At 42.2% G+C, this 72,089-nt stretch overlaps 1 protein-coding gene across 1 annotated transcript; it reads left to right on the top strand.

Annotated features, from left to right (window-relative positions):
* The first annotated feature begins 21,986 nt into the window (after positions 1–21,986).
* On the top strand, positions 21,987–29,378 carry LOC148253731 (uncharacterized). Its single transcript, XM_088219740.1, has 2 exons — positions 21,987–22,084; positions 27,301–29,378. Exon 2 carries the CDS (start codon positions 27,311–27,313, stop codon positions 28,910–28,912), a length of 1,602 nt encoding a protein of 533 aa, XP_088075866.1. The 5' UTR covers positions 21,987–22,084; positions 27,301–27,310; the 3' UTR covers positions 28,913–29,378.
* The last annotated feature ends 42,711 nt before the right edge of the window (positions 29,379–72,089 follow it).

Below are 72,089 nucleotides of genomic sequence, written 5' to 3'. Positions count from 1 at the left end.
ACAGTCTGCAAGCGCACTGTGAAGCCGTGTTCGGACCCGAAAACGTGTAAGGACCCCTCACCCTATTTCCTATCACTGTTTTAAAGCTCAATAAATGATAAAAAGGTATTTCATGAATCAACGAATGTGTGAAATTTGCTTAAGGTCGCTAATGGAGCCCGAGTCTAGTGTGTTTGTCGGTTAACTGTTATTTGGCCTGTTTTACAGTTTTAAAAGCAGTATGAGGTTTGATGTTTTCATTTTATAGTTTCGTGTGCATATTGTACTGTTTTATTGATTATGGATTGAATGACTGGGATATTGATGCTGTATATTGTCTGTTTGGCATAAATTACTGTTTTGCTTGTTTGTATGTGGATCGATGATACTGACTGAGGGAAAAGAGAAGGATAGATTATGTAAATGGGTAATTGTATAATGTGGTCAGCCTGACTAGATATCCTGGGAGATGGTGGACGGACCGGGTCCGTAGGAAACCCTACTGGGATTGTGGTCTCCCATACCGGACGGGGTATGGAGATCTTATGTGTTTTGGCGCCCATACCGGACGGGGTATGGGGACGGCCCGTTTCACCCTCATACCGGACGGGGTAATGAGGTCTATAGTTTTGGCGCCCATACCGGACGGGGTATGGGGACGGCCCTGGAAAAAATGATTTCAAGTGTTAAGTGTTAACGGGTAGCGGGACCCCTATGGATCTCCATGGATACTAGTGGGCTGGTAAATGAGGAAAATATATTGTGTAACGATTGAATTACGAAAAGCTTGATAGGTATTATGTTATACAGTTTATATATATGATCTCATGATGATGATGATGTTATTGCTTTCGTATATTGTTTTATGAATTTCACCGAGGTAAGTAAATGGTAAGGGTTTTATTATATATAAAAGGATTTGTTGTAAATTATGCTCCATTGGTCTTTTTGTGTTTTCTACCCACCTTTACCTCCGTGACGGTGAGATATCGTGATGTCTTTACTGGGCTAGTGTAGCTCATTCCTTATTTAATCATTTCAGATCAAGAGGACATCGTTCCCGAGCCGGTTCCGCAGGAGGACGACGAAGGGGACGCCTAAAGACTCCATAGTCATATTCGTAGCTTTTACTTTCAAGTTTCTCCTTTAGGTAGTTTGATCTTTTATATTTTGTGAGCACGTTTTTGGTTTTAGTGTAAGGGATGTTATTCAAATTTTGACTTCGCTTCCGCATTTGATATTTTTAATATACAGTTCATTATGAATTACCGGGGCTGTTACAGGCGGCCCCCAACTCAACCACCTCTAAGGCAATCCAACCCCGTCCCTACTCAATATGCCCCACATAATCACATACTTAACCCCCACGCCGGGTATTCCAACATAAGCTATTACTAAACCATCAACATTGTCCTGAAATTCTCAAATTCCCTAACATATTTACAGAACATACACTAACACATCCCAATACAACACACACTCACACTTAGCATATTTACACAAATACACCTCTACACCAAGTACTCACCCATACAATTCATAAATTTATAGCATATACACCAATACACATTCCCATACAACACACACCCACACACATCACATTTACACAAATGCACATCTACAACAACCACTCACACACACAACCACTACAGGCCTACATTTACTGCTCCCTAATTTTCAAAATACTCACACCCCACCCCTACCTGCCTACACTCACTGTTACCAACCAATCCACTCTTTCTCTATCTTTTCCCTTTTCTTAGTTTGTCTCGGCTTTCCGTTCTCTTCTTCCTATCAATACCACTCTCTCACAGCACTCTGCCTCTCCCTATCTTCCTCTTTTAGCATCTCACCTCCTACCCTCCCGTACTCATTATACCTATAACCATTCCACTATCAGTACCTCTCTTTCCTCCTATTCGTTTATCTCGGCTTCCAGCACTCTTCTCCCTATCCTTATCAATCCCTCAGAGCCCTTCGTTTCTCCCTCTCTCTCTCTTTCAACATTTTGCCTCACTTTCTCCCGTGCGGGTTCTGCTCCTCCAAACTCACTCCAACTCACGTCACCCCCCTACGGTCTCTCTTGCACTTTTTCAATCACTGTACTCCTTCCTCTAACAGTAATCGAAACTCACCTTCACTCACTCACTGTACTCATTGATCTCTCCTCCCACGGCTTCCTCCATTTCTCTTTACTCACAGCTCTAACTAACGTTTCCACCACTCACAGTCTCTTTCCGCTCTCCTATTCCATCTATCATTGTTTTCTACCTCCATTTCCTTAGCTAGTTAGACATTTTAACACTTACAGTCACAAATCCACATTTCATCCTCATCCTATACTCGAAATTTAAATTTACTATACCTCTAGTCTCCATTTTTTCTTTTCGTACCTCCGTAGCTTGCATCGTCACCTTCTTCCTTCTCTCGCTCTCTTTTCTTGTTCCTTCCCACTCTGACTTCCCTCTCTCTCGAATCTTCTCTTCCTTGTTTCCCCCTCTCTGTTTTTTTTCCTTTTTTTTTTTCCTTTTTTTTCCTTTTTTTTTGTCTTTTTTTTTCTTTTCATTCCTCCTATTTATATCCCACCTACCTTTTATCCTGGTTGTCCATCCCATCTCACCCTCTATACTCATCCTAACCGTCCACTCCCTCTCCTCCAAATGACACCGTTCACTCCTCTCCCTTTTCCCAAATATATATATTTATGTTTATATATTGTTATTATTATTATTATTATTATTATTATTATTACCATATATATATATATATAAATACATTTTTTCATCCAAATATCTACAACAAGATGTCACCAACATGGCTTCTAGATAGCCTAATTTGGTTGTCAGTCATTGTTAGGTGCTTCAACTTATTTGGCTCACAAGTAGTTTGTAATACCCAAATTAATTTTAATGTAATTTAAAATAATATAATTTTTTTTTAATTTTTGAAGTTTAATTTAATGTAAAAATGAAAGAAAATAGGTAAAGGATGAAATTAAAAATAATTTTGAAAAAAAATGGTGAAAATTTGGGTTTTGAGAGTATTTTTAAAAGAAAAATAAAAAATTGGAGGTCAAAACGCAATTTAAAAAAGTTGTGCCACATAGGATGCCCCATCAGCAGCTCTGACGAACCAGAATGTGCTGCGTGGCAAAGGACGATGATGCGGTGCCGCGTGGGAGGCCATGTAGGCGATCCGTGTGCTCGTGATTGGACGGCCCAGATCCACTCCCACACGCATGGACGGCCTGGATGCGTTCCCTCCCAAAATGTGATCGGACGGTCAGATTTAAACGCGATCAATGGTCCAAATCCACTTCCTACTTAATCGCGATTGGACGGTTCAGATCAAACACGATGGACATACCAAATTAAAAGAAAACAAATGTAAATAACTCTATTCACACCAAACCTTAATCTTAGCCGCTAGACACCCTCGCTGGAGAAGAAAGCTCGACCGCCGGTAAGGGAAGCCGTCACCACCTACCGCAACGCCTGAGCCACTTCCGATCGCAAAAAAGGTAAACATTTCTCCCTTTGCTTGGAATTCAATTTTAAACACCTCTATGGCCAAATCGGAACAAAAAAATTGGTGGATTGGCCATAAACCGTGGGCATAGCCCGACAGTGCCACCGCGAAAAATTACAAAAATCACCTCCGATGAAGCCCTTCCCGATTCCTATACTGCATAACTCTTCTACCATTATAATAACTGTTTCCTTCTCTATAGGTTGACCGAAGCAAAACACCCAACTGCAAAGGTGATCCGGTGGAGCCGCCGTACTGGAGAACCTCGTCGCTAGTGAGTTTCGGTTTTTCATTTTTTTTTGGCCAACCGAGACTCTTTAATGTGTTTTCTCGTAGGGATTGATGCAAAACTGACCGAATTCAGCCAAAAATGGCTGAAAACAACCGACCTGAGGCAAACCATTGCTGTAGGCGGCGGCGCCAACGCCGAAGCACAGTGGAGCCGCCGTGCCAGAATTCCAGAATTGGCCAGTGACACTGATTTTGGGTTTTTTGGGATATTTGTTGGTACTTATAGTGTGTTTTAATTTCGAAGAAAATTCAAAAAATTTGGGGACAGCCAGTAGGCACAATCAACAAGTTTAGTATTTCGGGCATCAATTTAAGTAATAATCTCTCATCCTATTCTCTGTTATAGAATTGAAGTCAAATTAACAATAATACGATATTTTGTGCAATTTAAAAAATCTCTATAATTAACTACGGATTACTAATGGAGCTAGAACAAAAAATTATTCACTATTGACTTTGTTAATTGATTTTATAGTTTGAATGTATGATAGTATCTTATTGATCGATTTTATAGTTTTAAATGCATGTATTGTTTATTTTATGTGATTATGGTTGAATTGAAAAACTGAAGATTAAAGATAAAAGAAAAACTGTGGGATTAAGTGAATGATAAAACGGCAGTTTTACTGAATATCCTGGGAGATGGTGGATGGACCAGGTGCATAGGAAACCATACCGTGAATGTTGCCTCATACTGGAAGGGGTATCAAAACTTGGTAATTTGGCACTTATACTGGACTGGGGTATGGGGACGGCCCATTTCACCCTAATACCGGACGGGGTATCGAAGTTTATGGTTTTGGCGCCCATACCGGATGGGGTATGGGGACGGCCCTGGAATCAGGTTATTAATGTTAATGGTTCACGTGTTGCGGGGACCCCCTATAGATCTCCATGGATACTAGTAGGCTGGTAAAAGAGGAGAATTGTTGTCTGATTATTCAGGTACAAAAGTACAACATGTGTTATGTTACAAAGTGTATATGATTTTATGATGGTTATAATATTATTATTTTCATATGTTATTTTCATAAATCTCATCGAGGTAAGTGGACAGTAACAGTTTTTATTATTAATAAATGAGTTTGTTATAAGTTATGCTCCATTGGTCGTTTTTGTTTTCTACCAACCTTTACTTCTGTGATAGTGAGATAGTGTGATGTCTTTACTTAGCTAGTGTAGTTCATTCCTTATTTAATCATTTCAGATGAGGAGGATTTAGTTCCTGAGGCCATCCCGTAGGAAGACGGCGAGTAGACGCCTAAGGATTTCATAGTTTTATTTATAGCATTCATTACTAGTATTTACCTTAGTTAGTTTATTCTTTCACACGTTGAAGACGTTTTTGGTTATTGTGTAAGGGATGTTAATCATAATTTTTATTTCGCTTCCGCACTTAGAACTTTTAATACATACATTTTCTTTTAAATTTCCAGGGCCGTTACATCCCCACTACGTATGGACCAAATATTCACTTTATAAATCAAACTATCGTCCCCATACCCTGTCCGGTAATGGGCGCCAAACATACAACCGCCTCAATACCCCATATGGTATGAACGTAATCAAAATAATTTCTAAAATATTTTGGTATGGGACTTCTTAGCCCCGTTCAAATGAGAGTAACGTCCACGGTAGGGTTTACTCTATGTACTAAGTCCGTACACCTTTTCTCATGACATCCGATCAGCATTTTAATTTAATAACGTTACTTTACACATAAAAGTTTTCATCATTATTTAGCCACCAATAATGTGTAAAATTCATATTTTACAATTATAAGAAAACGAAATCCATGCTTCAATATTTGTTTAAGAGGCAAGACCGTAAGCATGGATGAGATATAATATCATAATAGAATGGGGACACCATATGTTGTGATAGCACAAAGGTAAAATGAAACGATCAATTAATGAAGCGAAATGAACTAAATTCCAACAGTTTAAGAAACATGATTAAGGTGTTAGTTTTAAATTGATATAACGAAATAAAAATTGAAACAGTTTAGGTAAACTAAATAGAGAAGAAAAATAAAAATAAAAATAAATTAAAGTATACTAAAATAAAATGAAGTAACGATAAATAAATAAGGTAACATAACAATAAATAGACAATACGAATAAGTTAGGGACAATCATAAATTGACCGATTATTGGCTTCATTGTCAATCTGTATTTAATTATCAAGAGATCATCAACCATTTATAATTTTCTATTTATTATTAATTTGATTTTAATTTAATCGTAATAGGAGAAAGGCTGAGAGATTATTACCCTAGGTCGATATTCAGAATATCACCTTTTTCACTACGCTTTTCGGCGTTCCCGGTTCCTAAGTTTCTTGAATTTTTTTGTTAAAATCAAAATTTACGTCAAAATAACTTGGAAATACACGAAAAATTACTAAAAGGGAAAAAAATCTCATCGGGGTCAGTTTAGAGTTCCATCACGGCGATGCCGCCGATTCTAGCTGAAAACCTGCTCAATTCGTGGTTAGGTGGTGTCTGTTGGTGGAAAAAAAAAAATAAAGACTTTCGGTGCAATGGCTTAGTCAGGTTCCGTTCCTCCTCCTTCGCAGCTCGTGGCTTCTTCGGTCACCCAACACCGAAAAATACGTTAGATGGCCGAGGGTCGAGAAATGAAAAGAACGAGAAAGGATTTTGGGTTCACCAGAGTATTTTCTGGTTTCGGGTGCGGTGGCTCAACCGAGCTCCACCCTTCGTTTATGGTTTTTCCTTAAGTTTTACTGCATCAAGAAGTGTTTTGGGTAGCTTTGAATGAAAAAACAAGATAAACGGGATAAAATCGCACTTACCAATATCAATTTAGGTCTTCGGTGCTGCCACGACGGTGACTGGCTTGTCCTTCGGCTGTCCTTCTTCTTCTTCTTCGGTGAGCAGATGTGCGGCTTGAGTTAGGGTTTGGGTGGAAGAAGAGTTTAAATACTCCCATTCTCTCAATCTGCGTTGTCCATTCAGACTCACGTGAACCGATCTCAGCTGTTGGATCTCACTTATTCAGGAAATAAATTCGAGTCGTTCAATTGAAGGCATGCAAACTGTTTGATCGCACCTAATGGGGGAATGGATTTGGGTTGTTCGTGCGCGCAGGAATGAATGCGTGACCCTTGGATCGCTTGACATACAGATTGCCTGCGTGGCTTATCGCGTGGAGCACGTGCTGGCCTGTCTGCCGCGCGACGCACGACGATTAGCCATGCTGTTGACGTGTCTATCCTACGTGATTGTTTTTCTCATTTTTGCACTTTGTCTGTTTTCAATTTTTCATTTTAAATAGGTCATTCTTTATTTTCAGTTTGACCAATTCCTTTTGAAATTATTTTTAAATATGTTCAAAATACATATTTCACAAAAAAAAAAATCTAAAAAAAAATTAAACTTAAATATTTATTATTATTATTATTATTAAAATTAATTTATGCCATCCCGAACCTAAATTGTGAGTTCGGGATGTTACATGTTATTACCACTTGTATTGTTAAACTAAAATTAATTGTTTTTATTAAGGTTATTTTTAGTTGAACTCAACTAAAACAAAATATGAACACAATAAAATAATTTTTGTTGTCTTTTCTAAAAATTTGTATAGTTATATAAAACTATGATGAACTAAAACAAGTTTATAAATTTAAGTATTGAACTATAATAATAATAAAAAAAAAAACTTTTACACCTAATTGTGGAGTAACAAAAAAAAAAATTGCCTTAAAATTAAATAGGAGCAGTAGTTAAGATAATAAAAAGTATTTCCAGAATAAAGATAACAATATAACACGACGGAATAGAGAATATATATATTTGGTTAAAAAAAATTAATCAATTAAACCGAGAGCACTAAAAATGCTGAAAGGGAGGAATTCTCTTTATCGTTTGATCTATTTGCCAAAAGCAGCCTTTATACTTTGGAATATTACACTAACCTTACCAAAAGTCACCAATAAATTTATATTTTAAAAAAAGAAATTAAAAACTATTAAGATGATATTTGGGTGTGTATAAATTCTTATTCCCTTGACTAGACGATAAATTAATCAGGATTAGTGATTATTGTTTGATTTGGTCGTAAATTGAATAATTAAAAATATTAAATTATTGGACCGTTGCTTTCAAGCAACCAACGGGCATAGACCAAAAATCAATTGTTAAATTGCACGGATGGGAATAATATTTACAAACATTAAGAATAGATTAGTGGTGGAGTGGAATCCAAATCATAGCCTTAATTAATTAACTAATTAATTTGTTAACTATGGTTAATTAAACCTACCGTCCACTAACCTAATATGCTTCACTATTTTTGGACAAGGAAACAAGTTTATTGTCAATCACTTTCAGAGTAATATTACACAATTACCCCCCATCCCTTTTTTCATTTAAAATAACTCAATCGGGTTCTCACATCTAAGCCCTTTAATAACTGAAATTAAAATAATTCTTATCTTATTAAGAATAGTTTAGTTATCTCATATGATATTATATTACAATGTTATGATAGAAATTAAATTTTATAGATAAATAGTACATGATATATATATATATATATATTTTAAAAAAAAATTGAATGTGAAATAAAAAATACAATTAATTTTTAGATTTAAAAAATTAAAACTAAATATGGAATTTTAAAAAATGTATATCAAAATTCTTAAATTATATTATGTATGTACGTACACTCATATATTTTACCGAACTCACATATTTAAAAACTACAATTTCTAAATTATCTAATATCTTTTTTTTTTTTTTACTAAAAATTTATATATTCAACAATTAGCTAATATATGAACATAAATTATAATACTATAGAATATAATTATCTTCAAACAATGATATATAATAGTATAGTTAAATTCAAATCAATAACTTCTTGTATGAATTACTCAATCGGTCAAACTATAAGGACAAAAGTAATTTTTGGAAAGAATCCAATAATTCTTTTGTAAATTTTATTCTTTCTTTGTCTTATATTCTTTTAAGTTATATGTTGAATATCTTTGTTTTGAATATTTGATATGTTTTATATTTTCATTTAATTTTCTAAAAACAATATTATATTTGAATTTTTAATTTACACTCTCAATCCGAAAAGTAATTTCTTTCTTATCATAATATTTTTATTTAATTATTATATAGATTAGTACCTCAACATATATTTTATTATATATATGAAAATGATATATCAAATTTTATAAATAATACATTAGAATATTTTTCTCTCTAAATTGAGATTATTTTTTATTAGTTATCTTATGGTAAAATGTGCGCAATTTAGTATTCAGTCATGCCAAGAGATATTAAAACATTAATAATCTAACTTAGCATGGTTTTAGTAAGGGAATAATATCTAATGTTTGATAAATTTTTAAACTATTTTTACTTAAATATATCGTTAAAATATAAAGAAGTCTTATTCTAAAATGTTGATGATTAAAACTGAGGAATGTTAAATTGAGCAGAATCATTTTTAAACAGATGTGGTTGGATTGGAATTGACTTGACTCGGCTCGTTATCATACTTACACTATATGTATATATGTATATATTGGTTTCCAAGTTTTTTCAAAGGGATTCCGGTAAGTTGGATAATAGAACATAATTAATTTTCTTCCGTTGAATCAAATTCTTGTGTAATATGTTTACCAATTACAATAATTAGCACCCATTTACATAATTGAATTTTGAGTCCTTTAGTACTAACGAGTAATGTGAATAGGGGTTAGTGGAGTAATGTAATGCGGGGAATCAATAACAGAGTGAATCATCTATCTGTATGCATCTTTTCTAATATATATATATATGTTAAATGATTATCATGCATTAATATTTTTTTAAAATTTCCTTCTTAGTTTAGGAAAAAAAAAGCAAAAAATATAAAGCAAAAGAGGAAAGAACAATTAAAAGGAAAAAAAAAAAAAAAAAAGAGAGAGAGAATGTTTTTAAGAATTAAGAACAAAAGCTTTCAGTTAATTACTTGAAGATTTGATTCCTTCTTTGCATCTTCTTGACACTAAGCAACTCTTTTGACTAATTAACCATCTACCCTTATCTTGAAAATTATATATATATATATATATATATTTAAAAAAAAATACTTCTCTGACCTTAGAATATAAATAATAAGAAATAATCACTGATACGACTACATTCAATAAAAATTTTCACAAATCCAAGAATCAATAAACATAAAACAACAATAAAAACTTTGTTTTGAAAATAGATAAATAGTTAAAACCTTGTGATAATATATAACTTATAAGTCTAAAAATAAATTCTTAAAATTATATTTTTCATTATCGTTGAACTTTTTGAAATATGGAAAAAAAATTATATTCATTGTAAAAATTTTATAATAATACGTGTATGTCAACTAACATATGTAATAAATATTTATGTGATAGCTCGAAAATACCACTGAATTAATTTGTTATGTTTGATATATTTAATTTAAACTTTATATATATTTCTAAATATATAATGAAGTTAAATACTTAGTTTGGAGTCAAACCAAAAAATGATAGATAAGGATGAATGAGATAAAACAAACATGAACATACATGAAAAAAGATAGGAACCTTTTTAAATGAAGTGATATAATGAAAAATACTAACTTTTAGATAAAGTGACATGATAAAATATGACAACTTTTTAGATGAAGTGACATGATAGAATGGTAACAATCTTTCTCTCGTGGTTCCCCACTCTTATAAATAGGAGATGAAAGAATGGAGAAAGAGACATTCTGGATGAGAGAAAAATAATGAGAAATATAAAAGTGAATGAAGAAGAAGGAGTACGAAGTGTGTGATTTTTTTAGAGTATTGTAATGTTTTAGCTAAAAATCTTGGAAAAACTATGCTAAATTTGTAAGAGTAAAGGAAGAGAAAGAGAAGAAGAAGAAAACTTATGGTCAAAAAGAGGTTATAAATAGTTAAAAATATAAGCATTTTCTTAAGTTTTGAAGTTTGATTTCTTTTTGATTTTTGGGATTAGTTTTTGAGTATAGTGTTGGATATTTTTGAGTAAAAAATTGACCAAAAATTATTCCGAAACTCTGCTAGATTTTTGAGAGAAAAATGTCATAAATAAAGTCAGAACTCTGTCTGAATTAAAATTAAGACTACTATATAGTTTTGAAGTATTTTATGTATAGTAACTTATTGATCTTCTATAATAGTGATGAAATATAAAACAAAATAATTGTGAATTTATTTTTTGATTTGTGCATTCATCTTCTGATTCATATTTGTTTTAGAAAGATTATATGATATATGTTTTATTTTGTGTAAAGAAATTATATATTACATATATTATGTTGTGATTTTATAATATCGCTTATTGAAATATTTTATCTCACCTTTCTATCACCCTTCAGATATTGAAGATACCGCTGCAGAGTAACGGTGATACAAAGAATTTTTAAAGCTAAACTTTGATATTAAGGTTATTTTTTTGTATTTTTGTTTAGTAATGCAAGTAAGAAAATTTAGAACATCATACATATGTTTATGTTTTATATTTAAAAGATATAACGCTTTTACGACTCTATTATGATTAATAAAGTTAAGTTATCTTACTTATCTCGAGTTTATGTAATTTAAGTAACTATATTTCGATCATTACTCTATAAGATGATTTACGGTCCGTGATAATTTAATTATAGATAATAATTACATAATAAATATTTAACTATTAAATAAATAGTAAAAAGTGTATCCAAACATATTATAATAAGATTCTTAAAACTTATACTAATAAGAAGACTCTTATAAAAATACATAGTTATAAATCAATTAGAAAAACTAATCCACTCCACTATTAAATAAGAGAAAATGAAATTTATCTAGTAATTATTAGAAAACTATTACAATATTTCGGCAACAAATAAATGTCTATTGTGCTAGAGTTATTATACAATATCAATCGTCACAACAAACTATACCATATAAATACATAACTCGTGAAGAAAAACATCTTATAGTTGCTTTTGGACATTCCACCTCTATTATATATTGCACTTTTTAAAAAAAAAAAATTTCATTATGGATGTCAAAATAAACCTATAAGATAAGATATAAGACTCTTTGTTTGTTCATTACAAAAGATTATCAAGTGGTGCAGTAACCTCTCTTTTTTACTTAATTATTCTCTAATCAAATTTAATTCGCCATCATATTTTTGTACTAAATAAAACTTCTGAATTAACTTATAAAATTTTTATAATATTCATGTAATGGATTAGTGCTTTGCAAGATTCCTTTTTTCTTCTTTGGTTGAGCTGTAGTAATTTAACCTTTATGAAAACATGCACATCTATTATGTTAATGGGAAAAGATGATCCACCATCATATTTAAGACCTTATGCATCATATTTATAAAGTTTGACCTCCAACTTTTTTAAGCAGGTTGTATTCTAATGATAAACATTTTTTTAAAATCAAATTTATTTTGTTTTGGGCAAATTTCACATGTTATTTATAATTGCTATATAATTTGTAACTTACTTCTTCATCACACTCCTTTATGATGATTATGAGGCACCACAACATATTACCTCTCGTACTACACCATATATTGATCGGTTGTCTTCCTCTATTAGTTGTTTTTTGTTGTCGACTCCCTTTGCCCCATGCTTGTGGCAGTTGTTCATTCTTTCTTCTATAACCATTTTTTACACTTCTTTAAAAAGGTTATATTAACTCTTTTAAGTCAGTTAGCTAACACTTCATATACTTGATATATATATATATTTTTTTTTTCTTTAACTATCTTGATAAAATTTATTGTTCGCATGCGAGACATTACTTCTCAATAAGGTTGATCATTTATTTTATCATTTAAATTAAATATAATATAAATAGATAGACTAAATAAAAAACATTAATACATATATATATATACATATATATATAAGAGTGTGTTAATTGAATAAATAGTAACAACAACACATGAGAACTTATATATGGATAAGTTGCATTTGGTTCAATTCTCATTAGATCTTAATTTTAAATCCCCATGTTACCTTTTGTAAATATAATTAAAATATAATTTATAGCATTTGAGTTACCATCCCTCAAATTTTAAATTTATTAATGGTAGAAGTTTAACTCCTCTTTAGAAGAGAGAATCTAAACAAACAAATTACTTCAAAAATTAAATTTGTAATTTAAATTCGTATATAAATTTCTAAATAAACATATATTATCTTTTTTTTTTTAAAAAATTTCAATCATAAAACTTAAGTGCTTCCATAAGCCAATCGTGCATCATTTGAATAACATAAACATTACTTAATCTATTTTGGGAGCAATCAACTCAAATTTACAAGAGTAACTTAAACAAACTTTCTTAGTGCTAAGTACAATTAGTACGAGATAATCAGTGACTAAATTAAGAGCAAAGAACAACTTGATGTCTCGTGTTCATGTGTTATTTTATATTTTATACATATATTTTGCTATTAAGTACTTGTGATTTAATTATTAATTATATAATATATTACTCGGTTTAAATACATTAATAGTTTGAATTTAAATAATTTAATATGTAAATTATTTAAATTAAATTTTTTAAAATTAAAAAAAAAAAAAAAAAAAAACTAAAAATTAAATTTATTTAAAATTCAGGCTGTTCGTTCGTGTATTAAAATCAAGATTATTCTATTAATGTATTAGTGTTTAAATCACATGTTACTAAAAAGAAACTTAAATCTCACCAAATTAGATTTTAATTTGTCCTTGCGTTTGAGGAGATGACCATGTTTTGAGTACAAATATATGCAGCGACAAGTGCCATAGCCAAGAGAAGAGACAGAGACTCGTACCCATTTTCATTAAGGGACATGTACTGTAATAATCATTACGTAATTATGCATTAATCCATTTTTTTTTTATATGAAAAAAAACAAAGTTTAAAGTTACAGAAATTAAATGGCTCCTGCCTTCTCTCAAAGGTTAGCAGATCTCTAATTTTAAAGTCATAATTGAAAGAAAGAGTGTCCGGAGGAACCAATACATACGCCCACCGGGGATCATCCACTGATTTAGATCCCTCACCCTCAATTAGTTTAACTAACGGGTGATTTAATTTTGTTTTAAAATAGAAAATTCATTAGTGCATACATATTAAAAATCGAGCTGACTCATTATAATTAAATATTATTGAATCTTCTGAATTGTTTAAAAAGAGAAACTCTTTTTTTTTTTTTTTTTTTTTTTTTAAATATTTGATTAAGAGGGATAAGTTGACCCTTAGGTAGGACAATGTGAACTGTTAATTATTATAAGATGTAAGTAAATAAATAAATGAGAAAATAGATGATTGGTGGGCCAAGTGATTTTGAATTGCTCACCCCCATGTGGAGACCAATTCAGTTCTTGTTCCTTGGCTGCCCTTAAAACCCTGCAAAAATGAGGCCACCCCACCTACCCTTTAATATATAACCTTCCCCCACAAATATTATTAAAGAATATTCAAGATTTTATATATATGTATGTATATATTGCTGGTTAAAATTATCTGGGTGGTACCTAGGGAATGATAAAGAAAGTGGTGTTTAAGTTGGAATTCATGTGAACACAATCATGGGGAAGTAGATTATTGGGAGTGGAGTGGAGTGGAGAGGAGCGACGACTCCTTAAAACCAACCTTACAATTTTTAATTTTATTGTTTAAGGACAAATAGATCTCCCTTTACGAGGTTAAGCAAATACACCACACCAATCATACCATTAGGGTCTTAAATCTATTTCTGGTGCTTTAAGTTTGATCATACATCTAACATTAAATTATTTGTAATTAGTTTTTAACTCTTCATAAATATAAAACCAAAACTTCTTTAAATGTAGCACCCGGAAAGGAGGAGGGGAAGAAAAAAAAAAAAAAAAAAAAAAAAAAAAAAAAAAAAAAAAAAAAAAAGGGGGGGCCACGTCAGCAGCCGCGTCAGCAGCCACGTCAGCAGTCCCGGCCAACCAGTGCCTGCCACGTGGCAAGATCGCGTCACTCCGAAAGGAGCCACGTTGGCGATCCGCGTGGGTGCGATCCGACGGCCCAGATCAATCACGCGATCGGACGGCCCAGATTCAATCGCACGGACGGCCCAGATTCAATCAAAAACGGACGGCCCAGATTAAAACAAAATGAACGGCTGTGATCAAAAGGCAAGGGGTTATAAATAGAACCTCCACACCAGACCACAAACCCTAGCCGCCAGCCGCTCGCCGGAGAAGACGAACCAGAGGCCGACCGCCGCCACCCGCCGCCACTCGCCGCCGCACCGGGGAAATTTCCGACCGCCGATCGAGGTAAATTTCATACCCCCGACTCGTTTTTCCCCACTGATTCCTCCTATGGCCAAATCGAAGCCGAAATCCCGGCCAAACGGCCGGAATACGCGGCCGAAGCCCAGCGGCACCGCCGCGCCCCCTCTCGGTTTTTGCCTCCGACGAGGCCCTTCCCGGCCTCCGTTCGATGCAATTTTTATATCACCGTGATCACCATTCTTTTCTCTACAGGTTGACCGAAGCCAAATCACCAAAACACGAACTTCGCCGGAGAGTCGCCGTACCCGAGAGCGCCGCCGCCGGTAAGCTCCGTTTTTCCGTGATTTTTTGGCCCCCCGAGGGCCCTAGGGTTGTTTTCTGACAAGGACCAATGCGAGTGTGGCCGAATTCGGCCAAAAACGGCCGAAAACAGTCAACCCGAGGCGACTCGCCGCCGCCAGCGGCGGCGCCGTCGCCGGAGCACGGCGGAGCCGCCGTGCCGGAGTTGCGATTTGGGCCGAAAGAGGCCCTGGGCCTAATTTGGATTTTTTTTGGAACCCGTGCAGGTACTGTGAGCGTGTTTCAGTTCCCCGGGAAAAATTCAGGGGAAAATTAGGGACAGCCTGCAGGCGCACTGTGAATCGTATTCGGATCCCGAAAACAGGTAAGGACCCCTCACCTTATTTCCTATCACGGTATTAAAGTTCAAAATGATAAAACGGTATTTTTTGAATTAACGCATGTGTGAAATTGCTTAAGGTTGCTAATGGAGCCCGAGTCTAGTGTGATTGATGATTTACTGTTATTTGGCCTGTTTTACACTGTTTTACAGCTTTAAATGCATTATGGGGTTTGATGTGTTCATTTTATAGTTTCGAATGCATATATTACTGTTTTATTAATTATGGGTTGAATGACTGAAGAATTGATACTGTATGTTGTCTGTTCGGCATGAATTACGATTTGCTTGTTTAAATGTGAATTGATGATGCTGATTGAGGAAAAGGGAAATGAAACATTGTATAAACTGATAATTGTATGATGGGGTCAGCCTGACTAGATATCCTGGGAGATGGTGGACGGACCGGGTCCGTAGGGAACCCTACCGGGATTGTGGTCTCACATGCCGGACGGGGTATGGAGATCTTATGGTTTTGGCGCCCATACCGGACGGGGTATGGGGACGGCCCGTTTCACCCTCATACCGGACGGGGTATTGAGGTTTATGGTTTTGGCGCCCATACCGGACGGGGTATGGGGACGGCCCGTTTCACCCTCATACCGGACGGGGTATTGAGGTTCATGGTTTTGGCGCCCATACCGGACGGGGTATGGGGACGGCCCTGGAAACTGATTATGAATGTTAAAGGTTAACGGGTAGCGGAACCCCTATGGACCCCCACGGATACTAGTAGGCTGGTAAATGAGAAAAAGATATGTTGTACAATGATTGAATTACAAGAGGCGTGATAAGTGTTATGTTTTACAGTTTAGATTATTCAATGATTATGATAATGTTATTGTTTTTCTCATATTGTTTTCATAAATTCCACCAAGGTAAGTGGATGGTCAAAGTTTTATTATTGATAAAAGGTTTTGTTGTTAATAAACGAGTTTATTGTAAATTATGCTCCATTGGTCTTTTTGTGGTTTTTTACCCACCTTTATCTCCGTGACGGTGAGATATCGTGATGTTCTTACTGGGCTAGTGTAGCTCACTCCTTAATTAACCATTTCAGATCAGGAAGACATGGTTCCCGAGCCCGTTCCGCAGGAGGACGACGAAGGGGATGCCTAGAGACTCTGTAGTCATACGCATAGTTTTATTTTCGAGTTTCTTTCTTAGTTAGTTTAATCTTTTATATTTTAAGTACGTTTTTGGTTTTTCGTGTAAGGGATGTTAAATGAAATTTTGATCTCGCTTCCGCATTCGATATATTTAAATACTCATTTCATTTTAATATTTTCCGGGGCCGTTACAGTTGGTATCAGAGCCGCATTTCCTCGGACCCATCCCTTACACAATAGTGCCTTAGAGTAATACTCATCGATATATCGTTACTCAATCATTACTTGTGAAGACGAGTACACGGGAATGAGGAGAGGAAGGCCCCCACTAAACCAAGCGGCCCAAGATAATTCGCTTCGGGAGGATTTAGACAGACTATTTGAGATGGTGGAGGCTCTCGTAACTGCCCAGCAAAGGCAAGAGGAGAGAAGGGAGTTACCCGGACCTCCTCCGCTAGCGCAGGTTGAGCCCCCGCTACAGTAGGCTGATCTCGAGCCACCCCGGCAGGAGCCTGTTCCTCCACAGTACCACCCGGCGCCACAGCCGCGGTACGACCCTGTACCACAGCCACGGTACCAGCAGGCGTCGCCACAGCACATTCCAGTACCCCCACCACATCAGCAGGTGCCACCACAGGGTCCCCCAGTTAACCCTCAGCCGGCCCAAGTTCCTCTACCTCGGGACCCCGCTACTTCCTTGATCGACCCCGGCTTCATAGAGAGGTACAGAAGACTGAACCCTTCTACTTTTGCAGGGGGATCCTCTTTTGAAGAGGCCCAATACTAGCTGGCAGAGACTGAAAGAGCTTTCGAGACCTTGGGAGTAGTTCCTGAGCAGAGGGCTGCCATTGCCTCCTACATGCTAGTAGGGGAGACATTGCTAGGAGAGGTTGTCTACAGGGCATGTGTCGTGGAGATAGCAGATAGGAAATTGAGGGTAGACCTGATAGGGTTAGACACATGGGATTTTGATGTAATCCTAGGAATGGATTGGCTAGCGGTGTATCACGCCACTATAGATTGCTTTAACAAAAAGATTGTATTTAATCCTCCCAACGAGGAGCCATTTACAAGTTAATAAAATTATTCGGTACTGATTTTCCCTAATGACAAATTCTTTTCTTCTTAATTCCCAGTGCCTTAATATTGTATTTTCCCTAACTAGGTAAACCCAAGAAAGAAGTTTGTATCCAAGAGATTCCAGTAGTCCGAGACTTTCTAGACGTATTTCCGGATGAACTGCCCGGTCTACCAGGGGACAGAGAGGTCGAGTTCACCATAGACTTACAGCCAGGAACCCAGCCCATCTCGGTAGCTCCTTACCAAATGAGCCGCATCGAGATGGAAGAGCTAAGGAAACAAATCACTGAGCTACAAAACAGTGGCTTCATTAGACACAGCATTTCCCCATGGGGTGCCGGGGTTACTTTTGCAAAAAAAAAGGGGATGGAACGTTGAGACTGTGTATTGATTATAGAAGGATAAACAAGGTAACAATTAAAAAAAAAACAAGTACCCTCTTCCCCGGATTGATGACCTTTTCGATCAGTTGCAGGGTGCACAGGTCTTTTCTAAAATAGATCTACGATCAGGTTACCATCAGGTAAAAGTGAGAGCAGAAGACATCCCCAAGACGGCATTCCGAACCAGGTACGGACACTATGAGTTCCTGGTTATGCCGTTTGGGCTAACCAACGCCCCGGCCATCTTTTTGGATCTAATGAACAGAATCTTCAGAGAGTTTTTGGATAAATTTGTCATCGTGTTCATCGATGATATCTTAGTCTACTCAAAAAGTAGAGAAGAACATGCTCATCATCTTGCCCAAGTCCTCCAGGTACTCAGGGAAAAGAAGTTGTATGCAAAGTTGAGCAAGTGTGGATTTTGGCTCGAGCAAACCGCCTTCCTAGGACATGTTATATCGAAGGAAGGGGTGTCGGTGAACCCCGAAAAGGTTGAAGCGGTACTTGGTTGGGAAAGGCTGACAACAGTTAAGGAAAATCGCAGTTTCCTAGGGATGGTGGGTTATTACCGCCGGTTTGTCGAAGGGTTCTCCAGTCTAGCGGCCCCTCTAACCCGACTCACAAAGAAGAATGCAAAGTTTGATTGGAATGAGAACTGCGAAAGGAGTTTTTCAGAATTGAAGAAGCGACTGACTACTGCACCAGTGCTGGCTCTACCGAGCGGATCAGGAGGGTATACAGTTTATAGTGATGCCTCCTATCTGGGCCTGGGTTGTGTCCTGATGCAGCATGGAAAGGTTATAGCATATGGGTCTAGACAGCTAAAGAATCATGAGAAGAACTATCCTACCCATGACTTGGAGCTCGCCGCAATCATACACGCCTTGAAAATCTGGCGCCATTATTTGTATGGAGAGACCTTTCAGATCTACACCGATCATAAGAGCTTGAAGCACATCTTCACTCAGAAGGATCTCAACATGCGTCAGAGAAGGTGGATGGAACTCCTCAAGGACTATGATTGTGACATCCTATACCATCCAGGTAAGGGCAACGTAGTAGCCGATGCCCTCAGCAGGAAGAGTGCAGGCACCCTAGCCCATCTGATGGTTTCGGAATGCAGGTCCATTGGGGCTACGCAGCAGGTTCGACTGCAAGATCTGAAAAGGGCCACATGTTTGAGCCACCTAGCAGTCCAACCCGAGTTAATCCAAAGAATAAAGGAAGCCCAGTCAATCGACCCCGCCCTAGTAAACCGCAAGAAGGATGCAGAACAGGGAGTGAACTCAGAATTTCAGATCTCTGCCGACGGATTGATTCGTTTCAAGGACAGAATGTGTGTCCCAGACGACAATGAATTAAAAAGAGACATCATGACAGAGTCCCATAGTTCAAGGTTCGCCATGCATCCAGGAAGTACAAAAATGTACCAAACTATGCGACCCCGATTCTGGTGGAATGGGATGAAGAGAGATATAGCCGACTTTGTATCTAAGTGCTTGGTATGTCAGCAGGTCAAAGCAGAACATCAACGCCCAGGGGGGTTGCTTCAGCCTTTACCGATTCCAGAATGGAAGTGGGAACACATCACCATGGACTTCGTATCGGGACTACCCAAGGCACGATCGGGACACGATGCCATATGGGTAATTGTTGACCGACTCACTAAGTCTTCCCACTTCCTGGCCATCAGGATGACTGATTCGTTGGACAAGTTGGCAAGAATGTATGTCCGGAAAATAGTCAGACTGCATGGGGTCCCAGTAACAGTGGTATCCGACAGGGATCCCAGATTCACTTCTCGGTTTTGGAATAGTTTCCAGCAAGCTATGGGAACAAAGCTGTCCCTCAGTACTGCCTTCCACCCCCAAACCGATGGACAATCAGAGAGGACAATCCGTACGCTGGAGGATATGCTCCGAGCTTGTGTCCTTGACTCCGGAGGCCATTGGGACGACCACCTACCCCTGATAGAGTTTGCCTACAACAACAGTTACCAAGCAAGCATCGGCATGGCCCCATACGAGGCGCTATACGGGCGTCCGTGCAGGTCACCGATTTGTTGGGAGGAAGTGGGCGATAGAAGATTGTTTGGCCCGGATTTGGTGGAAGAAACCACGTCCAAGATAGTTAAGATCAAGAAGAACATCCAGACAGCTCAGAGTAGGCAAAAGAGCTATGCTGATACCCGGAGGAGAGACCTGGCCTTTGAGAAAGGTGACCGTGTGTTTCTTAAAGTCACCCCCTTCAAGGGAATTTGTAGGTTCGGCAGAAGGGGAAAATTAAACCCCAGATACATTGGACCCTTTGAAATCTTAGACAAGATTGGTACCACTGCCTACAGACTTGCACTGCCCCCTGAGCTCTCCCGGGTTCACAATGTGCTTCATGTATCTATGCTGCGCAAGTACAATCCGGACCCTTCTCATGTCGTGGCTCATGAACCGCTTTCACTCCGAGAGGACTTGTCTTATGAAGAAGTACCGGTCAGTATCACAGACCGAGAAAGCAGAATACTCCGTAACCGGGAAATATCATTTGTAAAAGTCTTGTGGCAGAACCACACGCCTAGGGAGGCGACTTGGGAGCTGGAATCAGAATTTAGGGCCCAATATCCTCATCTGTTTGATCAAGAGTAATGAGGCAAATTTGGGGACCAAATTTCTTTATGGGGGGGAGAGTTGTAGCACCCGGAAAGGAGGAGGGGAAGAAAAAAAAAAAAAAAAAAAAAAAAAAAAAAAAAAAAAAAAAGGGGGGGCCACGTCAGCAGCCGCGTCAGCAGCCACGTCAGCAGTCCCGGCCAACCAGTGCCTGCCACGTGGCAAGATCGCGTCACTCCGAAAGGAGCCACGTTGGCGATCCGCGTGGGTGCGATCCGACGGCCCAGATCAATCACGCGATCGGACGGCCCAGATTCAATCGCACGGACGGCCCAGATTCAATCAAAAACGGACGGCCCAGATTAAAACAAAATGAACGGCTGTGATCAAAAGGCAAGGGGTTATAAATAGAACCTCCACACCAGACCACAAACCCTAGCCGCCAGCCGCTCGCCGGAGAAGACGAACCAGAGGCCGACCGCCGCCACCCGCCGCCACTCGCCGCCGCACCGGGGAAATTTCCGACCGCCGATCGAGGTAAATTTCATACCCCCGACTCGTTTTTCCCCACTGATTCCTCCTATGGCCAAATCGAAGCCGAAATCCCGGCCAAACGGCCGGAATACGCGGCCGAAGCCCAGCGGCACCGCCGCGCCCCCTCTCGGTTTTTGCCTCCGACGAGGCCCTTCCCGGCCTCCGTTCGATGCAATTTTTATATCACCGTGATCACCATTCTTTTCTCTACAGGTTGACCGAAGCCAAATCACCAAAACACGAACTTCGCCGGAGAGTCGCCGTACCCGAGAGCGCCGCCGCCGGTAAGCTCCGTTTTTCCGTGATTTTTTGGCCCCCCGAGGGCCCTAGGGTTGTTTTCTGACAAGGACCAATGCGAGTGTGGCCGAATTCGGCCAAAAACGGCCGAAAACAGTCAACCCGAGGCGACTCGCCGCCGCCAGCGGCGGCGCCGTCGCCGGAGCACGGCGGAGCCGCCGTGCCGGAGTTGCGATTTGGGCCGAAAGAGGCCCTGGGCCTAATTTGGATTTTTTTGGAACCCGTGCAGGTACTGTGAGCGTGTTTCAGTTCCCCGGGAAAAATTCAGGGGAAAATTAGGGACAGCCTGCAGGCGCACTGTGAATCGTATTCGGATCCCGAAAACAGGTAAGGACCCCTCACCTTATTTCCTATCACGGTATTAAAGTTCAAAATGATAAAACGGTATTTTTTGAATTAACGCATGTGTGAAATTGCTTAAGGTTGCTAATGGAGCCCGAGTCTAGTGTGATTGATGATTTACTGTTATTTGGCCTGTTTTACACTGTTTTACAGCTTTAAATGCATTATGGGGTTTGATGTGTTCATTTTATAGTTTCGAATGCATATATTACTGTTTTATTAATTATGGGTTGAATGACTGAAGAATTGATACTGTATGTTGTCTGTTCGGCATGAATTACGATTTGCTTGTTTAAATGTGAATTGATGATGCTGATTGAGGAAAAGGGAAATGAAACATTGTATAAACTGATAATTGTATGATGGGGTCAGCCTGACTAGATATCCTGGGAGATGGTGGACGGACCGGGTCCGTAGGGAACCCTACCGGGATTGTGGTCTCACATGCCGGACGGGGTATGGAGATCTTATGGTTTTGGCGCCCATACCGGACGGGGTATGGGGACGGCCCGTTTCACCCTCATACCGGACGGGGTATTGAGGTTTATGGTTTTGGCGCCCATACCGGACGGGGTATGGGGACGGCCCGTTTCACCCTCATACCGGACGGGGTATTGAGGTTCATGGTTTTGGCGCCCATACCGGACGGGGTATGGGGACGGCCCTGGAAACTGATTATGAATGTTAAAGGTTAACGGGTAGCGGAACCCCTATGGACCCCCACGGATACTAGTAGGCTGGTAAATGAGAAAAAGATATGTTGTACAATGATTGAATTACAAGAGGCGTGATAAGTGTTATGTTTTACAGTTTAGATTATTCAATGATTATGATAATGTTATTGTTTTTCTCATATTGTTTTCATAAATTCCACCAAGGTAAGTGGATGGTCAAAGTTTTATTATTGATAAAAGGTTTTGTTGTTAATAAACGAGTTTATTGTAAATTATGCTCCATTGGTCTTTTTGTGGTTTTTTACCCACCTTTATCTCCGTGACGGTGAGATATCGTGATGTTCTTACTGGGCTAGTGTAGCTCACTCCTTAATTAACCATTTCAGATCAGGAAGACATGGTTCCCGAGCCCGTTCCGCAGGAGGACGACGAAGGGGATGCCTAGAGACTCTGTAGTCATACGCATAGTTTTATTTTCGAGTTTCTTTCTTAGTTAGTTTAATCTTTTATATTTTAAGTACGTTTTTGGTTTTTCGTGTAAGGGATGTTAAATGAAATTTTGATCTCGCTTCCGCATTCGATATATTTAAATACTCATTTCATTTTAATATTTTCCGGGGCCGTTACATTAAATATGACTTGTATTTTAACTATATGTTGTTGATGTATAAATAAATATTTGTAATAGACTAATTTAAACTTTAGATCCAAAAACATATATCAATTCTATCATAGAATTATTCGTCGTTAGAGTTTCGAGTTTAAATTATATTAGTATTTTTATTATATTTTTTTAAAATTATATTCAAATTACATATTAAATTTTTTTATATACTCTATCATTTTTAATAAAAATATAAATTAATTTGCTCTTCTATATCCGGTGTACTAGTTATGTTAGGTTATATAGATTGTATTTGTTGTTTCTATTTTTGACTACTTATTTAGCATAATTGTCACTCTTTTTTTTTTTTTTTTTTTTTTTGTAATTTCAAACTTTCCAATAATTCAACACAATTATTCATATGGCGCACTTAAGATATTGACTGGCACGAAAATTTAAAAAAAAAAAAAAAAAAAAAAGGGAAATCACAAACAAAGTAGTTACCCCATTGGAGATTTTAGTAATGTCTTATAGTGAAAATAAAAGGTTGTAGTTGTGCGTGTTATTTTTAGGTGGAATATTTAGATATATAAATATATATGGGTTTATGGATAGTTTTTTTGAGATCTAATTCTGGTGTATAGTGAAAATAAAAGATTGTAGTTATCCATGATAGTACTTAGGTGGAATATATATATATATATATGGGGTTATGGGGATGGTTTATAAGAAATAAGAAATTACGGGATGGGGGGGCATAGTGGTGGGGTATTTGACCGTACAAATTATGAGCAACTTTTGACCTACTTACTTGGTAAGCTACGAGATCCATTTATTAGGCTTAAGAATCTTGAGATCCATTCGAGCTTTCTATTACTTTAATTTGGCCCAATTATTCTCCCTTACCTTTACAAAACTAGGCCTTATATATAGATAGATATATTATATATATATCCTTATGTGTATGTATGTGCCACTTCCAATAAATCTTCAAGTGGGTCCTTTCTTTTTCTGCCAATTTTGATTTCTTTTTTCTAGGTATTTATTTATCAACATTGCATAATGCTTTATAGATGGAATTAAATCAAAGTGCATTGCTACTTTTCCTCTTGATTCCTATCTAGTAAATAATATATGCGGCCAAGTGAAATCTCTCTCTCTCCCTCTAAGTAGATTTTTCTTTTCTTTTTTTTTTTTTTTCTAATAAATAAGAATATATTTATTTTTTAATATTAAAAATAAATTGTTCTTTTCTCCAAAAAATACTAATTAATTTTATTTTACATTCATTAGTGAAAAATTAAGTATCATATAAATAATATAAATTATAGTAATAATAATAATAGTTTATGATACCTAGATATCTTTTTTAAATTGTATGTACAATTCAATTTCTGTTTAGTATATAAAGTACATATTTTTTATTTTCTAAATTTATGTGTTTATATGTAGCACCCGGAAAGGAGGAGGAAAAAAAAAAAAAAAAAAAAAAAAAAAAAAACAAAAAAAAAAGGGGGCCACGTCAGCAGGCCCGGTCAGCAGTCCCGGCCAACCGGGGCCTGCCACGTGGCAAGATCGCGTCACTCCGAAAGGAGCCACGTTGGCGATCCGCGTGGGTGCGATCCGACGGCCCAGATCAATCACGCGATCGGACGGCCCAGATTCAAACGCACGGACGACCCAGATTCAATAAAAAACGAACGGCCCAGATTAAAACGAAACGAACGGCTGTGATCAAAAGGCAAGGGGTTATAAATAGAACCCCCACACCAGACCAAAAACCCTAGCCGCCAGCCGCTCGCCGGAGAAGACGAACCAGAGGCCGACCGCCGCCACCCGCCGCCACTCGCCGCCGCACCGGGGAAATTTTCGACCGCCGATCGAGGTAAATTTCATACCCCCGACTCGTTTTTCTCCACTGATTCCTCCTATGGCCAAATCGAAGCCGAAATCCCGGCCAAACGGCCGGAATACGCGGCCGAAGCCCAGCGGCGCCGCCGCGCCCCCTCTCGGTTTTTGCCTCCGACGAGGCCCTTCCCGGCCTCCGTTCGATGCAATTTTTATATCACCGTGATCACCATTCTTTTCTCTACAGGTTGACCGAAGCCAAATCACCAAAACACGAACCTCGCTGGAGAGTCGCCGTACCCGAGAGCGCCGCCGCCGGTAAGCTCCGCTTTTCCGTGATTTTTTGGCCCCCCGAGGGCCTTAGGGTTGTTTTCTGACAAGGACCAATGCGAGTGTGGCCGAATTCGGCCAAAAACGGCCGAAAACAGTTAACCCGAGGCGACTCGCCGCCGCCAGCGGCGGCGCCGTCGCCGGAGCACGGCGGAGCCGCCGTGCCGGAGTTGCGATTTGGGCCGAAAGAGGCCCTGGGCCTAATTTGGATTTTTTTTGGAACCTGTGCAGGTACTGTTAGCGTGTTTCAGTTCCCCGGGAAAAATTCAGGGAAAATTAGGGACAGCCTGCAGGCGCACTGTGAATCGTATTCGGATCCCGAAAACAAGTAAGGACCCCTCACCCTATTTCCTATCACGGTATTAAAGTTCAAAATGATAAAACAGTATTTCTTGAATTAATGCATGTGTGAAATTGCTTAAGGTTGCTAATGGAGCCCGAGTCTAGTGTGATTGATGATTTACTGTTATTTGGCCTGTTTACAGCTTTAAATGCAAAATGAGGTTTGATGTGTTCATTTTACAGATTTGTGTGCATGTACTACGTTTTTATTAATTATGGGTTGAATGACTGAAAAACTGATACTGTATGTTGTCTGTTTGGTATGAATTACGATTTGCTTGTTTAAATGTGAATTGATGATGCTGATTGAGGAAAAGGAAAAATGAAAGATTGTGTAAACTGATAATTGTATTATGGGGGTCAGCCTGACTAGATATCCTGGGAGATGGTGGACGGACCGGGTCCGTAGGGAACCCTACCGGGATTGTGGTCTCACATGCCGGACGGGGTATGGAGATCTTATGGTTTTGGCGCCCATACCGGACGGGGTATGGGGACGGCCCGTTTCACCCTCATACCGGACGGGGTATTGAGGTTTATGGTTTTGGCGCCCATACCGGACGGGGTATGGGGACGGCCCGTTTCACCCTCATACCGGACGGGGTATTGAGGTTCATGGTTTTGGCGCCCATACCGGACGGGGTATGGGGACGGCCCTGGAAACTGATTATGAATGTTAAAGGTTAACGGGTAGCGGAACCCCTATGGACCCCCACGGATACTAGTAGGCTGGTAAATGAAAAAAAAAGATATGTTGTACAATGATTGAATTACAAGAGGCGTGATAAGTGTTATGTTTTACAGCTTAGATTATTCAATGATTATGATAATGTTATTGTTTTTCTCATATTGTTTTCATAAATTCCACCAAGGTAAGTGGATGGTAAAAGATTTATTATTGATAAAAGGTTTTGTTGTTAATAAACGAGTTTATTGTAAATTATGCTCCATTGGTCTTTTTGTGGTTTTCTACCCACCTTTATCTCCGTGACGGTGAGATATCGTGATGTTCTTACTGGGCTAGTGTAGCTCACTCCTTAATTAACCATTTCAGATCAGGAAGACATGGTTCCCGAGCCCGTTCCGCAGGAGGACGACGAAGGGGATGCCTAGAGACTCTGTAGTCATACGCATAGTTTATTTTCGAGTTTTCTTTCTTAGTTAGTTTAACCTTTTATATTTTAAGTACGTTTGTTTGGTTTTTCATGTAAGGGATGTTAACTTTAAATTTTGATCTCGCTTCCGCATTCGATATATTTAAATACTCATTTCATTTTAATATTTTCCGGGGCCGTTACAGTTGGTATCAGAGCCGCATTTCCTCGGACCCATCCCTCACACTATAGTCCTTTAAAGAAATACTCACCGATTGGTCGTTACTCAACCATTCCTTGTAAATGCAGGTACACAGAAATGAGGAGAGGAAGGCCCCCACTAAACCGAGCGGCCCAAGATAATTCGCTTCGGGAGGATTTGGACAGATTATATGAGATGGTGGAAGCTCTCGTAGCTGCTCAGCGAAGGCAAGAGGAGAGAAGGGAGTTACCCGGACCTCCTCCGCTAGCGCAGGTTGAGCCCCCGTTACAGCAGGCTGATCCCGAGCCACCCCGGCAGGAGCCTGTTCCTCCACAGTACCACCCGGCACCACAGCCGCGGTACGACCCGGTACCACAGCCACGGTACCAACAGGTACCGCCACAGCACATTCCAGTGCCCCCACCCCATCAGCAGGCGCCACCACAGGGTCCCCCAGTTCACCCTCAGCCGGCCCCAGTTCCTCTACCTCGGGACCCCGCTCCCTCCTTGATCGACCCTGGCTTCATAGAGAGGTACAGGAGACTGAACCCTTCTACTTTTTCGGGGGAATCCTCTTTTGAAGAGGCCCAATACTGGCTGGCGGAGACTGAGCGAGCCTTTGAGACCTTGGGAGTAATTCCTGAGCAGAGGGCTGCCATTGCCTCTTACATGCTGGTAGGGGAAGCAGTACGCTGGTGGGAGCTCAAGCGGGCCACCCTGCCTGTACCAGTTACTTGGGAGCAGTTCCTAGCGGCTTTCCATGCGGAGTATCTCCCTAAGCACATCCAACATTTAAAGGAAATTGAATTTGCTCAGTTGGTCCAGGGTAATATGACAGTGTCGGAGTATGCCCGCAAGTTCCTGGAGCTGGGCCGACATGCCCCGGAGACATTGTTGGATGAGGGCCGAAAGGCCAGGAAATTCCAGTGGGGTCTCCGCCCGGCGATCAGACAGCACTTGTTGGTGATGGAGCTCGAGACATATTCGGCAGTCCTGGCAAAGGCGCAGATCATAGAAAGGAGCTTCGACACCCGCCCTCAGCTAGCGGGAAGTTCTCGACCTTCAGCCCCGCTCCGCAGGCCAGCGCCTACCATGCCGGTCCAACCCAGCAAGAGACCCAGGCCTGCCGCTCAGGGCCCTCCTCAGGCTATGGGGGCAGCTCGTGAGAAGATCTGCCAGTACTGCGGCAGGGATCATGGGGACCGACCCTGCTACCGCCTCAACAACACCTGTCGCATATGCGGCAGTGCCCAGCACTATGCGAGGGAGTGTCCTAGGAACCAGAATCAAGGGAGGCCTCCAATCCAGGGCAGAGTTTACAACCTTACCCAGAAGGATGCCGATGCAGACCCGGACGTGGTACATGGTATGTATACTATCTCTGGCCACATTGCTCATATTTTGTTTGATACTGGTGCATCACATTCTTTTATTTCACATGTTCTTGCTTCCAAAATTTGTGTACCACCTGATAGACTTGATTCATTATTGTTTGTATCTACCGCTGGGGGGGAGACATTACTAGGAGAGGTTGTCTACAGGGCATGTGCCGTGGAGATAGCAGATAGGAAATTGAGGGTAGACCCGATAGGGTTAGACACAGGGGATTTTGATGTAATCCTAGGAATGGATTGGCTGGCGGCGTATCACGCCACCATAGACTGCTTTAATAAAAAGATTGTATTTAATCCTCCCAACGAGGAGCCATTTACAAGTTAATAAAATTATTCGGTACTGATTCTCCCTAATGACAAATTCTTTTCTTCTTAATTCCCAGTGCGTTGATATTGTATTTTCCCTAACTAGGTAAACCCAAGAAGGAAGTTTGTATCCAAGAGATTCCAGTAGTCCGAGACTTTCCAGACGTATTTCCGGATGAACTGCCCGGTCTACCAGGGGACAGAGAGGTCGAGTTCACCATAGACTTACAGCCAGGAACCCAACCCATCTCGGTAGCTCCTTACCGAATGAGCCGCATCGAGATGGAAGAGCTAAGGAAACAAATCACTGAGCTACAAAACAGTGGCTTCATTAGACACAGCATTTCCCCATGGGGTGCCGGGGTTACTTTTGCAAAGAAAGGAGATGGAACGTTGAGACTGTGTATTGATTATAGAAGGATAAACAAGGTAACAATTAAAAACAAGTACCCTCTCCCCCGGATTGATGACCTTTTCGATCAGTTGCAGGGTGCATAGGTCTTTTCTAAAATAGATCTACGATCAGGTTACCATCAGGTAAAAGTGAGAGCAGAAGACATCCCCAAGACGGCATTCCGAACCAGGTACGGACACTATGAGTTCCTGGTTATGCCGTTTGGGCTAACCAACGCCCCGGCCATCTTTATGGATCTAATGAACAGAATCTTCAGAGAGTTCTTGGATAAATTTGTCATCGTGTTCATCGATGATATCTTAGTCTACTCAAAAAGTAGAGAAGAACATGCTCATCATCTTGCCCAAGTCCTCCAGGTACTCAGGGAAAAGAAGTTGTATGCAAAGTTGAGCAAGTGTGGATTTTGGCTCGAGCAAACCGCCTTCCTAGGACATGTTATATCGAAGGAAGGGGTGTCGGTGAACCCCGAAAAGGTTGAAGCGGTACTTGGTTGGAAAAGGCTGACAACAGTTAAGGAAATTCGCAGTTTCCTAAGGATGGCGGGTTATTACCGCCGGTTTGTGGAAGGGTTCTCCAGTCTAGCGGCCCCTCTAACCCGACTCACAAAGAAGAATGCAAAGTTTGATTGGAATGAGAACTGCGAAAGGAGTTTTTCAGAATTGAAGAAGCGACTGACTACTGCACCCGTGCTGGCTCTACCGAGTGGATCAGGAGGGTATACAGTTTATAGTGATGCCTCCTATCTGGGCCTGGGTTGTGTCCTGATGCAGCATGGAAAGGTTATAGCATATGGGTCTAGACAGCTAAAGAATCATGAGAAGAACTATCCTACCCATGATTTGGAGCTTGCCGCAATCATACACGCCTTGAAAATCTGGCGCCATTATTTGTATGGAGAGACCTTTCAGATCTACACCGATCATAAGAGCTTGAAGCACATCTTCACTCAGAAGGATCTCAACATGCGTCAGAGAAGGTGGATGGAACTCCTCAAGGACTATGATTGTGACATCCTATACCATCCAGGTAAGGGCAACGTAGTAGCCGATGCCCTCAGTAGGAAGAGTGCAGGCACCCTAGCCCATCTGATGGTTTCGGAATGCAGGTCCATTGGGGCTACGCAGCAGGTTCGACTGCAAGATCTGAAGAGGGCCACATGTTTGAGCCACCTAGCAGTCCAACCCGAGCTAATCCAAAGAATAAAGGAAGCCCAGTCAATCGACCCCGCCCTAGTAAACCGCAAGAAGGATGCAGAACAGGGAGTGAACTCAGAATTTCAGATCTCTGCCGACGGATTGATTCGTTTCAAGGACAGAATGTGTGTCCCAGACGACAATGAATTAAAAAGAGACATCATGACAGAGTCCCATAGTTCAAGGTTCGCCATGCATCCAGGAAGTACAAAAATGTACCAAACTATGCGACCCCGATTCTGGTGGAATGGGATGAAGAAAGATATAGCCGACTTTGTATCTAAGTGCTTGGTATGTCAGCAGGTCAAGGCAGAACATCAACGCCCGGGGGGGTTGCTTCAGCCTTTACCGATTCCAGAATGGAAGTGGGAACACATCACCATGGACTTCATATCGGGACTACCCAAGGCACGATCGGGACACGATGCCATATGGGTAATTGTTGACCGACTCACTAAGTCTTCCCACTTCCTGGCCATCAGAATGACTGATTCGTTGGACAAGTTGGCAAGAATGTATGTCCGGGAAATAGTCAGACTGCATGGGGTCCCAGTAACAGTGGTATCCGACAGGGATCCCAGATTCACTTCTCGGTTTTGGAATAGTTTCCAGCAAGCTATGGGAACAAAGCTGTCCCTCAGTACTGCCTTCCACCCCCAAACCGATGGACAATCAGAGAGGACAATCCGTACGCTGGAGGATATGCTCCGAGCTTGTGTCCTTGACACCGGAGGCCATTGGGACGACCATCTACCCCTGATAGAGTTTGCCTACAACAACAGTTACCAAGCAAGCATCGGCATGGCCCCATACGAGGCGCTATACGGGCGTCCGTGCAGGTCACCGATTTGTTGGGAGGAAGTGGGCGATAGAAGATTGTTTGGCCCGGATTTAGTGGAAGAAACCACGTCCAAGATAGTTAAGATCAAGAAGAACATCCAGACAGCTCAGAGTAGGCAAAAGAGCTATGCTGATACCCGGAGGAGAGACCTGACCTTTGAGAAAGGTGACCGGGTGTTTCTTAAAGTCACCCCCTTCAAGGGAATTAGTAGGTTCGGCAGAAGGGGAAAATTAAACCCCAGATACATTGGACCCTTTGAAATCTTAGACAAGATTGGTACCACTGCCTACAGACTTGCACTGCCCCCTGAGCTCTCCCGGGTTCACAATGTGTTTCATGTATCTATGCTGCGCAAGTACAATCCGGACCCTTCTCATGTCGTGGCTCATGAACCGCTCTCACTCCGAGAGGATTTGTCTTATGAAGAAGTACCGGTCAGTATCACGGATCGAGAAAGCAGAATACTCCGTAACCGGGAAATATCATTTGTAAAAGTCTTGTGGCAGAACCACACGCCTAGGGAGGCGACTTGGGAGCTGGAATCAGAATTTATGGCCCAATATCCTCATCTGTTTGATCAAGAGTAATGAGGCAAATTTGGGGACCAAATTTCTTTATGGGGGGGAGAGTTGTAGCACCCGGAAAGGAGGAGGAAAAAAAAAAAAAAAAAAAAAAAAAAAAAAGGGGGGCCACGTCAGCAGCCACGTCAGCAGGCCCGGTCAGCAGTCCCGGCCAACCGGGGCCTGCCACGTGGCAAGATCGCGTCACTCCGAAAGGAGCCACGTTGACGATCCGCGTGGGTGCGATCCGACGGCCCAGATCAATCACGCGATCGGACGGCCCAGATTCAAACGCACGGACGGCCCAGATTCAATAAAAAACGAACGGCCCAGATTAAAACGAAACGAACGGCTGTGATCAAAAGGCAAGGGGTTATAAATAGAACCCCCACACCAGACCAAAAACCCTAGCCGCCAGCCGCTCGCCGGAGAAGACGAACCAGAGGCCGACCGCCGCCACCCGCCGCCACTCGCCGCCGCACCGGGGAAATTTCCGACCGCCGATCGAGGTAAATTTCATACCCCCGACTCGTTTTTCCCCACTGATTCCTCCTATGGCCAAATCGAAGCCGAAATCCCGGCCAAACGGCCGGAATACGCGGCCGAAGCCCAGCGGCGCCGCCGCGCCCCCTCTCGGTTTTTGCCTCCGACGAGGCCCTTCCCGGCCTCCGTTCGATGCAATTTTTATATCACCGTGATCACCATTCTTTTCTCTACAGGTTGACCGAAGCCAAATCACCAAAACACGAACCTCGCCGGAGAGTCGCCGTACCCGAGAGCGCCGCCGCCGGTAAGCTCCGCTTTTCCGTGATTTTTTGGCCCCCCGAGGGCCCTAGGGTTGTTTTCTGACAAGGACCAATGCGAGTGTGGCCGAATTCGGCCAAAAACGGCCGAAAACAGTTAACCCGAGGCGACTCGCCGCCGCCAGCGGCGGCGCCGTCGCCGGAGCACGGCGGAGCCGCCGTGCCGGAGTTGCGATTTGGGCCGAAAGAGGCCCTGGGCCTAATTTGGATTTTTTTTGGAACCCGTGCAGGTACTGTTAGCGTGTTTCAGTTCCCCGGGAAAAATTCAGGGAAAATTAGGGACAGCCTGCAGGCGCACTGTGAATCGTATTCGGATCCCGAAAACAAGTAAGGACCCCTCACCCTATTTCCTATCACGGTATTAAAGTTCAAAATGATAAAACAGTATTTCTTGAATTAACGCATGTGTGAAATTGCTTAAGGTTGCTAATGGAGCCCGAGTCTAGTGTGATTGATGATTTACTGTTATTTGGCCTGTTTACAGCTTTAAATGCAAAATGAGGTTTGATGTGTTCATTTTACAGATTTGTGTGCATGTACTACGTTTTTATTAATTATGGGTTGAATGACTGAAAAACTGATACTGTATGTTGTCTGTTTGGTATGAATTACGATTTGCTTGTTTAAATGTGAATTGATGATGCTGATTGAGGAAAAGGAAAAATGAAAGATTGTGTAAACTGATAATTGTATTATGGGGGTCAGCCTGACTAGATATCCTGGGAGATGGTGGACGGACCGGGTCCGTAGGGAACCCTACCGGGATTGTGGTCTCACATGCCGGACGGGATATGGAGATCTTATGGTTTTGGCGCCCATACCGGACGGGGTATGGGGACGGCCCGTTTCACCCTCATACCGGACGGGGTATTGAGGTTTATGGTTTTGGCGCCCATACCGGACGGGGTATGGGGACGGCCCATTTCACCCTCATACCGGACGGGGTATTGAGGTTCATGGTTTTGGCGCCCATACCGGACGGGGTATGGGGACGGCCCTGGAAACTGATTATGAATGTTAAAGGTTAACGGGTAGCGGAACCCCTATGGACCCCCACGGATACTAGTAGGCTGGTAAATGAGAAAAAAAGATATGTTGTACAATGATTGAATTACAAGAGGCGTGATAAGTGTTATGTTTTACAGCTTAGATTATTCAATGATTATGATAATGTTATTATTTTTCTCATATTGTTTTCATAAATTCCACCAAGGTAAGTGGATGGTAAAAGATTTATTATTGATAAAAGGTTTTGTTGTTAATAAACGAGTTTATTGTAAATTATGCTCCATTGGTCTTTTTGTGGTTTTCTACCCACCTTTATCTCCGTGACGGTGAGATATCGTGATGTTCTTACTGGGCTAGTGTAGCTCACTCCTTAATTAACCATTTCAGATCAGGAAGACATGGTTCCCGAGCCCGTTCCGCAGGAGGACGACGAAGGGGATGCCTAGAGACTCTGTAGTCATACGCATAGTTTATTTTCGAGTTTTCTTTCTTAGTTAGTTTAACCTTTTATATTTTAAGTACGTTTGTTTGGTTTTTCATGTAAGGGATGTTAACTTTAAATTTTGATCTCGCTTCCGCATTCGATATATTTAAATACTCATTTCATTTTAATATTTTCCGGGGCCGTTACATTATATATATATTTATTAAAATATTTACTTGATGGTAAATATTTGAATAATGATAATATAAGTAATGAATAAAAATACTTTTCAAGACCCATTAAAAATAATCTTTTTTTTTTGTTGCAAAAATTACTTTTTCGCTACTAAGTTGGTGTTTCAAATAGTTGTAATTTGTATTATAAATTTTAAAAATATTATTAAAATAATTATTTATTAAAAATGTTTTTAATTAAAAATTATTTTATTTCAAATAAAAATAATTATATAAAATATTGTCATTTAAGAGAATAAAAAACCACATATTTTGTAAAACATATTTTGAGATTTCAAATATAAATTTTTTTAAAAAGATAAAATTATTTTCTAAAAGTTAAAAAATGTGGTATTTGTGTATAAATCTATAAAAAGCAGATTTTGACATTAATTTTTATTAAAATATTTTTTACTTTATTTATTTATTATAAAATTCTTTTTAAAATATAAAAATCAAAATCTAAAACTGTCTCAATAATATAACAATACTTTTTACATCATTTTTATTTTTATTTTTATTTTTTGGAACAAAAATTATTTTTAATTTATAAAAATATTACCAAAAACCAAATCCAACTTCAAATTTCGTGCTATTTGAGTAACCATTATTTTGCAATTTGTTATAATATATTTTTTTATTTGACTACACTTAATATTTTTGCAATTCGTTTTTAATTTGTTATAATAACAATAAACGTAGCCATGAATAGGAAAAAGAGAACAACCTCACATCGTACATAGTGCATCTCCCTAGTTGAAATAAGTTAAATACTCAAGCAAATCTAAATTTAGTGAGATTTAAATTGAGTTTTAGAAAAATTTTGCTATCATAATTTAAAGAAATAATTTAAGTTTTAGATCAAATTTCAAGTTCTAGAAATAAAATACAGAAGTTAGCACCTAAAAATACACTAACAATTACATATACAAATCCTAAATATATATGATTTAGCATTAGATCAACCTCTCACCCGTTTACTTCAAATTAAATCTAATGTTTATCTAAACTTTTGACAGATTTAGTAAAGTAGATCCATCAATCAAAACAAATAATGTAATACCTGAATTCGAAAATCGGTCCGAGATGATTTTTGTATTCATAAAATAATTATATAAATAATTAATTTATTTTAATTTAATTTTCGAAAAAAATAAATTATAGATTAAATTAAAAAAATGGATAAAATTTTGAATTTGAGGAATGTTTTTGAAAGAAAATTTGAAAATAGGAGGTTAAATTGCAAAGAGAGAAAGTTTGGCCACGTGGGATGGCCCGATTAATAGCCTTGGCGAACCAAAGCACGCCACGTGGCAACCCCGCTGACATTGGCACAATGCGGGAGGCCATGCGAGCAATCCCCGTGCTCGACGATCCGACGGGTTAGATCTCATATCACGGACGTGAATAGTCAAGATACATTTCCTCTTTAGACATAATCGAACGATCAAAGTCAATCCAATCGTGCAACCCAGATTCATTCTCCAAATAAAATAGATCCAACGGACAAGAGAGGATCACGTATTCCTGAACAGATGACCCAAATCGACACAGAGTGGGTATTTAAGCATTGCGTTTGAGAGAATCCTACCCTAGTCCAACAGCCTTCGCTAGAGAAGAAGAATTAGATATTGGAGAAGGAGGCCGACCACCAGCTGTCGCCGCCGCACCAGAGCCATCACCGATCGTCGAAAAATATAAATTTTTCCTTTTTCATTCGAAATTTAAGTTCGAGTCTCCCCGTGGTTATATAAGAGCAAAGAGACAGCAGGTGAGCCGAAAACTGTGGGCAAAGCCCAGCGGAGCTACTGCGGTCAAAACCCAAAACCCTCTTTGTAACACCCAACATTTAATTATTTTTATTTTTATTTAATTATTATTATTTTTATATAAATATAATTATTATTTATATGATTTTAATTTAATTTAATTTATTTTAATTTAAATTAATGAAAATAATAATAATAATAAAAAAATGGTAAAAAATTTGTTAGGGATTTAATTGAAAATAATTTTGGGAAAAATGGGTGAAAATTTGGGTTTTGGGGGTATTTTTGAAAGAAATATCAAAAAACAGGAGTCAAGACGTAATTTAAAAAAGTTACGCCACGTCAGCTGCCCAGTCAGTAGCTCCGACCAATCAGGACGCGCTAGGTGGCAGAGGCGTTGACGCGGGAGGCCACGCAGGGGGAGCCACGTGGGCGATCCGCGTGCGCACGACCGAACGACTAAGATCCGTTCCCACGCGCACGGACGGCCCAGATCGAAAATGCGCACGGACGGCCAAGATTGTATCGCGCACGGACGGCCCTGTATTGACTAGAAACAAAAAAAAAATGATAATAAAAAAAAATATATAGGTAGGAAACGACGCCGTTTTAAAGAAGGGAAAAAATGACGTCGTTTTGAAAGGGGAAAAAACGATGTCGTTTTGGGATGGAGGAAAATGACATTGTTTTGAGTAAGCTGGTACGGTATAAAGAGAGGTCGGGAAAGGGAGAAGAGGGAAGAAAAAAAAAAGAGAAAAGGAGAGAAGAAAGAGAGCGGGAAGGAGGAAAAGAAGAAGGGAAGGAAGGTTACAGAAGGAGAGAGAAGAGAGTCAGAGCGGAGGGGAGCGAGAAAGGAGAGGGAAGAAGGCCGTGGACGGACGACGATACCGACAGAAGGAAGGAAGATGGAAACGGAAGGTACGGTAAAAATTTCAGTTGATTTGGTGTGGTGTGAGTTGTGAACTTTTTGCAGGTTGCGGAGTCCGTAGGTGGTGTGACGGAGCTGAGAGGTGGAGGTAGGCGGTAGAGTGTGGGATTATTCTGCACGTTCGCAGAGGAGGCCGTGGGAAGCGAGAGGATGGCGATGTTTGGGGCGTACAGGGAACCGTGGGGGAAAATGGAGGTTGTGCGAGTAGCACAGAGGGAGGACCACAACGAGGAAGAGTGAGTGAGGAATCTAGTGTGTAACGCCCGGTCTGAGAAGGAGAAGGAAAAAAAAAAAAAAAAAGCCACGTCGGCAGCCACGTCAGCAGGCCCGGTCAGCAGTCCCGGCCAACCGGGGCCTGTCACGTGGCAAAACCACGTTGCTCCAAAAAGGGGCCACGTTGGCGATCCGCGTGGGTGCGATCCGACGGCCCAAATCAATCGCGCGATCGGACGGTCCAGATGCAATCGCACGGACGGCCCAGATTCAATCAAAAATGAACGGCCCAGATTAAAACGAAATGGACGGCTGAGATCAAAAGGCAAGGGGTTATAAATAGAACCCCCCACACCAGACCACAAACCCTAGCCGCCTGCCGCTCGCCGGAGAAGACGAACCAGAGGCCGACCGTCGCCACCCGCCGCCGCACCGGGGAAATTTTCGACCGCCGATCGAGGTAAATTTCATACCCCCGACTCGTTTTTCCACACTGATTCCTCCTGTGGCCAAATCGAAGCCAAAATCCCGGCCAAACGGCCGGAATATGCGGCCGAAGACCAGCGGCGCCGCCGCGCCCCCTCTCGGTTTTTGCCTCCGACGAGACCCTTCCCGGCCTCCGTTTGATGCAATTTTTATATCACCGTGATCACCATTCTTTTCTCTACAGGTTGACCGGAGCCGAATCACCAAACCCCGAACCTCGTCGGAGAGCCGCCGCACCCGAGAGCGCCGCCGCCGGTAAGCTCCGCTTCTCCGTGATTTTTTGGCCCCCCGAGGGCCCTAGGGTTATTTTCTTGCAGGGACTGATGCGAGTGTGGCCGAATTAGGCCAGAAACGGCCGAAAACAGCCAACCCGAGGCGAATTGCCGCTGCAAGCGGTGGTGCCGTCGCCGGAGCACGGCGGAGCCGCCGTGCCGGAGTTGCGATATTGGCCAAAAAGGGGCCCTGAGCCTAATTTGAGATTTTTTGGAACACGTGCAGGTACCGTTAGTGTGTTTCAGTTCCCCGGAAAAAATTCAGGGAAAATTAGGGACGGCCTGTAGGCGCACTGTGAATCGTATTCGGATCCCGAAAACAAGTAAGGACCCCTCACCCTATTTCCCATCACGGTATTAAAGTTCAAAGTGATAAAACGGTATTTCTTGAATTAACGAATGTGTGAAATTGCTTAAGGTTGCTAATGGAGCCCGAGTCTAGTGTGATTGATGATTTACTGTTATTTGGCCTGTTTTACAGCTTTAAATGCAGTATGAGGTTTGATGTGTTTATTTTATAGTTTCGTGTGCAGATATTACGTTTTTATTGGTTATGGGTTGAATGACTGAAAAAACTGATACCGTATGTTGTCTGTTTGGCATGAATGACGACTTGCTTGTTTTAAAATGTGAATTGATAATGCTTACTGAGGAAGAGGAAAATGAAAGATTGTGTAGACTGATAATTGTATGATGGGGTCAGCCTGACTAGATATCCTGGGAGATGGTGGACGGACCGGGTCCGTAGGGAACCCTACTGGGATTGTGGTCTCACATGCCGGACGGGGTATGGAGATCTTATGTGTTTTGGCGCCCATACCGGACGGGGTATGGGGACGGCCCGTTTCACCCTCATACCGGACGGGGTATTGAGGTTTATGGTCTTGGCGCCCATACCGGACGGGGTATGGGGACGGCCCTGGAAACTGATTATGAATGTTAAAGGTTAACGGGTAGCGGGACCCCTATGGACCCCCATGGATACTAGTAGGCTGGTAAATGAGAAAAGGATATGTTGTATAATGATTGAATTACAAAAGCCGTGATAAGTGCTATGTTTTACAGCTTATATTATTCCATGATTGTGATAATGTTATTATTTTTCTTATATTGTTTCATGAATTCCACCGAGGTAAGTGGATGGTAAAGGTTTTATCATAAATAAAAGGATTTGTTGTAAATCATGCTCCATTGGTCTTTTGTGTTTTTCTACCCATCTTTACCTCCGTGACGGTGAGATATCGTGATGTTCTTACTGGGCTAGTGTAGCTCACTCCTTATTTAACCATTTCAGATCAGGAAGACATGGTTCCTGAGCCCGTTCCGCAGGAGGACGACGAAGGGGATGCCTAGAGACTCTGTAGTCATACTCATAGTTTTATTTTCGAGTTTCTCTTTTAGTTAGTTTAAACCTTTATATTTTAAGTACGTTTTTGGTTTTCGTGTAAGGGATGTTAACTGAAATTTTGATCTCGCTTCCGCATTTTATGTGTTTAAATACTCATTCCATTTTAACATTTTCGGGGTCGTTACAATTGAGGTTTATGGTTTTGGCGCCCATACCGGACGGGGTATGGGGACGGCCCGTTTCACCCTCATACCGGACGGGGTATTGAGGTTTATGGTTTTGGCGCCCATACCGGACGGGGTATGGGGACGGCCCGTTTCACCCTCATACCGGACGGGGTATTGAGGTTTATGGTTTTGGCGCCCATACCGGACGGGGTATGGGGACGGCCCTGAAAACTGATTATGAATGTTAAAGGTTAACGGGTAGCGGGACCCCTATGGACCCCCATGGATACTAGTAGGCTGGTAAATGAGAAAAGGATATGTCGTATAATGATTGAATTACAAAAGGCGTGATAAGTGCTATGTTTTACAACTCATATTATTCCATGATTGTGATGATGTTATTGTTTTTCTTATATTGTTTCATGAATTCCACCGAGGTAAGTGGATGGTAAAGGTTTTATCATAAATAAAAGGATTTGTTGTAAATCATGCTCCATTGGTCTTTTGTGTTTTTCTACCCACCTTTACCTCCGTGACGGTGAGATATCGTGATGTTCTTACTGGGCTAGTGTAGCTGACTCCTTATTTAACCATTTCAGATCAGGAAGACATGGTTCCCGAGCCCATTCCGCAGGAGGACGACGAAGGGGATGCCTAGAGACTCTGTAGTCATACTCATAGTTTTATTTTCGAGTTTCTCTTTTAGTTAGTTTAATCTTTTATATTTTAAGTACGTTTTTGGTTTTCGTGTAAGGGATGTTAACTGAAATTTTGATCTCGCTTCCGCATTTTATGTGTTTAAATACTCATTCCATTTTAATATTTCTGGGGCCGTTACAGTTGGTATCAGAGCCGCGTTTCCTCGGACCCATCCCTTACACAATAGTGCCTTAGATAAATACTCACCGATATATCGTTACTCAATCATTCCTTGTGAATGCAGGTACACGGGAATGAGGAGAGGAAGGCCCCCACTAAACCGAGCGACTCAGGATAATTCGCTTCGGGAGGATCTTGACAGACTGTATGAGATGGTGGAGGCTCTCGTAGCTGCCCAGCGAAGACAAGAGGAGAGAAGAGAGTTACCCGGACCTCCTCCGCTAGCGCAGGTTGAGCCCCCACTACAGCAGGCAGATCCCGTACCACCCCGGCAGGAGCCTATTCCTCCACAGTACCAACCGGCACCACAGCCGCGGTACGACCCGGTACCACAGCCACAGTACCAGCAGGCGCCGCCACAACACTTTCCAGTACCCCCACCACATTAGCAGGTTCCACCACAGGGTCCCCCAGTTCACCCTCAGCCGGTCCCAGTCCCTCTACCTTGGGACCCCGCTCATTCCTTGATCGATCCCGGCTTCATAGAGAGGTACAGGAGACTGAACCCTTCTACTTTTGCAGGGGGATCCTCTTTTGAAGAGGCCCAATATTGGCTGGCAGAGACTGAGAGAGCCTTCGAGACCTTGGGAGTAGTTCCTGAGCAGAGGGCTGCCATTGCCTCCTACATGCTGGTAGGGGAAGCAGTACGCTGGTGGGAGCTCAAGCGGGCCACCCTGCCTACACCAGTTACTTGGGAGCAGTTCCTAGCGGCCTTCCATGCGGAGTATCTCCCTAAACACATCCAACATCTAAAGGAAATGGAGTTTGCTCAATTGGTCCAGGGAAATATGATAGTGTCAGACTATGCTCGTAAGTTCCTGGAGCTGGGCCGACATGCCCCGGAGACATTGATGGATGAGGGCCGAAAGGCCAGGAAATTCCAGTGGGGTCTCCGTCCGGAGATCAGACAGCACTTACTCGTGATGGAGCTCGAGACGTATTCGGCAGTCTTGGCTAAGGCGCATATAATAGAAAAGAGCTTTGACACTCGCCCTCAGCTAGCGGAAAGTTCCCGACTCTCAGCCCCGCTCCGCAGGCCATCACCTATCATGCCTGTCCAACCCAGTAAGAGGCCCAGACCTGCCGTCCAGGCCCCTCCTCAGGCTACGGGGGCAGCACGTGGGAAGATCTGCCAGTACTGCGGCAGGGATCACGGGGACCGACCCTGCTACCGCCTCAACGACACCTGTCACATATACAGCAGTGCCCAGCACTATGCAAGGGAATGCCCCAGGAACCAGAATCAGAGAAGGCCTCCAATCCAGGGCAGAGTTTACAACCTTACCCAGAAGGATGCCGACGCAGACCCGGACGTGGTACATGGTAAACCCAAGAAAGAAGTTTGTATCCAAGAGATTCCAGTAGTCCGAGACTTTCCAGACGTATTTCCGGATGAACTGCCCGGTCTACCAAGGGACAGGGAGGTCGAGTTCACCATAGACTTACAGCCAGGTACCTAGCCCATCTCAGTAGCTCCTTACCGAATGAGTCGCATCGAGATGGAAGAACTAAGGAAACAGATCACTGAGCTACAAGACAGTGGTTTCATTAGACACAGTGTTTCCCCATGGGGTGCCGGGGTTACTTTTGCAAGGAAGGGAGATGGAACGTTGAGACTGTGCATTGATTACAGAAGGATAAACAAGGTAACAATCAAGAACAAATATCCTCTTCCTCGGATTGATGACCTTTTCGATCAGTTGCAGGGTGCACAGATCTTTTCTAAAATAGATCTACGATCAGGTTACCATCAGGTAAAGGTAAGAGCAGAGGATATCCCCAAGACGGCATTCCGAACCAGGTACGGACACTACGAGTTCCTAGTTATGCCGTTTGGGCTAACCAACGCCCCGACCATCTTTATGGATCTAATGAACAGAATCTTCAGAGAGTTCTTGGATCAATTCGTCATCGTGTTCATCGATGATATCTTAGTCTACTCAAAAAGTAGAGAAGAACATGCTCATCATCTTGCCCAAGTCCTACAGGTACTCAGGGAAAAGAAGTTGTATGCAAAATTGAGCAAGTGTGGATTTTGGCTCGAGCAAACCGCCTTCCTAGGACATGTTATATCGAAGGAAGGGGTGTCAGTGAACCCCGAAAAGGTTGAAGCGGTACTTGGTTGGGAAAGGCTGACAACAGTTAAGGAAATTCGCAGTTTCCTAGGGATGGCAGGTTATTACCGCCGGTTTGTCGAAGGGTTCTCCAGTCTAGCGGCTCCTCTAACCCGACTCACAAAGAAGAATGCAAGGTTTGATTGGAATGAGAACTGCGAAAGGAGTTTTTCAGAATTGAAGAAGCGACTGACTACTGCACCCGTGCTGGCTCTACCGAGTGGATCAGGAGGGTATACAGTTTATAGTGATGCCTCCTATCTGGGCCTGGGTTGTGTCCTGATGCAGCATGGAAAAGTTATAGCATATGGGTCTAGACAGCTAAAGAATCATGAGAAGAACTATCCTACCCATGACTTGGAGCTTGCCGCAATCATACACGCCCTGAAAATCTGGCGCCATTATTTATATGGAGAGACCTTTCAGATATACACCGATCATAAGAGTTTGAAGCACATCTTCACTCAGAAGGATCTCAACATGCGTCAGAGAAGGTGGATGGAACTCCTCAAGGACTATGATTGTGACATCCTATACCATCCAGGTAAGGGCAACGTAGTAGCCGATGCCCTCAGCAGGAAAAGTGCAGGCACCCTAGCCCATCTGATGGTTTCAGAATGCAGGTCCATTGGGGCCACGCAGCAGGTTTGACTGCGAGATCTGAAGAGGGCCACATGTTTGAGCCACCTAGCAGTCCAACCCGAGTTAATCCAAAGAATAAAGGAAGCCCAGTCAATCGACCCCGCCCTAGTAACCCGCAAGAAGGATGCAGGACAGGGAGTGAACTCATGATTTCAGATCTCCGCCGACGGATTGATTCGTTTCAGGGACAGAGTGTGCGTCCCAGACGACAGTGAGTTAAGAAGAGACATCATGACAGAGTCCCATAGTTCAAGGTTCACCATGCATCCAGGAAGTACGAAAATGTACCAAACTATGCGACCTCGGTTCTGGTGGAATGGGATGAAGAGAGATATAGCCGACTTTGTATCTAAATGCTTGGTATGTCAGCAGGTCAAAGCAGAACATCAACGCCCGGGTGGGTTACTTCAGCCTTTACCGATTCCAGAGTGGAAGTGGGAACATATCACCATGGACTTCGTATCGGGACTACCCAAGGCACGATCGGGACATGATGCTATATGGGTAATTGTTGACCGACTCACTAAGTCTTCCCACTTCCTGGCCATCAGAATGACTGATCCCTTGGACAAGTTGGCAAGAATGTATATCCGGGAGGTAGTCAGACTACATGGAGTTCCAGTAACAGTGATATCCGACAGGGATCCCAGATTCACTTCTCGATTTTGGAATAGTTTCCAGCAAGCTATGGGAACAAAGCTGTCTCTTAGTATTGCCTTCCACCCCCAAACCGATGGACAATCAGAGAGGACAATTCGTACGCTGGAGGATATGCTCCGAGCTTGTGTCCTTGGCTCCGGGGCCTATTGGGACGACCACCTACCCCTGATAGAGTTTGCTTACAACAACAGCTACCAAGCAAGCATCGGCATGGCCCCATACGAGGCGCTATACGGGCGTCCGTGCAGGTCGCCGATCTGTTGGGAGGAAGTGGGCGATAGAAGATTGTTTGGCCCGGATTTGGTAGAAGAAACCACGGCCAAGATAGTTAAGATCAAGAAGAACATCCAGACAGCTCAGAGTAGGCAGAAAAGTTATGCCGATACCCGGAGAAGGGACCTGGCCTTTGAGAAAGGCGACCGGGTGTTTCTTAAAGTCACCCCCTTCAAGGGAATTAGCAGGTTCGGCAGGAGGGGAAAATTAAACCCCAGATATATTGGACCTTTTGAAATCTTAGACAAGATTGGTACCACTGCCTACAGACTTGCACTGCCTCCTGAGCTCTCCCGGGTTCATAATGTGTTTCATGTATCTATGCTACGTAAGTACAATCCGGACCCTTCTCATGTCTTGGCTCATGAACCACTTCCACTCCGAGAGGACTTGTCTTATGAACAAGTACCGGTCAGTATCACGGACCGAGAAAGCAGAATACTCCACAACCGGGAAATATCATTTGTAAAAGTCATGTTGCAGAACCACACGCCCAGGGAGGCGACTTGGGAACTGGAATCAGAATTTAGGGCTCAGTATCCCCATCTGTTTGATCAAGAGTAATGAGGCAAATTTGGGGACCAAATTTCTTTATGGGGGGGAGAGTTGTAGCGCCCGGTCCGAGAAGGAGAAGGAAAAAAAAAAAAAAAAAAACCACGTCGGCAGCCACGTCAGCAGGCCCGGTCAGCAGTCCCGGCCAACCGGGGCCTGCCACGTGGCAAGACCACGTCGCTCCAAAAAGGGGCCACGTTGGCGATCTGCGTGGGTGCGATCCGACGGCCCAGATCAATCGCGCGATCGGACGGTCCAGATGCAATCGCACGGACGGCCCAGATTCAATAAAAAACGAACGGTCCAGATTAAAACGAAATAGACGGCTGAGATCAAAAGGCAAGGGGTTATAAATAGAACCCCCACACCAGACCACAAACCCTAGCCGCCTGCCGCTCGCTGGAGAAGACGAACCAGAGGCCGACCGCCGCCACCCGCCGCCGCACCGGGGAAATTTTCGACCGCCGATCGAGGTAAATTTCATACCCCCGACTCGTTTTTCCACGCTGATTCCTCCTGTGGCCAAATCGAAGCCAAAATCCCAGCCAAACGGCCGAAATACGCGGCCGAAGACCAGCGGCGCCGCCGCGCCCCCTCTCAGTTTTTGCCTCCGACGAGACCCTTCCCGACCTCCGTTTGATGCAATTTTTATATCACCGTGATCACCATTCTTTTCTCTACAGGTTGACCGGAGCCGAATTACCAAACCCCGAACCTCGCCGGAGAGCCGCCGCACCCGAGAGCGCCGCCGCCGGTAAGCTCCGCTTCTCCGTGATTTTTTGGCCCCCCGAGGGCCCTAGGGTTGTTTTCTTGCAGGGACCGATGCGAGTGTGGCCGAATTCGGCCGAAAACAGCCAACCCGAGGCGAATCACCGCCGCAAGCGGCGGCGCCGTCGCCGGAGCACGGCGGAGCCGCCGTGCCGGAGTTGCGATATTGGCCAAAAAGGGGCCCTGAGCCTAATTTGAGATTTTTTGGAACACGTGCAGGTACCGTTAGTGTGTTTCAGTTTCCCAGGAAAAATTCAGGGAAAATTAGGGACGGCCTGTAGGCGCACTGTGAATCGTATTCGGATCCCGAAAACAAGTAAGGACCCCTCACCCTATTTCCCATCACAGTATTAAAGTTCAAAATGATAAAACGGTATTTCTTGAATTAACGAATGTGTGAAATTGCTTAAGGTTGCTAATGGAGTCCGAGTCTAGTGTGATTGATGATTTACGGTTATTTGGCCTGTTTTACAGCTTTAAATGCAGTATGAGGTTTGATGTGTTTATTTTATAGTTTCGTGTGCATATATTACGTTTTTATTGGTTATGGGTTGAATGACTGAAAAACTGATACCGTATGTTGTCTGTTGGCATGAATTACGATTTGCTTGTTTAAAATGTGAATTGATAATACTTACTGAGGAAGAGGAAAATGAAAGATTGTGTAGACTGATAACTGTATGGTGGGGTCAGCCTGACTAGATATCCTGGGAGATGGTGGACGGACTGGGTCCGTAGGGAACCCTACTGGGATTGGGGTCTCACATGCTGGACGGGGTATGGAGATCTTATGTGTTTTGGCGCCCATACCGGACGGGGTATGGGGACGGCCCGTTTCACCCTCATACCGGACGGGGTATTGAGGTTTATGGTTTTGGCGCCCATACCGGACGGGATATGGGGACGGCTCGTTTCACCCTCATACCGGACGGGGTATTGAGGTTTATGGTTTTGGCGCCCATACCGGACGGGGTATGGGGACGGCCCGTTTCACCCTCATACCGGACGGGGTATTGAGGTTTATGGTTTTGGCGTCCATACCGGACGGGGTATGGGGACGACCCGTTTCACCCTCATACCGGACGGGGTATTGAGGTTTATGGTTTTGGCACCCATATCGGACGGGGTATGGGGACGGCCCTGAAAACTGATTATGAATGTTAAAGGTTAACGGGTAGCGGGACCCCTATGGACCCCCATGGATACTAGTAGGCTGGTAAATGAGAAAAGGATATGTCGTATAATGATTGAATTACAAAAGGCGTGATAAGTGCTATGTTTTACAACTCATATTATTCCATGATTGTTATGATGTTATTGTTTTTCTTATATTGTTTCATGAATTCCACCGAGGTAAGTGGATGGTAAAGGTTTTATCATAAATAAAAGGATTTGTTGTAAATCATGCTCCATTGGTCTTTTGTGTTTTTCTACCCACCTTTACCTCCGTGACGGTGAGATATCGTGATGTTCTTACTGGGCTAGTGTAGCTCACTCCTTATTTAACCATTTCAGATCAGGAAGACATGGTTCCCGAGCCCGTTCCGCAGGAGGACGACGAAGGGGATGCCTAGAGACTCTGTAGTCATACTCATAGTTTTATTTTCGAGTCTCTCTTTTAGTTAGTTTAATCTTTTATATTTTAAGTACGTTTTTAGTTTTCGTGTAAGGGATGTTAACTGAAATTTTGATCTCGCTTCCGCATTTTATGTGTTTAAATACTCATTCCATTTTAACATTTCCGGGGCCGTTACATAGTGAGTGCAGGGGGGAAAATCTGAGATGACAGAAAGAGGTGTGTGCGTGGGTGGAGGCGTGGAGGGAGTAGCGAGCGGAAGACGACGTATTCAGTGAGCGTACAGTGGAAGGGGTGAGTGTACGGATTGAGACGGAGTGTGTCGAGAGGTTTCTAACCGCCCTAGGGAGGAAAAATTATAAAGGAAGCAGGAGGAGGCAGAAGGATAGGAGAAGTGGAGCGTGAGGGCGATGGGTGAGAGAAGAGTACTGGATTGTACGGTGGAGAGGACTAGGATATAGGAATCGGAGAGTGATGATGTTCGGATGAGGGAGGAGGTATAACATAACAGTAGGGGGAGGTAAGTTGGAGGGGGCGGAGAGTGTAGTCGCTTGGGATTAGAATGGCACAAGAGTAGATGGTAGCGTGTGGTTTAGGATGGGAGAGTAGGGGCATGTCGGTGAGGTGTAGTGTGAGTCACTGATGTTAGTGACGTGAGATGGTGGTACTTGAGTGCGTGGCCTGATGAGGTCGAGAGGTGGAGGAGAGAGTATGAGTCACCGATGTTGGTGACGTGAGATGATGGCACTTGTGTGTGTGCGTGGCCTAATGAGGTAGAGGAGAGAGTATGAGTCGCCAATGTTGGTGACGTGAGATGATGGTACTTGTGTGTGTACGTGGCCTAATAAGGTCGAGAGGTAGAGGAGAGAGTATGAGTCGCCGGTGTTGGTGATGTGAGATGATGATACTTGTGTGTGTGCGTGGCCTAATGAGGTCGAGAGGTAGAGGAGTGAGTATGAGTCGCCGATGTTGGTGACGTGAGATGATGGTACTTGTGTGTGTGCGTGGCCTAATGAGGTCGAGAAGTGGAGGAGTGAGTATGAGTCGTCGATGTTGGTGACGTGAGATGATGGTACTTGTGTGTGTGCGTGGCCTACTTAGGTCGAGAGGTGGAGGAGAGAATATGGGTTGCCGATATTGGTGACGTGAAATGAAGGTACTTGTGTGTGTGCATGGCCTCATGAGGTCGAGCGGTGGAGGAGAGAGTATGAGTCGCTGATGTTGGTGACGTGAGCTAATGGTACTTGTGTGTGTGGGTGGCCTAGTAAAGTTGTGAAGTAGCATGGTGAGTGGGGGTAGCCGATGTTGATGATGTGAGGTGTTGGATTGTTGTTGTGTGTGTGCTATTGATTGCCCTAATTGTTCCTTTGGGGTAGGATCTTGATGGCTAGTTGTAGGGGAGTTCTATAATTTGTTTTGGGTTGGGTAGGATAATTGCATATAGACATTTCTTGTCACTGTATACTACACTTGCAACTTGATTTTTATCGTATTGAGTTATGTGAACTCACCTCTCATCATTTACAGATGGAGTAGGAACGGAGCCGGGATCCGAGCTGCTGGTAACGGAGCCCAGTCTGTAGTGCCATAGGGCACAAGTTTTAATTGTGGCGTAAAGTAGTTTGTAAAAGTTGTCTTAGTATGGATATTGATTTATGGAAATGTATGATATTGTGTTGCCATGTGATGTAGAGGTAGAATTGTATGTACATTTGGTTTGGAATAATGAGCTGTGGACAGGTTTCTCTTATGCATAATTGGAATAACATGGGATTTGTGTGTCGAGTCGTAGGAGTGCTTTATCTTATGCCATTAAGAAAAAAAAAACGGGGTGTTATAGGCCCAGATTGAATCGCGTACGGACAGTTCAGATTGAATTGCGATGAACGGTCCAGATTCACTTTCTATTTAATTGCGATCGGATGGTCTAGATTAAAAGCGATGGACGGCCCAGATCAATAGTGAATGGGTATAAATAACTCCATCCGCACCCAAACCGTAACCCTAGCCACCAGAGCCCTTGCCGAAGAAGATAGCCCAGCCGTCGGGGAGCCGACTGCCGCCGTATTGGAGCAATTTCTGATCGCCATACAAGGTAAAAATTTCCCCTCTTGCACGAAATTCAATTTTAAACCCACCCATGGCCAAATCAGAGTGAAAGAACCGGCCGATTGGTTGGAAAACGCTGCCAAAGCTCGGCGATGGCGCTGCGGGGTGTTTCAAAAAATGCCTCCGATGAAGCCCTTTTCGATTCCCGTTCGATGTGATTTTTTCACCGTTGTGACCACTGTTTCCTTCTCTACAGGTTGACTGAAGCAAAACACCCAACCGCAAAGTGAGCTGGAGGAGCCGCCGCACCGAAGAGCCCCACCGTCGATGAGTTTCGATTTTCTGCATTTTTTGGGCCCACTGAGGGCCTTAAGTGTGTTTTCTCGCAGGAATCGGTGCAAGTTCGGCTGGATTCGGTCGAAAACAGCCAACTTGAGGTGGATCGTCACCGTGAGCTGCGGCGCCGTCGCCGGAGCACAGTATAGCCGCCATGCAGAAATTCTGAAATTGGTCGAATAGGCCATGGGTCTGATTTTTGGGTTTATTTGGGACACTTGTAGGTACCGTAAATGCATTTCAGTTCCCGAAGAAAAATTTAGGGAACCTAGGGACCGCCCGTAGGCGCAATAACCATATAGTTTTCAACGTCAAATCAGGTAAGAACCCCTCACCCTATTTTCTATCATGGAATTAAAGTTCAAATAAATAATAATACGGTCTTTTGTACAAATTAAATGGATGTGCTTGATTAATTACGGATTGCTAATGGGGCCGAAAATCGGACATTATTTTCTGTCAATTACTGTTGATTTATTGTATAGTCTAAAAGTATGATGATATCTGGTTTATCTATTCTATAGTTTTAAATGCATGTATTACTGTATTATTTGACCACTGTGTGATTTTAGAATTTAAGATATAATTGTATTATCGGGTGCATGTCCATTGTTTATGTATTTATGTTTGATTTGGTGACGGAGACTAAGGACAAATAGGAGTTGTAACACCCATTAATTTTATTATTATTATTATTAATTTTTAATTTATTTTATTTAGGTTATTTTGTAATTATTGAAATTTTAATTGATTTATTTAATTTAATTTAATTTAATTTAATAAAAATAAAAATAAAAATAATGATAAAATTGGGTAAAAATATTATTTGGATTTAATTGAAATTAATTTTGGGAAAAAAGGGTGAAAATTTGGATTATAGGAGTGTTTTTAAAAAGAAAATCGGAAACCGGAGGTCAAAACGTAATTTAGAAAAGTTGTGCCACGTCAGCACTACGTCAGCAGCCACGTCAGCAGCCACGTCAGCGGCCCGGTCAGTAGCCCCGGCCAACCAGGACGCGCTGCGTGGCAAGGACACGCTGACCAGGGGACGGGCCACGGGGGCGATCCACGTGCGCGCGATCGGATGGCCCAGATCCGTTCCCACGCGCACGGACAGCCCAGATCAAACGTGCGCACGGACGGCCCAGATTCACGTGCACGGACGGCCCAGATTCACGCGCACGGACGGCCCAGATTCAATCTTGATGGACGGTCAAGATTAAAAGGCGAAGGGTATAAATACCCCCACCCACACCTGACCAAAGAAACCCTAGCCGCCAGTGCTCGCCGGAGAAGAAGAACTAGTCGCCGGAGGAGCCGGCTGCCGCCACCCGCCGCCGCACCGGGGAAATTTCTGACCGCCGATCGAGGTAATTTTTCTCCCCCTTGCTCGTTTTTCGATGATGAGTCCGCCTATGGCCAAACCGGAGCCAAACTACCGGCCAAACGGCCGGAAAAACTCAGCCAAAACCCAGCGGCGCCGCCGCATCCCTCCTCGGTTTTTGCCTCCGATGAGGCCTTTCCCGGCCTTTGTTTGATGCAAATTTTATACCACTGTGATCACCGTTCTTTTCTCTACAGGTTGATCGGAGCCAAACATCAAAACGCGACTCACGCCGGAGGAGCCGCCGCACCCGCCGGTAAGTTTCGGTTTTTCGTGATTTTTTGGCCCACCGAGGGCCCTGGGGTTGTTCTATCGCAGGGACCGATGCAAGCGTGGCCGAATTCGGCCAAAAACAGCCAACCTGAGGCGAATCACCGCTGCGCCGTTGCCGGAGCACGGCGGAGCCGCCGTGCCAGAATTGCGATATTGGCCGAAGGGGCTCTAGGTTTAATTTAGGATTTTTTGGGACACGTACAGGTACTAGTAGTGCGTTTCAGCTCCCCGGGAAAAATTCAAGGAAAATTAGGGACAGCCTGTAGGCGCACTGTAGAGTCGTATTCAGACCCCGAAACAAGTAACGACCCCTCACCCTATTTCCTATCACGGTATTAAAGTTAAATAAATGATAAAATGGCATTTCATGAATCTATAGATGTGTGAAATTGTTTAAGGTCACCAATGGAGCCCGAGTCTGGTGTATTTGTCGGTCAGTTGTTGTTTGTTCTATTTTACAGTTTTAAATGTAGTATGATATATGATGTTCTCATTTCATAGTTTCGTGTGCATATATCACTGTTTTATTGATTATGGGTTGAATGACTGAGAACCCGATGTTGTGTGTCGTCTTATTTGGCATAAACTACTGGTTTGCATGTTTGTGTGTGATTTGATGATGATAACTGAGGAAAAAAAAAGAATGAAAGGTTACGTGAATAAATAAATAAATAATGTGGACAGCCTGACTAGATATCTTGGGAGATGGTGGACGGACCGGGTCCGTAGGGAACCTTACCAGGAACGTGGTCTCTCATACCGGACGGGGTATGGAGACCTTCGGTGTTTAGGCGCCCATACCGGATGGGGTATGGGGACGGCCCGTTTCACTCCCATACCGGACGGAGTATTGAGGTTCATGGTTTTGGTGCCCATACCGGACGGGGTATGGGGACGGCTCTGAAATCAGGTTATAAATGTTAAGGGTTCACGGGTAGCGGGACCCCTATGGATCCCCATGGATACTAGTAGGCTGGTAAATGAGGAAAACATGTTGTGTAATGATTGAAATGCAAAGGCGTGGTAAGTATTATGTTATACAGTTCATATGATTTCATGATGATGATAATGTTATTGCTTTCGTATGTTATTTTATGGATCTCACCGAGGTAAGTGGACAATAAAGGATTTTATTATTGATAAAAGAATTTGTTATAAATTATGCTCCATTGGTCTTTTTGTGTTTTCTACCCACCTTTACCTCCGTGGCGGTGAAATAGTGTGATGTCTTTACTGGGCTGGTGTAGCTCACTCCTTATTTAACCATTTCAGATCAGGAAGACATTGTTCCCGAGCCCGTTCCGCAGGAAGACGGCGAAGGGGATGCTTAAAGACTCCGTAGTTATATTTATAGTTTTTATTTTTGAGTTTCTCTTTTAGTTAGTTTGTTCTTTTATACTTTGAGCACGTTTTTGGTTTTAATGTAAGGGATGTTAATCAAAATTTTTATTACGCTTTCGCATTTGACAATTTTTAATACACATATTTCATTCTAAATTTCCGGGGCCGTTACAGGAATGGGATGTGATCTGATAAATGGATAAAATGATAGTCTCACTAGATATCTTAGGAGATGGTAGACGGAGCGGGTTCATAGGGAACCCTACTGTGAACGTTGTCTGATACCGGACGGGGTATGGAGACTTGGTCATTTGGCGCTCATACCGGACGAGGTATAGGGATGGCCTGCTTCACTCTCATATCGGACAGGGTATTGAGGTTTAATATCTTGACGTTCATACCGAACGTGGTATGGGGACGACCATTGAATTAAGATTGTTAAGGAAAATGGTTCACGTGTAGTGGGGACGACCATTGAATTAAAATTGTTAAGGAAAATGATTCACGTGGATACTAGTAGGCTGGTGAAACGAGAAACGGTGATGATTAGTTATTGTTAATGAATACGAATTTATGATATGTTCTATGTTACTGACTATGCATGAAGTTATGATTTGTATGATGTTATTGTCTTTATAAGTTGTTTTCACAGATTCCCCAATGGTAAGTAAAAAAGTAAACGGTTTTACTTTTAATGAATGTATTGGTTTTAAATTTGTGCTCCATTGGTTGTTTTTGGTTTTTTACCAACCTTTACTTCTGTGCCGGTGATATAGTGTGATGTCCTTATTGGCTAGGTAACGGCCCCGGAAATTTAAAAGAAATGAATGTATTAAAAGTTCTAAGTGCAGAAGTGAAATAAAAATTCTGATTAACATTCCTTACACAATAACTAAAAACGTATTCAACGTATGAAAGAATAAACTAACTGTGGTAAATACTAGTAATGAATGCTATAAATAAAACTATGAAATCCTTAGACGTCTACTCGCCGTCTTCCTGCGGGACGGGTTCGAGAACCAAATTCTCTTTATCTGAAATGGTTAAATAAGGAATGAGCTACACTAGCCCAGTAAAGATATCACACTATCTCACTGTCACAGAAGTAAAGGTTGGTAGAAGATAAAAACGACCAATGGAGCATAATTTATAACAAACTTATTTATTAATAATAAAAACATTTACTGTCCACTTACCTCGGTGAGATTCATGAAAATAACATATGAAAACAATAACATTATAACCATCATAAAATCATATACACTTTGTAACATAACACATGTTGTACTTTTGTACTTCAATAATCAGATAACAATTCTCCTCTTTTACCAGCCTACTAGTATCCATGGGGATCCATAGGGGGTCCCCGCAACACGTGAACCATTAACATTAATAACCTGATTCTAGGGCCGTCCCCATACCCCGTCCGGGTGCGGTGGCTTCTCCGGCGCGAGTCGTGATTTGATGTTTTGCTCTGGTCAACCTGTAGAGAAAAGGACGGTGATCACAGTGGTGTAAAAATTGCATCGAACGGGAACTGGAAAGGGCCTCATCGGAGGCAAAAACCGAATGAAGCCGCAACGGTGTCGCTGGACTTTGACAGTATTTTTCGGTCTATTGGCTGGTGGTTTGGCTCTGATTTGGCCATAGGCAGATTCAGCATCGAAAAAGGAGCCAAGAGGAGAAAATTTACCTCGTTTGGCAGTCGAAAAATCCTCCGGAGCGGCGAAGGGTGGCGGCGGCTGGCTCCTCTGGTGACTGGTTCTTCTTCTCCGGCAAGGGTACTGGCGGCTAGGGTTTTGGGTTGGGTGTGGGTGAGGTTATTTATAACCTTCCCCTTTTAATCTCAGCCGTCCATCACGATTTAATCTGGACCGTCCGATCGCGATTAAAATAAAAATAAATCTGGGTCGTCCATTGCGATGTGGTCTGGGCCGTCCGTGCGTGATTCAATCTGGGCCGTCCACACGCGTGAGATCTAGGCCGCTCGTGTGCGTGAGATCTGGGCCGTCCGCATGCATGAGATCTGGACCGTTCGATCGCGTGCACGCGGATCACCCACGTGGCTTCGTCCCGCGTGGCCTCCCGCGTCAGCGTCTTTGCCACGCGGCGTGTTCTGGTTAGCCGGGGCTGCTGACTGGGCTGCTGATGTGACACAACTTTTCTAAATTACGTTTTGACCCTCGATTTTCGATTTTCTTTTCAAAAACACCCACAGAATTCAAATTTTCACCCTTTTTTTTCCAAAATCAATTTCAATTAAATCTTAAAAATAATTTTACTCTAATTTATTATTATTATTATTTTTATTTCTATTAAATTAAATTAAATTAAATTAAAATCTTATAAATTAAATAATAAAATAGAATAAAATTAAACAAAATTTCTAATAAAAATTAAAATAAATTAAAAAATAAAAATAAAATTTTGGGTGTTACAGCTAGTGTAGTTCACCCCTTATTTAATTATTTCAGATCAGGAGGACCCGGTTCCCGAGCTCGATCCGCAAGAAGGCTACAAGTAGATGCTAAATACTTTATGTAACACCCAAAAATTTTCTTTTATTTTATTTTATTTATATTTTTATTTTATTGGAATTTTGTTTTATTTTATTTTAATAATTAATTCATAAGGTTTTAATTTAATTTAATAGAAATAAAAATAATAATAGTAATAAAATAGGGTAAAATAATTTTTGGGATTTAATTGAAATTAATTTTGGGAAAAATGAGTAAAAATTTGGATTATGGGGGTGTTTTTGAAAAGAAAATCGAAAACCGGGAGTCAAAACGTAATTTAAAAAAAATAGCACCACGTCAGCAGCTTCGGCCAACCAGGACACGCCACGTGGCAGGGACACTGACGCAGGAAGCCACGCGGGACGAAGACACGTGGGCGATCCGCGTACGCGTGATCGGACGGCTCAAATCCGTTCCCGTGCGCACGGACGACCCAGATCAAAAGTGCGCATGGACGGCCCAGATCTCACGAGTGCGGACGACCCAGATTTGATCACGCACGGACGGCCCAGATCGCATTGCGATGGACGGTCCAGATTTATTTTTAATTTAATCGTGATCAGATGGCCCATATTAAATCATGATGGACGGCTCAGATTAAAAGGGAAAGGTTATAAATAATCGCATCCAAACCCAACCCCAAACCCTAGCCGCCAGAACCCTCACTGAAGAAGACGACCTAGCCACCGGAGGAACCGGCTGCCGCCACTCGCTGCCGCACCGGAGGATTTTCTGGTCGCCAAACGAGGTAAAATTTTTCCCCTTGGCTTGTTTTTTGATGCTGAACCTCCTTGTGGCCAAATCAGAGCTAAACCACAGGCCGATTGGCCATAAAACACTGCTGAAGTCCAGCAGTGCCGCCGCGGGTTTCTTCGATTTTTACCTCTGATGAGGCCCTTCCCGGTTCCCGTTCGATGTAATTTTTATACCACTGTGACTACCGTCCTTTTCTCTACAAGTTGACTGGAGCAAAACACCAAATCGTAACTCGCGCTGGAGGAGCCGCCGTACTTGAGAGCTTCGCCGCCGGTAAGTCTCGATTTTCTGGAATTGTTTGGCCCACCGAGGGCACTAGGGGTATTTTATTACAGGAACCAATGTAAGTTTGGCCGAATTCGGCTGAAAACGACCGAAAACGGCCAACCCGAGGCGGATTGCCGTCGTGGGCGGCAGCGCCGTAGCTGGAGTACGTCGGAGCCGCCGTGCCAGAATTTTGAAATTGGCCGAAAGGGCCCTGGGTCTGATTTGGAATTTTTTGAAGACATGTGCAGATACCGAAAGTGTGTTTTAGTTTCCAAAAAAAAATTCAGGGAATCTAAGGACCGCCCGTAGGCGTAGTGAGAACCCGATTTCAGACTCTGAAACAAGTAAGGATCTCTCACCCTATTTTGTATCACGGCATTAAATTTTAATAAATGATAAAATAGTATTTTATGAATTAATAGATATGTAAAATTAATTAAGACTTCTAATGGAGTCCGAATCTGATGTATTTTTCGGTTAGGTGTTGTTTCGTATGCATGAATCACGGTTTCATTTATTATGGTTTGAATTATTGTGAACCCAATGTTGTGTTGCCTTATTTGGTGTTCATTATTGGTTTACGTGTTTATGTTTGATTGGATAATTAAGACTAAGAAAAATAGAAAAATGTATGTGAATTGATAAATGGATAATGCCGACAGCCTAACTAGATATACTGGGAGATGGTGGACAGACCAGGTCCATAGGGAGCCCTATCAGGAACGTGGTCTCTCATATCGGATGGAGTATAGAGACTTTATGTGTTTTGGTGCGCATACCGGACGGGGTATGGGGACAGCCAATTTCACCCTCATACCATACAGGGTATTGAGATTTATGGTTTTGGCGTCCATACCGGACGGGGTATGAGGACAGCCTTGGAATTAAGTTATTAATGTGAATGGTTCATGTGTAGCGAGGACCCCATATGGATCCCCATGGATACTAGTAGGCTGATAAAAAATGAAATTTGTTGCTTGATGATTGAAATACAAAAGCATGATATGTGTTATGTTACAGAGTGTGCGTAATCTTATGATGTTTATGATGTAATTGTTTTCATAAATTGTTTTCATGAATCTCACCGAGGTAAGTGGACAGTAAAGGGTTTTATTATTGATAAATGAGTTTGTTATAAATTATGCTCCATTGGTCGTTTTTGTTTTCTACCAACCTTTACTTCTGTGACAGTGAGATAGTGTGATGTTTTTACTGGGCTAGTGTAGCTCATTCCTTACTTAACCATTTCAGATCAGGAAGACTTGGTTCCCGAGGCCGTTCTGCAGGAAGACGGCGAGTAGAAGCCTAAGAGTTTATTAGTTTTTCTTATAATATTCATTCATAGTATTTCTTTTAGTTAGTTTATTCTTTCATACGTTTAATTCGTTTTGGTTATTGTGTAAGGGATGTTAATCATAATCTATTTTATTTCGCTTCCACACTTAGAATAAATTTATATATTTCCTTTTAATTTCCGGGGCTGTTACACTTTATAGTTTCCTTTATTTTTTTTTCTATTTTTCGTATTTTTTTTCAGAGAATTTGTTCTGTGATGTTTGTTATTACCTTTGAGTTATCGTGTAAGGGATGTTAACCTTAACATTTATTTCGCTTCCGCACTCAAATTAGTATATGCATTTTCTTTTTAAATTTTCGGGGTCGTTACAGTTGGTATCAGAGTCGCGTTCCTCTGATACCAACAATAATACTTAGAGAAACACTAAACAATGAATTATCACTCAACTCTTCTTTGTGAAATACAGGTACAGAGAGATGAGAAGAAGAAAACCCCCACTAAACCGGGCAGCCCCGGAGGGTTCACTCAGGGAAGACGTGGACAGGATATTTGAGATGTTAGAAAGACTCATTGCGGCCCAGCAGGGCCGAGAGGAGAGGATGGAGCTACCTGACCCTCCCCCGCTGCCACAGGTTGATCCACCACTGCAGCGAGAGGATCCTGAGCCACCCCGGTATGACCCTGCTCCTCCGCAGTACCACCCGGTACCACCACCACAGTATAATCCGGTGTCCCCGTGGTATCAACAAGCACCACAGGGCCCCCCAGTCTACCATCAGCCTAGCCCAGTCCCTTTTCCACGGGACCCAGTTCCTCATACGATTGACCCGGGCTACATAGAGAGGGACAAGAGACTAAGCCTTTTGCAGGGGGATCCTCTTTTGAAGATGTTAAGTACTGGTTGGCAGAGACAGAGAAGGCATTCAAGACCTTAGGGCTGACTTCTGAGCAGAACGTCACCCTTGTTACCTACATGCTAGTGGGAGAAGCAGACCGCTGGTGGAAACTCAAGCAGTCCACCCTGCCCGTTCTAGTTACTGGGAAACAGTTCCTAGCAGCATTTCATGCAGAGTACCTCCTAGAGTATCTCCGACATCTGAAGGAGATGGAGTTCGTCCACTTGGTCCAAAGGAACATGACTGTGTCAGAATGTGCTCGTAAGTTCCTGGAGTTAGGCCGATACTCCCCTGAGATGCTATTGGATGAGGGCAGGAAGGCTAGGAGATTCTAATGGGGCCTCCGCCCAGAGATCAAGTAGCATTTGTTCGTGCTGGAGCTCAAGACCTATTCGGTCGTTCTGGCCAAGGCACAGCTGGTGGAGAGGAGCTTCCACCCCCTCCCTCAGGCAGCAGGGAACCTTAGATCCTTAGCTCTACCCCGCAGACTGTGTCTGTCCAACAGAACAAGAGGCCCAGGCCGGTGATCCAGGCTCTAGTGGTAAGACGTGGTAAGATCTGTCAGCATTGCGGCAGGGATCACAGGGACCAACCCTGCTACCGCTTCAACAACACTTGTCGCATATATAGTAGTGTCCAACATTATGCAAAAGAGTGCCCAAGGAACCAGAATAAGGGCAGAGCTTACAACCTCACCTAGCAGGATGCCGAAGCCGACCCGGACGTGGTACAGGATATGTACACTATTTATAATCATCTTGCTCATGTTTTGATTGACACTGGTGCATCGCATTCATTTGTTTCACCTATTTTTGCATCAAAATTTAATGTATTACCTGATAAACTTGATTCAATGTTATTTGTGTCTACTGCTGGGAGTGTAACACTATTGGGAGATGTTGTCTACAGGGCTTGTGCCGTAGAGATAGCAAATAGAAAACTGAGTGTAGACCTAATAGAATTAGACACGAGGATTTTGATGTAATTTTAGGGATGAATTGGTTAGCGGCGTATCACGCCACCGTAGATTGTTTTAACAAGAAGGTTGTATTCAATAATCTTAATGATGAGCCATTTACAAATTAATAAAATCATTTAGTACTTATTCCTTGATGGCAAGTTTTCTTATTCGTCGAGTACCTTAACCTTGTTGTTTTCTCTAACTAGGCAAACCCAAGAAAAAGAATTGTATTCAAGAGATTCCGGTAGTCCGAAACTTTCCAGATGTGTTTCCGGATGAACTACTTGGACTGTCAGTGGACAGGGAAGTCGAGTTCACCATAGACTTACAACTAGGCACCCAGCATATTTCGGTTGTTCCTTACTGCATGAGTCGCGTTGAGATGGAGGAGCTGAGAAAACAGATCACTGAATTGTAAGACAGTGGTTTTATCATACATAGTGTGTCTCCTTGGGGTACCGGAGTCACTTTTGCCAGAAAGAGAGATAGAACATTGAGACTATGTATTGATTACAGAGGATTGAACAGGGTCACAATCAAGAACAAGTATCCCCTTCCCAAGATTGATGACCTCTTCGATCAGTTGTAGGGTACGCAGGTCTTCTCTAAAATAGACCTGTGATCAGGTTACCATCAGGTGAAAATAAGGACAGAAGACATCCCCAAGACGGCTTTTCGAACCAGGTACGGACACTATGAGTTCCTTCTCATGCCATTTAGGTTAACCAACGCTCTAGCCATCTTCATGGATCTGATGAACAGGGTCTTCAGACAATTCTTAGATCAATTTGTTATCCTATTCATCGATGACATCCTGGTCTATTCAAAAAGTAGAGAGGAACATGCTCACCATCTAGCTCAGGTTTTGCAGGTTCTTAGAAGAAAGAAGCTGTATACAAAGTTGAGTAAGTGTGGATTTTGGCTTGAACATGCCACCTTCCTGGGACACATCATATCAAAGGATGGAGTATTAGTGAATCCTGAAAAAGTTGAAGTAGTGCTCAGCTGGGAGAAATTGACATCAGTTGAAGAAATCTGTAGCTTTCTGGAAATGGCGGGCTATTACCGAGGTTCGTTAAAGGATTTTCTAATCTAGTTGTTCCCCTAATCTGACTCACAAAGAAGAATGACAAGTTTGAGTGGAATGAGGACTGTGAAAGAAGTTTTTCAGAATTAAAGAAGCACTAACTACTATACCTATGCTGGCCTTACCGAGTGGATCGGGGGGATATACAGTTTACAGTGATGCCTCCTATTTAAGCCTGGGTTGTGTTCTAATGTAGCATGAGAAGGTTATAGCCTATGGGTCCAGACAGTTAAAGAGTCATGAGAAAAATTATCCTACCCATGACTTAGAGCTTGCCACAATCATACACGCCTTGAAGATTTGACGCCATTATTTATATAGAAAGACCTTTCAGATCTATACCGATCACAAGAGTTTGAAACACATATTCACTCAAAAAGATCTCAACATGCGTCAGAGAAGATGGATAGAATTTCTTAAGGACTATGATTATGACATCTTGTACCATCCGGGTAAGAGCAACGTGGTAGCCGATGCACTCAGCAGAAAAAATGCAGGTATCTTATCCCATTTGATGGTTTTAAAATGCAGGCAAATTGGGGCCACACAACAGGTTCGACTTCAGGACTTGAAGAGAATCACATGTTTGGGTCATCTGACCGTCCAGCCTGAGTTAATATAGAAAATAAGGGAAACTCAGTCAGCTGATCCTGCCCTAGCAGCCCTCAAGAACGATGCAGAATAGGGAGTTAGCTCAGAATTCTGAGTCTCCGTCGATGGGTTACTCCGATTTTAGGACAGAGTGTGTGTTCTAGGTGACAGTGAGTTGAAGAGAGATATCATGACAGAGGTTCATACCTCAAAGTTTGTCATGCATCTCGGAAGTATTAAAATATACTAAAGCATGTGACCCCGGTTTTGGTGGAACAAGATGAAAAGAGACATAGCTGACTTTGTGTCTAAATTCTTGGTATGTCAGCAGGTCAAGGCAGAGCATCAGAGCCCAGGCTGGTTACTTCAGCCATTACCGATCCCAGAGTGGAAGTGGGAACATATCACCATGGACTTCGTGACAGGGTTACCTAAGGCACGCTCAAGACATGATGCCATATGGGTAATTGTTGACCGGCTTACCAAGTCTTTCCACTTCTTGGCCATCAGGATGATCGATCCTTTGGACAAGTTAACAAAAATGTATATTTAGAAAATAGTCAGATTGCATGGAGTCCCAGTGACAGTGGTGTTCGACAGGGACCCCAGGTTCACTTTTCAATTTTGGAGTAGCTTTCAGCAAGCCATGGGAATAAAGCTGTCCCTCAGTATTGCCTTCCACCCTCAGATTGATGGACAGTCAGAAAGGACAATCCGTACACTTAAGGATATGCTCCGAGCTTGTGTCTTTGACTCTGGGGGCCATTAGGACGACCATCTACGCCTGATATAGTTCGCCTACAACAACAGCTACCAAGTGAGTATTGGCACGGCTCTGTATGAGGCATTATATGGGCGCCCATGCAGATCGTCGATTTGTTGGGAAGAAGTGAGCGATAGAAAATTATTCGGCCTGGAGCTGGTAGAGGAGACAACATCAAAAATAGTTAAGATCAAGAAGAACATTCAGACGGCTCAAAGCAGGCAGAAGAGTTATGCGGACACCTAGAGGAGAGATTTAGCGTTTGAGGAAGGCGACTAGGTATTCCTTAAGGTCACTCCTTTTAGGGGAATCAGTAGGTTCGGCAAAAGGGAAAAACTTAACCCTCGATTTATTAGACTATTTTAAGTCTTAGACATGATTGGTACTGCCGCCTATAGACTCGCATTGCCTTCAGAACTTTCTAAGGTCCACAATGTGTTTCATGTTTCCATGCTACATAAGTACAACCCGGACCCCTCTCATGTCTTGGCCCACGAACCTCTTCAACTCCAGGAGAATTTATCCTGCGAGGAAGTACCAGTCGGCATTGTGGATCGAAAGAGCAGATTACTCCGCAACCGGGAGATATCCTTTGTGAAGGTCATATGGCAGAACCACACAACAAGGGAGGCCACATGGGAGCTAAAATCAGACTTTAGAACCCAGTAACCCTAGTTGTTCAATCAAGAGAAAGAGTCAAATTTGAGGGATTAAATTTCTTTTAAGGGGCGGAGAGTTGTAACACCCAACATTTAATTATTTTTATTTTTATTTAATAATAACTATTATTTTATATAAATATAATTATTATTCATATGATTTTAATTTAATTTAATTTATTTTAATTTGAGTTAATGAAAATAATAATAATAATAATAATAAAAAGGGTAAAAAATTCGTAAGGGATTTAATTAAAAATAATTTTGGAGAAAATGGGTGAAAATTTTGATTCTGGGGGTATTTTTGAAAGAAAAATCGAAAAACAGGGGTCAAAATACAATTTAAAAAAATCACACCACGTCAGCTGCCCGGTCAGCAGTCCCGACAAGCTAGGATGCGCCAGGTGGCAGAGGCGCTGATGCGGGAGACCACGCAGGGGAGCCTCGTGGGTGATTCGCGTGCGCACAATCGAACAGCTGAGATCCATTCCCGCACGCACGGACGGCCCAAATCGAAAATGCGCACGGACGGCCCAGATTGCATCGTGCACGGACGGTCCAGATTCTCTCTCTATTAAATCGCGATCGGACGGTCCAAATTAAAAGCGATGGACGGTCCAAATCAAAAGCGGATGGGTATAAATAACCCCATCTGCACCCAAACCCTAACCCTAGTCACCAGAGCCCCTCGCTGGAGAAGACGGCTCAGCCACTGGGGACCCGACTGCCGCCACCCACCGCCGTACCGGAGCAATTTCCGATCGCCAAGCGAGGTAAAATTTTTTCCTCTTGCACGAAATTCAATTTTAAACCCACCCATAGCCAAATCAGAGTGAAAGAACTTGTCGATTGGCCAAAAAATGCCGTTGAAGCTCGACGGAGGCGGCGCGGGTGTTTCAAAAAATGCCTCCGATGAAGCCCTTCCTAATTCTCGTTCGATGTGATTTTTTCACCGTTGTGACCACTGTTTTCTTCTCTACAGGTTGACCGAAGCAAAACATCCAACCGCAATGTGAGTCGGAGGAGTCACCACACTAGAGAGCCCAACCGCAAGTGAGTTTCGATTTTTTGCATTTTTTCGGCCCACCGAGGGTCCTAAGTGTATTTTCTTGTAGGAACCGGTGCAAGTTCGGCTGGATTTGGTCAAAAACGGTTGAAAACAGCCAACCCGAGGCTGATCGTCGCGTGGGCGGCTGCGCCGTCACCGGAGCACGGCAGAGCCACCGTGCTAGAATTCTAAAATTTGTCGAGTAGGCCCTGGGTCTAATTTTTTGGTTTATTTGGGACACTTATAGGTACTGTAAGTGCGTTTCAATTCCCGAAGAAAAATTCAGGGAACCTAGGGACGACCCGTAGGTGCAGTAACCATCTAGTTTTCGGTGTCGAATCAGATAAGGACCCCTCACCCTATTTTCTATCATATAATTAAAGTTTAAATAAATAATAATACGGTCCTTTGTACAAATTAAATGGATGTGCTTGATTAATTACAGATTGCTAATCGAGCCCAAAATCTGACAATTTTTTCTGTCGATTACTATTGATTTATTGTATAGTCTAAAAGCATGATGATATCTGATTTATCTATTCTATAGTTTTAAATGCATGTATTACTGTATTACTTGACCACTGTGTGATTTTGGGATTTAAGATACGATTGTATTACCGGGTGTATGTTCATTGTTTATGTATTTATGTTTGATTTGGTAACAGAGACTAAGGACAAATAGGAATGGGATGTGATTTGATAAATGATAAATGGATAAGATGACAGCCTTACTAGATATCCTGGGAGATGGTGGACGGACTGGATTCATAGAGAACCCTACCGTGAATGTTGTCTCATATCGGACGGGGTATGAAGACTTGATCATTTGGCGCTCATATCGGTTGTAGCGCCCGGACCGAGAAGAAAAAAAAAAAAAAGGGGCCACATCGGCAGCCACGTCAGCAGGCCCGGTCAGCAGTCCTGGCCAATCGGGACCTGCCACGTGGCAAAACCACGTCGTTCCAAAAAGAGCCACGTTGGCGATCCGCGTGGGCGCGATCGGACGGCCCAGATTTAATCAAAAACGGACGGCCCAGATTAAAACAAAATGGACAGCTGAGATCAAAAGGCAAGGGGTTATAAATAGAACCCCCACACCAGACCACAAACCCTAGCCGCCTGCCGCTCGCCGGAGAAGACGAACCAGAAGTCGGCCGCCGCCACTCGCCGCCGCACCGGAGGAACTTCCGACCGCCGATCGAGGTAAATTTTGTACCCCGACTCCTTTTTCTACGCTGGTTCCTCCTGTGGCCAAATCGGAGCCAAAATCCCGGCCAAACAGCCAGAATGCACGATCGAAGCCCAGCGGCGCCGCTGCGCCCTTCTCGGTTTTTGCCTCCGATGAGGCCCTTCCCGGCCTCCGTTTGATGCAAATTTTATATCACCGTGATCACCACTCTTTTCTCTACAGGTTGACAGGAGCCGAATCACCAAAACACGAACCTCGCCAGAGAGCCGCAGCACCCGAGAGCGCCGCCGCCGGTAAGCTCCGTTTTTCCGTGATTTTTTTGCCCCCCGAGGGCCCTAGGCTTGTTTTCTCGCAGGGACCGATGCGAGTGTGGCCAAATTCGGCCGAAAACGGTCGAAAATAGCCAACTCGAGGCGAATCGCCGCCGCCAGCAGCGGCGCCGTCGCCGGAGCACGGCGGAGCCGCCGTGCCGGAGTTGCGATTTGGGCCGAAAGGGGCCCTGGGCCTAATTTGGGATTTTTTTGGAACACGTGCAGGTACCAGTAGTGCGTTTCAGTTCCCCGAGGAAAATTCAGGGAAAATTAGGGACAGCCTGTAGGCGCACTGTGAAGCCGTGTTCGGACCCCGAAACGAGTAAGGACCCCTCACCCTATTTCCTATCACGGTTTTAAAGTTCAATAAATGATAAAACGGTATTTCATGAATCAACGAATGTGTGAAATTGCTTAAGGTCGCTAATGGAGCCCGAGTCTAGTGTATTTGTCAGTTAACTGTTATTTGGCCTGTTTTACAGTCTTCAATGCAGCATGAGGTTCAATGTTTTTATTTTATAGTTTCGTGTGCATATTGTACTGTTTTATTGATTATGGATTGAATGACTGGGGTGTTGATACTATATGTTGTCTGTTTGGCATAAATTATCGTTTAGCTTGTTTGTATGTGATTTTAAAATGCTGACTGAGGGAAAAGGCGAATGAAAGCTAATGTGAATGGAAATTGTATAATGTGTTCAGCCTGACTAGATATCCTGGGAGATGGTGGATGGACCAGGTCCGTAGGGAGCCCTACCGGGATTGTGGTCTCCCATACCGGACGGGGTATGGAGATCTTATGTGTTTTGGCGCCCATACCGGACGGGGTATGGGGACGGCCCGTTTCACCCTCATACCGGACGGGGTATGGGGACGGCCCGTTTCACCCTCATACCGGACGGGGTAATGAGGTATATGGTTTGGCGCCCATACCGGACGGGGTATAGGGACGGTCCTGGAATATGATCTCAAGTGTTAAGGATTAACGGGTAGCGGGACCCCTATGGATCCCCATGGATACTAGTGGGCTGGTGAATTAGGAAAATATGTTGTGAAACTATTGAATTACGAAGAGTGTGATAGGTATTATGTTATACAGTTCATATATATGTTTTCATTATGATGATGATGTTATTGCTTTCGTATATTGTTTTATGAATTTCACCGAGGTAAGTAAATAATAAAGGTTTTATTTTCGGTAAAAGAATTTGTTGTAAATTATGCTCCATTGGTCTTTTTGTGTTTTCTACCCACCTTTACCTCCGTGACGGTGAGATATCGTGATGTCTTTACTGGGGTAGTGTAGCTCATTCCTCATTTAATCATTTCAGATCAAGAGGACATCGTTCCCGAGCCGCTTCCGCAGGAGGACGACGAAGGGGACGCCTAAGGACTCCATAGTCACATTCGTAGTTTTTTTTACTTTCAAGTTTCTCTTTTAGGTAGTTTAATCTTTTATATTTTGTGAGTACGTTTTGGTTTTAGTGTAAGGGATGTTATTCAAATTTTGACTTCGCTTCCGCATTTGATATTTATAATACAAATTCCATTATGAATTATCGGGGCCATTACATCGGAGGGGTATGGGGACGACCCACTTCACCCTCATACCGGACGAGGTATTGAAGGACGGTGTTTTTAGAGCTCATATTAAAGTAAGTAAGAATAACAATTTTTCCTTTTTATTTGCCTATTAGTATTCATGGGGGTCTATAGGGATGTCCCACTACGCATGAACCAACATCCAACTTTGTCACCTAACTGGCTGTCCTCATACCCCGTCTAGTATGAGTGCTAAAAATACTATCCTTTAATACCCCGTCCAGTATGAGGGTGAAACAGGCCGTCCCCATACCCCATCCGTATGAGCGCCAAAAATACCAATCCTCGATACCCCGTCCGGTATGAGTCAACGTTCACAGTAGAGTTCCCTATGTACCTGGTCCGTCCATCATTTTTCAGGATATCCAATAAGGCTACCATTCATTCATTCACTTAATCAATCAATTTTCTGTTTACCTTTAATTTTTAGTTTCACAACTTAATTGTAAATCAACGCAATACGAATAATACATGCATCAAGAAAATACAACTGAGCATTTTACCAATTTCAGTATATTATCATGCATTTAAAGCTGTAAAATCAATCAATCAGTTAAACAGAACAACAATAATAAATAACCGATTTTGGCTCCCTTAGTAACTTGTAATAATTTTCAAAGCTTTCTAAATTATGTAAAATACCGTATTATTGATAATTAGAATTCAATTCTATAACAGGAAATAAGGTGATGGATTCTTACTTAAATCGGTGTACAAAATACTGAATTTTTTACTGCGCCTACTAGTGGTCCACAAGTTTTTTGAATTTTCCTGCGGAGATTAAAATACGCTTCATATACCTATAAATACCCAAAAAAATCTAAAATCGGTGTTAAAAATCTTTTCTGGCCAATTTCAAAATTTTCAGCACGATGGCACCACCGTGCTCTGTCGATGGTACTGCTGTCCGCGACAGTGGTTTGCCTCGGCCTGACCATTTTTCAACCAAATTTGGCTGGTTTCGACCGATTTTATACCCATCATTGCGAGAAAACACGTTAAGGGGTCTCAATTGGCCCAAAAAAAATAAAAAATAGAAACTTACCTGTAGTAGAATTTTCTGGTGCGGCAGCTCCACTGGCTTACCTTTGCAGCTGAGCGTTTTTCTTCAGTCAACCTGTAGAAAATAGAACGATGAACACAATATTGGAAAAATCACACGAAACGTGAAACGGGAAAGGGTTCATTGAAGGCAATTTTTTGTTTTTCTCGTGATGGCACTCACGGACTTTACCCATAGTTTCTGGTTTATCCGTTGTTCTTTTTGCTTTGATTTAGTCATGAGAGTGCTTAAAATCAAATTCCAAGCGAATAGGAGAATTTTTACATTTTTTGGCAGTCGGAGGTGGCTCCAGTGCAACAGCGGGTGGCGGTCGGCAGTCGGCAGTCGGCTCCCTTCTATGGTGATTGGTTCTTCTTCTCCGGCAGGGGGCTGGTGGCTAGAGTTTGGGTTCGGTGTGAAATGAGATATTTATACATGTCTCCCTTAAATTTGGACCTTCATTGCGTTCGATCTCGACCATCCGATCGCATTTAAAGAGGAGATGAATATGGACCATTCATCGTAATTTAATATGGACCGTACGATCACGTTTAAAGAGATAACTAATATGGACTGTTCATTGTATTTAATCACGACCGTCTGATCGTGCCTGAGGAGAGAACGGATTCAGATCGTCTACGCGCACGGGAGCGCATCCGGATCGTCCGATCGCGGGTACACGGATTGCCAGCGTGGCCTCCCGCGTGGCACTGAGTTAGTGTGCCTTGCCATACGGCGTGCTCTGTTTCGTCGGGGCTGCTGACTAGGTGGTCCTGCATGGTGCAATTTTTTTTAATGACATTTTGACCTCTTGTTTCTGATTTTTTATTCAAAAATACTCTTCGACCCCAAAATTTCACCTTTTTTTTCTAAAATTATTTTTAATTTCATACTCCACCTATTTTTTCCCTAATTTTACATTAAATAAAAATTTATAAATTTAAAATTTATATTTTTATATATATTTTTAATTTTTAAAATTAATCCCGAGCTAAATTTCAGGTCCGGGTATTATAACTCTTCCCTTTAAAAGAAATTTGGTCCCTCAAATTTGTCTCTCTCACACACAATCAAACAGTTGGGGATATTGGGCTCTGAAGTCTGATTCTAGCTCCTATGTGGCCTCTTTCTGTATGTGATTCTGCCATAAGACCTTAATGAAGGAAATTTTTTGGTTGTGGAGTACTTTGCTCTTTTAATCCACAATACCCACCAGTACATCCTCATAGGATAGATCCTCCTGAAGTGAAAGGGGCTCGTGGGCTAAGATGTGAGAGAGGTCCAGATTGTACTTGCGTAGTATGGACACATAAAATACATTATGGACCCTAGATAGTTTTAGAAGTAGTGTCACTCTGTAGGCGGCAGAACCAATTATATCTAAGATTTCAAATAACCCAATAAATCAGGAATTTAGTTTCTCCCTCTTACCAAATCTACTAATTCTCTTGAAAAGAGTGACCTTAAGTAATACTTGATCACTTTTTTAAAATTCTAAATCCCTATTCTGGGTGTCTGCATAACTCTTATGTCTACTCTGAACCGTCTGGATGTTCTTTCTAATCTTAACTATTTTGGCTGTAATCTCATCTACAAAATCTGGACCGAATAATTTTCTATCACCCACCACTTTCCAATAGATCGGTGATCTGCATAGGCGGCCATATAATGCCTCATATAAAGTCATGCCGATACTTGCTTGGTAGCTATTATTGTAGGCAAACTCTATTAAGGGTAAATGATCATCCTAATGACCTCCGAAGTCAAAAACACGAGGTCGAAGCATATCTTCCAGTTGCGAATCATCTGTTCTGATTGTCCATCGGTCTGAGGGTGGAATGTGGTAATAAGGGACAGTTTCATTCCCATGGTTTGTTGCAAAATAGACTAGAACCAAGTAGTAAACCTGGAGTCCATGTTGGATACTATTGTGATTGGCACTCCATGGGCGTTGATGCTCTGTATTGACTTGTTGACATACCAAACACTTGGAAATAAAGTCGGCCACCTCTCTTTTCATCCCGTTCTACCAAAATTGGGTCGCATACTTTGATATATCTTAGTGCTTCTGGGATGCATGACAAACTTTGAGCTATGAGCCTCTGTTATGATGTCCATTTTCAGCTCACTATCACATGGAACACATACTCTATCTTGAAATCTAAGTAACCCATCGGTAGAGACTCAAAATTCTTGATTTACTCCATGTTCTGCATCTTTTTTTAGGGCTGCTAGGGTGGAATTGGCATATTGGACTTTCTTTATTCTCTAGATCAACTCAGGTTGAACTGTTAGGTGGGCCAAGTATGTAACTCTCTTCAGGTCCTAAAGTCGTACCTATTGTGCGGCCCCTATTACCTTGCATTCTGAAACCATTAGGTGAGCTAATATACCTGCACTTTTTCTGTTGAGTGCATCGGCTACCACGTTGTCTTTGTCCGGCTGATACAAGATGTTGCAATCGTAGTTCTTGAGGAGTTCTATCCATCTTCTCGGACGCATGTTAAGATCCTTTTGAGTGAATATGTGTTTCAAGCTCTTATGGTCAATATAGATCTGAAAAGTCTCCCCATACAAGTAATGGCGCCAAGTCTTCAAGGTATAGATAATTGTGGCAAGTTTTAAATCATAGGTGGGGTGGTTTTTCTCATAACTCTTCAACTGTCTGGATGCATAGGCTATGACTTTTCCATGCTGCATCAAAACACAACCCAACCTTAGGTAGGAGGCATCCTTAATAACTATATATACATCTGTCCCGCTCGACAAAACCAACAAAAGTGGAGTAGGCAACCACTTCTTTAGTACTGAAAAACTCATTTCACAGTTTTTGTTCCACTTAAACTTCACATTCTTCTTTGTGAGCCGAGTCAAAGGAGCAGCTAAGCTAGAAAATCCTTCCACAAACCTGCAGTAATAATCTGCCATCCCCAGAAAGCTACGAATCTCCTTGACCGATGTCAATTTTTTCCAGCCGAGCACTGCCTCAATTTTTTCGGGATTCACTGACACTCCATCCCTTGATATGATGTACCCTAGGAAGGTAGTCTGCTCGAGTCAGAACCCACACTTACTCAATTTTGCATACAACTTTTTTTCTCTGAGAACTTATAAAACCTGAGTCAGATGGTGAGCGTATTCCTCTCTAATTTTTGAATAGACTAGGATATCATCGATAAATACGATGACAAACTGATTCAGAAATTGTCTAAAAACCCTGTTCATTGAATTCATGAAGATAGCTGGTGTGTTAGTTAATTCAAATGGCATGACCAGGAACTCATAGTGTCCGTACCTGGTTTGAAAAGCTGTTTTAGGAATGTCTTCTGCCTTGATCTTTAACTGATGGTAACTTGAATGCAAATTTATTTTGGAGAAGACCTGGGCATCTTGCATCTAATTAAAACGGTCATCGATCCTGGGGATGGGGTACTTGTTCTAGATCGCGACTATATTAAATCCCCTGTAGTCAATACATGATCCTAACGTCTCTTTCCATTTTCTTGTAAATGTGACTCTAGTGCTCCAAGGAGAAACATTGTATCGGATGAACCCACTATCTTGCAATTTTCTTGATCTGTTTCCTCAGCTCCTCCATCTCAACACGACTCATGTGGTAAGGGACAACCGAAATAGGTTAGGTGTTTGGCTGAAAATATATGGTGAATTCAAATTCTATGTCCACTAGTAGTCTAGAAAGTTCATATAGGAACACATTTGGGAAGTCTCAGAATACTGAGATCTCTAGAATACAATTTTTTTCTTAGGTTTGAATAGTTAGAGAAAACAACTGAGTTAAAGCACTATGTAATAAGGAAATTGCTGTGAAAAAATAATATTCAAAGCTTTTATTAGCATGTAAATGACTCTTCGTTAGGAGGTTTAAATACAATTTTTCTCGTAGAAATAATTTACGGTAGCTTGATATGTTGCAAACCTGTTCATTCTTAGAAATACATCAGGGTCTCCTGTGTGAATCTCTATCAGGTCCATCATGGGTGAAACCAAGTCCAGTGGAAGAGTGTCTAGATATTGCTAGGGAGGGACCGGGTGGCCTTGTAATGGTGCCGGATGATACAGTGGAGGCTCTAAATTGTATTGTGATGGTGTCGGATGATACGACGGAGGAGCAGAGTTACATCAATGTGGCATTAGATCCTTTCATGTAGGGGTGACTCATATTATGGAAGTGGTGGAGGGTCAGACAATTTTCTCCTCTTTTCTCTGGCCTACTGGGTAGAGATGAGTCTCTCTAATATCTCGACGAGCCGATCGACATCCTCTCGAAGTGACCTGTCTCGGGCTACCCTGTTCAGTAAGGACTCTATCTCCTCATGTCTTTGTACTCATTTTTCACAAGAAAAGGTTGGACAATAATTCATTTTTGGTATTTTTAAGTCTTTGTGTAAGGAATAGTTCCGAGAAACGCGGCTCTGATACCAACTGTAACGCCCCGGAACTTAAAAAAAAAATAAAGACATGAATTGAATGCAGAAGCAGAATAATAGAGTTAGGATTTACATTCCTTACATAATAGTTTAAAAATATCCAATAGGATTACGAGAATGTCTCTTCTAAAAGGACAAAGAAAATCAAAGAAATAAACGAAAAATAAATAACTGAGCATTCTAGGATGACATTCACTAGCTTTTAAAGGAGTCCGAGTGGTGAACTATTCACAATCCCTTTGTTGATTGAGAT

Source organism: Carica papaya, chromosome 5 (genome assembly GCF_054855325.1).
Source record: "Carica papaya isolate Zhongbai chromosome 5, ASM5485532v1, whole genome shotgun sequence".
Taxonomy (NCBI): Eukaryota; Viridiplantae; Streptophyta; class Magnoliopsida; order Brassicales; family Caricaceae; genus Carica; species Carica papaya.
The sequence above is the reverse complement of the archived record's forward strand: the minus strand, read 5'-3'. Positions and strand labels throughout refer to the sequence as shown.

Bases quoted from the DNA above. Each gene is read 5' to 3' on its own strand.
- LOC148253731 (XM_088219740.1), top strand. From the start codon at position 27,311: ATGAGGAGAGGAAGGCCCCCACTAAACCGAGCGGCCCAAGATAATTCG.